The following is a 72089-nucleotide window of genomic DNA, read 5'->3' on the forward strand; positions in this document are numbered from 1 at the left end:
ATTAAAGGTTAGTTGTTAGTTGATTAGAAGTTAGTATTGCTTTTGCTTTTGTTTTGTTTAAGTCATTCTTTGGAGAATACTCAACCCACTTATCACAAGCATGGATCCTTGAACCAAGACATCTTCCAAAGGAAGGAAAAAAGGCCAAGTTTCCACAAAATACCATGAAAGAGGGGAGACTTACAATATCACTAACTAGAATGTTATGCCGCTTGTGTCAAAATTTAGTGCTATTTTAAGCAATCGTAATTGGACTTATGTAGAAGTCATAACTATTTGAGGTCGGGCAATAGAATTTTGGTGTTAATACATGTTAGATACATAGTATGATTAACTATGCTCATGAAACATACGACACATAAAAAGAATATGCAAAGAGGTGGACCTAATCTTATCCATACTTATGTTGATTTTTCAATTAACTAGCCTTAGGATATAGAGATATCATAGGTCCATGACATGAATGTATAAAAAAGGGAATGAGATGAAGAGGGAGGGGGAATGGGTTCAACACAAATTGGTCAAAGGAGGACTTTTACCAAGTTAAGATCATTCATTCATTTTGGGAGATGGAATGTACATTTCATCAATCCCCTAAATTCGATGATCTTAACCTAACAAAGTCAAATCAACCTTGACCAAGGCCCAACAACACAAGTCAAACTCACAAAGTCAATTAAAATGGATCTACACAATTAATTTGGCATTTAATCAATTAAAAATAACAAAAATAATGCATTAAATTAAATATGGTTGGTCAAATTCCTAAAACCTCATCAAAATACCAAAGAAATGGCCATGAGATTTATCATAGGTCAAACAAGGTCAAAGGACCTTGGAGAAAAATTTCTAGAATTTTTGTAAACTTCAAAGTAATTTAAAACAATTAACAATATTCACAAAGTCAATTAAATCGTGAAAAATATTACTAATGATCCAAAAAATAATTTTAATTTATAAAATGAAAGAGGATTTTATTTTAAAAAAATTGGTGAAACTCTCATATTTTTTGGATCAATATTAAATTTAATATGAATTAATGAAAATAAAAGAAATAAAATGAAAACTAAATAATCAGAAAAAATATGGACCACTTGATCTCCCTCATTAATTGAGGTGGCAGATCAAGTGGTGAAAAACATGCGTTCCATGGTACACTTGAGGTAGCGTGCCACACAGCTGGTAATCAAAAGGAACGCCCAAGATTAAAACAAATTGAACTGACCATGTCGCTCTGGACCACGCCACCCCATTATCAGAGCAAAGCGCCGGTCGTCTTCTAAGGCGACCTTGGCCGGACTGGTCCACTCATCACCATCACAAAAATTAAAAAGAAGGACATGATCTTAAAGAAAAAATAGCGTAGATCACGAATCTGACATCAATTTATCCTAACTCCAAGTATATTGAAAGATACATGGAGTTGAATTTTGAGGTACATGAACTGAGTTGCTTCGATTTGACCTCAAAGCAACTCAATCTTCTTGCCTACATTGGTAGGAGTTCAAACAACCAAGGATCCAAGAGAGTTGATTAGAATTGAGAGAGAATCGAAGAGAAGAAAAATTTGTAAAAATACCTTCAATGTTGTGCAGAACTTGATCTCTCTTGCTTCAATCCGTGCTTGATCTTTCTTATGAAGCTTGCATAAGTATATTAGAAATGGTACAAGGCTTTGGATCCTGGAGTTTTTGAATCTCCAAACAGTGATATTCAAACTCAAATTTCAAGTGAAATTTATCAGGTTTTCCTTTCAATGGTGAGGGTTTCAAAGGTTGGAGGCAAAGCTGGCGCGCAAGGTCCCTTAAAACTGATGCAATGGACCTTTATTTATAGAAAATGCAAGTTATATTTGCACACTTGAAAATGCTTCCAAATTTGGCAATGTGAAGTGCGCGCTTGCATGGGCATGCACAGGCCCATGAAGCAACTCAATTAGGTCCAAATGCAAGTGAGATCAAGTCTGAATGAGAATTGGATTGCAAGGCAAGAGTGTATTGATGTTTAAAGAATGATTCTCGCCAACTGATATAGCCATGTTCAAGTCATGCGCAGACCCCTCAAACCTTGTCCAAAATGAATGAATTTGGACTCTTTGGAAAGGTTAGATCAAGAGGAACAACTCTTATGTTAAACACTTTTCCATTTGAAACTTATATCATGCTGAATTTTGAGGTGGAAGTTTGGAAATTTTAACATATCAAAACAATTTCTAAGTGTCAAGCCATATGTTCACTTATTCCACCTTGGCTAACTTTTTATGTGAGCTCCAAATGAGAAACGTGTATTCATCAAAGTTATAGACCTTTAAAACACCTTCAAAATGGTTACCAATTTGATATAATTTGGATTTGGGACGAATGAGTTATGCATTTTTGAAAGTTGGGGAAAATCACTTGTTCAATGGTAGTGGTCCAAAATGACCTATAATGTATCCTCATATCATATGCTAATAAAAGTTGAATTAGCTCTTCCTACAAACATAAATGTTGAAGTAGACGCCTTGAATTTGATTGTCAAACTTGTAAATCTTTCATCTCATAAAAATTGAGCAAGTTATGGCCTTGGGAAGTTGACTTTCAAATTAGGGTTTAGACAAAATGACCTATAATCTTTCAACATAAAAAATGACTTTACAAGCAAAACTATCTCTAGACCTCAACATGAAATTTGTTTGGAATGTCATTTAGAGTAACTTTGCTCTTGTAATAATTTTCATATGATGAAAATTGTAGGAGATAGGGTCTAGGGGAACCCAGTTTTGATTAGATGAATTCTTCTGGTCAACCACCATCAACCACCTTGTTAACTTGCAATTCTCTTGACTTTTTGGAGTCATGGGAGATCATATATGCATAAGATGATGAATTTTAAAGTTTCCCTTGAAATAGTTGATCAATTGGTGAAGAAGCTTGTTGAAGAAGTTACTCAAGATACCCAGATGAACTAAGCTTGTTGAAGAAGTTACTAAAGATCATGGGGACTCATATATGATGCTTAGAGCCATTATGGATCATTACTTGGTTGAGCTCTAAGCAATGAGGGTCTCAAACCCTATATGTGAACTTGATAGATCAAAGGTGATCATGTGTCCTACCTACAAAAGAGTTAGGTGAATGCAAAGACATGTTTTTGGTGTTTTAGTTAGTAAAGATGATAAAATACAAAGTATGATACAATCACATGGTGCTTGGTGATCTCTCCCAAAACAAACCCAATGAAAGAGGGGTAAGGAGGATGCCAAGGTATGATCCCAATGCTAATGCGTATGATGAGATAGCATGAGGGATCTTAGGGTCAAAATTGGGGTCTTACACCTGCCCCTATTTAAGGACATTCTAACTGAGGAGGTGAAGGTTAAAATCTTCGTATTAACTCACTAGAATGGGCTTAAATAACAACATATAGAAACAAATTTTTGTCCCTAAGAGACCTCATGATGCATATGATGTGAATGCTAAAATAAACTCTTCGTGGGGAAATATTGCCACAAAGGAAAAGAAATCAGAGAGACCGAAAGTCCACAAGAGTGTATTGCATTCCATGAGGAAAACTCACTGGGGAGACAGAGACTCTGGGGGATAAAAGGGTTATGTGTAGGCCAGGCTACGACTTAAAAACTGCTGGGGAACTAGAGGAATTCCATGAAAATGGAAAGACTCAGTCGGGGAAACAAAGGGAACGCCTGCAGAGGAAACGGGTAGATCAGAATAAAACTGAAATACTCGAACCATGCAGGAAAAGCGATTTCACTAAGGAAATATGCACTCAACTCAACTGGGGAAGAAACAATCTTCAACACAATAGGAGTAGAAATATATTATCCATTACCAATTACTGGGTAAGGAGATAATAAAATCTGACAGGGAGGACACCCGTTACCGGTTAGGGTAAACATATCAAGGATGACTCACTAAGGGTCGTCAGGAGGTGAATTCATTACCGGTTACTGGGTAAGAATAGACTTGTCGGGGAAAATTGAAAATAGGATTTATAACTACCAGTTACTGGGCAGAAGACCACAAAGGAGAGAATATCTGTCATCGGTTAAAGTGAACATATCAAGGATAGACTCAAAGGAAAGAAAATCCATTGTCGGTTAGGATGAACATATCAAGGATAGACTTGCCTGCGGATGTTAAGGAGGATATCCGTCATTGGTTAAGATGAACATATCAAGGATAAACCACCTGAACAAAAAATTAGGAATTACATCTATCGAATGTTGGACAGAATACCATCAAAGAGAATATTCGTCACCGGTTAGGATGAACATATCAAGGATAGACTCCGAGGGGGAGAATAGAAATTACATCTATCAGTTACTGGATAGAATACCATCAAAGAGAATATTTGTCACCGGTTAAAGTGAACATATCAAGGATAAACTCTGCAAAGGGAGAAAAAACAGGATTTACAACTACCGGCTACTGGGCAGAAGACCGTAAAAAGAAGGAAACATGTCATCGGTTAGGATGAACATATCAAGGATTAACTCTCTGGGAAACAAAATAGGGATTACAACTACCTTTTTACTGGGTAGAATACTACAAAGATGAGAATATCCATCACCGGTTAGGATGAACATATCAAGGATAGACTCAAAGCATGGGAAGAAAATATCAGTCACCGGTTAGGATAAACATATCAAGGATATACTTCCTGGGGAAACGTGAAAAACGAATCCGCTGGGGAGAAAAGGGTTACTTTTGTCGGGTATTAGGCAAGAAGTAAATAACTGCCAACTAAGAAGAATATTACCAGTTACTGGGTAATAAACTCTCAGGGGACCAGAAGCATCTATCTAGGTAAGAACTAGAAAGAAACAGTCAATCAAGACTTAACCCAATGAGGACATAACTCAAGGGGGGTGGTTCCATCAAGATAATCAACTGGGGAGGAAGCTGAAGCAATTATTATCCACGAGGAAATAACTCAGTTGGGGAAGGAGAAAGGTTAAAGTCTTTCTGCTTAAGGGGCTGACACTCTACAATTGAAGGAGGATAGACACCAAACTTCTATGGGGATAAAGTACCACCATAACAGAGAATAAGAATCGCAAGAATGAGTCAATGGGTGCAATGATGCAATAATGAAATTATATGAGTGTATATGTATATGTATATGTATATATGTATACGATGATTATGCTAACAAGACGATCTCAAAGGATACAAAGATGTCGCAGATTTGAATCATCGATACAATTCTCGGCCAATCCACAAAAGAGGGAAACAACTGCTGGAGAAAAGAGATCAACATCCCAAAGGCTCAACCCTAGCTGGGGAAGAAAAGAGGAGATCTGCTGAGGAAAATGCTACCAACTCTGCGGGGAATTTTAGGTCAACACCATATCAAATGGGGGGCAACCCTACATGGGAACAAACGCCAATAGCTGCTCAGAAACCAGGAGGAAACTCTGACTGGGAGCGAATTTGATGATGACTTGCGACGAAACCAAAGTTCTGCCGGAATCATGTAAATTGCTGCAACAAAATGTCTGCAGCCTGCTGGAGAACAAATATAAACCTGGCTGGGGAGTAAACACCATCTCAGCTGGGGACAACAGATAATTAACTGCTTAGAGAAACCAACAAACACCGGGTGCTGAACAATGATGTCGAGGATGAAAGAGAAATTACATCTACTGCATGCTCCACACTTAGGGCTTACTGCTTTCGAACCATTGTTGATATTCCTTTTAAATGAAATTGATTGCTTAAAATTAATGCTTTTATATGTTTAAGAAAATATGATTTTGATTAAAACTTTAATTTTCAAAATGATCATAATAAAATTTAAAACGATTTGGCTGAATTAAATAAGAGTAGAAATAATTGGATAAAAGCTCAACTTTATTTAATAGAATGGTAGTCTGTAAATGACAAGACTCCATAGATCTTTATAAAGTTAAAAATGGTAATTTACAGTGAAAAGGGTTACATTGAATACAATGATCATTAATCCTTCTATTGTCTCATGATATCCAATGTGCTCTTGGCCGCTCTACCAGGGACGATGAATCAACCGTTGTGCTCATGAACGTCTACGAATCTGAAGATCAGTAGGATGCAGTTACTTGCCACAATCCCTAATTTTTGCATAAATTTCCCCAATGTGGGGTACTTAATTTATCGGGATAATTCTTTCTGTTTGGTGTCTCTAACTTTTTCCTGGATCGCCCTTTCGGGTTTTCAATCCACCGAGACGCTCATTTTTGCCTAAGCCGACCTTTAGGGTTTTCAACTTAGCGAGTTGTTCTTTTCTTTTCTTAGGTGAAGTATTTTTTGACTGCATCTGCGTTCACAGGACGAGTGAACTCTTTATTATCCATAGTTATAAGAATCAAAGCACCGCCTGAAAAGGCTCTCTTAACAACATATGGGCCTTCATAGTTAGGAGTCCATTTCCCCCTAGAATCTAGTTTGAAAGATAGGATTTTCTTGAGCATAAGGTCACCTTCTCTGAACACACGAGGTCTGACCTTCTTATCAAAAGCTTTCTTCATTCTCTGCTGGTATAACTTACCATGACACATGGCAGTCAACCTCTTCTCCTCAATTAAATTCAGTTGGTCATACCTGGTCTGACACCATTCAGCCTCAGTCAACTTGGCTTCCATCAGGACATGCAGTGATGGGATCTCGACCTCTACTGGGAGCACAACTTCCATACCATATACAAGAGAGAAAAGGGTCGCCCCTGTTGAAGTGCGGATGGATGTACGATATCCGTGTAAAGCAAATAGGAGCATCTCATGCCAATCCTTATATGTTACAACCATCTTCTGAATAATCTTCTTGATGTTCTTGTTGCCGCTTCAACAACCCCATTCATCTTAGGTCTGTAGGGAGAAGAATTATGATGTGCAATATTGAAGTCTTTGCAAAGAGCTTCCACCATATTATTATTCAAGTTCGACCTGTTATTAATAATGATCTTACTCGGTATACCATAACGGTATATGATCTGATTCTTGATAAACCTAAAAACAACTTGCTTGGTTACATTCACATACGATGCCGCTTCAACCCACTTTGTGAAGTAGTCAATAGCCACTAAAATGAAACGATGTCTGTTCGAAGCTTTTGGCTCAATCATGCTAATCATATCGATTCCCCACATGGAGAAGGGCCATGGGGAGGAAATGAAATCCAACAGTGTCGGAGGAACATGAATCTTATCTGCATAAATTTGACACTTGTGTCATTTCTTCACAAACTTGTAACAGTCAGATTCCATTGTCAGCCAATAGTAACCTGCTCACAACATCTTCTTCGCCATAGCATGTCCATTGGAATGAGTACCAAAGGAATCTGCATGGACTTCAGTCATCAACAGGTCTGCTTCGTGTCTATCCATGCATCTGAACAAAACCATATCAAAGTTTCTCTTATATAGCACATCACCATTTAGGTAGAAATTGCCGACTAATCTTCTCAAAGTTTTCTTATCTTTCAAAGATTCCCCAAACGGGTAAATCTGACTTTGGAGGAAACATTTGATATCATAATACCACGGTTTCTCATCTTTGATCTCTTCAACAGCAAACACATGAGCTAGCCTGTCAAGACGCATCACAATCAAATTGGGAACCTCGTTCCAATATTTCACTACAATCATTGAAGCCAATGTTGCAAGAGCATCTGCCATCCAATTTTCATCTCGAGGGATGTGATGAAACACAACCTTTATAAAGAAAGTTGAAATCCTCCTCACATAATCTCTATATGGTATCAAACCGGGTTGATTCATCTTCCATTCACCTTTGATTTGATTAACAACCAAAGTAGAATCTCCATAGACGTCTAAATACTTGATTCTGAGATCAATGGCCTCTTCAAGCCCCATAATGCAAGCTTCGTACTCAGCCATATTATTTGTAGACTTGAAAGTCAATCTAGCTGTAAACGGAAAATGTGTGCCTTGAGGAGTGATAGTCACTGCCCCAATTCCATTTCCATACTGATTAACAGCTCCATCAAATACCATGCCCCGATGGGAACCAGGTTCTGGCCCTTCTTCAAGCAATGGTTCATCACAATCTTTCATTTTCAAGTACAAGATCTCTTCATCAGGAAATTCATACTGCACTGACTAGTAATCTTCAATTGGTTGGTGAGCCAAATGGTCAGCCAAGATACTACCTTTAATTGCCTTCTGAGATCGGTATTCAATATCATACTCTGATAACAACATCAGCCAACGAGAAATCCTCCCAGTTAAAGCAGGCTTCTCAAATATATACTTGATTGGATCCATTTTGGATATCAACCAAGTGGTATGATTCAACATATACTGACGCAGACGCTTAGCAGCCCAGGCCAATGTGCAACAAGTCTTCTCAAGCATGGAATATCGAGTCTTACAATCGATAAATTTCTTACTGAGGTAGTAAATTGCAAATTATTTCTTTCCAGACTCATCTTGCTGACCTAGAACACAACCCATACTCTCTTCAAGAACAGTTAAATACATGTTCAATGGTCTCCCTTCAACAGGCAAAAACAGAATCGGAGGCTCAAGCAGATACTCTTTGATACTATCAAAAGCTTTCTGGAAATCTTCGGTCCAATCACAAGACAGATCTTTCCGAAGAAGCTTGAATATATGCACACATCTGGCAGTCATGTGTGAAATGAATCTTGAGAAATAATTCAAGCGGCCGAGAAAACCTCTGACTTGCTTCTCAGTTTTGGGCACAGGAATCTCTTGTATTGCTTTAACCTTGGTAGGATCAACCTCAATACCTCTCTCGCTGACATTAAAGCCCAACAACTTACCAGAACGAACACCAAAAGTAAACTTATTGGGATTCAAGTGGAGTTTATACTTCCTCAAACGTTGGAATAACTTCAACAAATGCTTAACATGTTCCTCTTCATTAATTGATTTAGCAATCATGTCATCGACGTAAACTTCAATCTCTTTATGCATCATATCATGAAAAAGAGTAGTCATTGCTCTCTGGTAAGTTGCACAAGCATTCTTCAAACCGAAAGGCATCACTCTATAACAGAATGTTCCCCAAGGTGTAATGAATGTAGTCTTCTCCATATCTTCGGGTGCCATCTTGATCTGATTATATCTGGAAAATCCGTTCATAAATTAAAAAGACTTTGAATTTAGATGTATTGTCTACCAACATGTTAATGTGTGGCAGAAGGAAATCATCTTTCGGACTGACTTTATTCAAATCTCTATAATCAATGCACATATGGACTTTTCCATCTTTCTTCGGCACAAGCATAATATTGGCCACCCATTGCGGATACTCAGCAATTACTAGGAAACCAGCATTAATCTGCTTTTGCACTTCTTCTTTAACCTTCACTGCCATATCAGGATGAGTTCTTCTCAACTTCTGCTTGACTAGCGGGCATTCTGGCTTCAACGGCAATCTATGCTCCACTATCTCAAAATCCAACCCAGGCATGTCTTGATAGGACCAAGCAAACACATCTGAATATTCTCGGAGAAGATCAATCAACCCCTTCTTAACATCTGGACACAGTCGAGACCCAATCTTGACCTCCTTCAAATCATCTTCGGAACCCAAGTTGACTAACTAGATCTTCTCTTCGAATGGTTGAATAGATTTTCCTTCATGCTCAAGAAGGCGAGACAATTCATCACTCACTTCTTCATCACTTTCCTCCTCAGCCTCAAACACAGGGAATTCAAAATTTGGAGAAGGAGAAGGATCATTGTATTCAATGGGGTTAGAAACTAACCTGCATAATGATTTGATATTTTGATTTTAGAGAAGTCAATTGTGACCAAATATTATGCAGATGGACAATTATTATTATTTATTTATGTTTCTTGTGATTACCTTTTTCAGAATAAAGCAAAAAGTAAAAACAAAACATCATAAATGTGGATGAATAGAATTACATTTTATTGATGATCAAATTGAAATGCCCAAACAATGTTCACTTCTCCCTTAGGCATGGGAGAAGGATTTTCAAAATCAAATAAAAGCAATTACTTAGATCGATGAATAATAATAGGAATATCAATATTTGTCCAATTGTTGCAAGCTTTTCCATGCGTCACAAAATTGGTGCAGTCTTCCTCTTCATCATCCTCTAGCACAACAACTAAGTGTTGTTCATTACCATGAATGAACCCTCCGCTATGGAAACTGAGTTGTACATCTTCAGATCTGACTGCTGACAAACCTTGTCGGAACCCCAAACAGGCTCTACTCTTATTGTTGGAGACCTCTACCATCTGTCCCCACTGATCAAACTAACCATCTTCAACAATCTTCCTTGCATCTTTAAATGAGGACATGGGTGCCCCGACTCTCTTTTCAACAGCAATAGATAAGACTTGGAACGGAATTCCAACCTCATCCTCAGCTTCAACATAAGAGAAAGATGACAGGTGGCTGACCATCAACGCCTTCTCCCCGCCAACAATAACTAGCTTCCCATTTTTGACAAACTTCAATTTCTAATGCAACGTGGATGTAACAGCTCTCGCCTCGTGAATCCATGGCCTTCCCAATAAACAACTGTAGGCCGGGTGGATATCCATTACTTGAAAATTAATTTGAAAGTCACTCGGACCTATCTTCACTGGAAGGTCCACTTCTCCAATCACAGTTTTGCACGAACCATCAAAAGCCTTGACGATCACGCCACTATATCTCATAGGCGCTCCATGGTATGACAGCTTGGAAAGAGTCGACTTCGGCAATACATTCAAAGAAGATCCGGTGTCTACCAACACATTTGACAGAGCGTCATCTTTGCAGTTCATGGAGATATGCAAAGCCAAGTTATGATTTCTACCCTCTTCAGGGAGTTCTTCATCACAGAAACTGAGATTGTTGCAGGAAGTGATGTTAGCCACAATATAATCGAACTGATCTACCGTAACATCATGTTCCACATAAGCTTGCTTTAGAACTTTCTGCAGTGCTTCTCTATGCGCTTCTGAGTTCATTAGCAGAGATAACACCTAAATCTTGGAGGGAGTTTGGAGAAACTGCTCCACCACATTGAACTCGCTCTTCTTTATCAATCTGAGCACCTCATCATCGTCATTAGACTTCAAACCACTGGATTCACCAGACTGACACTTTGGAGTACTAACATAATCTACTACAGGTACATCAACTTTCTTGTTAACAGATATATCTTCCATATTCTTTGGGAACACTAGTCCAAAGACACGACCACTACGGGTCACTTTAGTAACATCAGTTATGCTCACAACAGAACTGGTCGTAGGCAAAGGAACCTCTTGACCATTCTCTAGCATAATAGCATTGTACTGATACGGGATAACCCTATCGGATGCATACGGGATGGGGTCGGCTAACTGTATAACTAATGGCGATACCGATCTATTGCTGACACTATTACTAGTGTTGCTATCATATTGGATCACTACTCTCTCAGGAGTCTTGAATACTGGCACTATAACATTCACATCATCATTTACATGACGGAACTGGACAATCTGAATCAAACCTTCATCCATCCACCTCTGGATGTCTCTCTCCACAACCATACAACCTCTGGGATTGACACTGCAGATAGCACAACCGTCATAGTCATGCTCATAATCGCTTACCAAACAGATATCCTTGTGCATCATCACCAATGACCTTCTAATAAAGCGTACATCAAATACCTTGAACTCCCTAGGACAACCGTCCACCATATTAACAGATGAATTCCCATGGGAAGGTAGTGGGTTAGCTTTGACGTTCGATGCACGGTCCTCAAAGGACACCATTCCACTTTTAACCAGCTTCTGGACTTCATACTTTATAGGGTAGCAATTCTCGATATCATGACCGGGAGCTCCTTGGTGAAAGGCACAATGGAGTTCCGATTTGTACCACCATGGAAGTGGTTCAGGGATTTGCGGAGGATTCCTTGGTTGCAACAGGTTCTTGAGAACCAACGATGGGTACAATTCTGCGTATGTCATAGAAATAGGGTCGAAAGAAACCTTCTTCCTCTCAAAGTTTTGTTGTTGATGATGATTGTTGGTATTGTTGTTGTTGTAGGTGTTTGTTTGTTGATGTGGTTGTTGTTGTTGACGTTGTTGTTGTTGAATTGGTACTGACTGATTGGTTAAAAATACTGGAATGACCGATGATACTTGATGATGATGTTGACGGGGTGGTTGACTTCTTCTTACCTGAGGCCTCCTTTGCCTCCCAACTGAAACTGCATTAGCTTCACTCTCCTTCTTCTTGCTGAAATTATTGCCATATCTCTTGATGGATGACACCTCCTCTTTAGATGATCGTCCCTCTCGGACACCTTCTTCGAGCCTCATCCCCATGTTTACCATCTCGGTAAAGTCACTGGGGGCACTGGAAATCATCCACTCATAGTAAAATGAGCTCAGGTTCTTGAGGAAAATCTTAGTCATCTCCTTTTCTTCCAAAGGAGGGGTAATCTGAGCGGCAAGCTCTCTCCATCGCTGAGCATAATCTTTGAATGTCTCTTTATCCTTCTGAGACAATGACCTCAACTGGTCTCTATCTGGAGCCATATCAACATTGTACTTGTACTTCTTCACAAATGCTTCGCCCAAATCATTGAATGTGCGGATGCTCGCACTATCCAATCCCATGTACCACCTCAGAGCGGCACCGGTCAAACTATCTTGAAAATAATGGATCAACAGCTGATCATTATCTGCTTGAGTAGACATCTTTCTGGCGTACATCACCAAATGACTGAGGGGACAGGTATTCCCTTTGTATTTTTCAAAGTCAGGCACTTTGAATTTCACCGAGATTTTGATATTCGGAACCAAACAAAGTTCCTCAACACTCTTTCCAAACAAGTCGTTACCCCTCAAAGTTTTCAATTCCTTGCGCAGCTTAAGAAATTGGTCCTTCATCTCATCCATCTTCTCATACACATCAGGTCCCTTAGGCGGCTCAGAATGATAGATGGTGTCTTCTACACGGGGTTAAGCATACACAACAGGTGGTGGCACAGACATGACCAAGCTAGATGCCGGCATGGAAGCCAAAGTAGGCGTAAAGCCTTCAGGCACAAAGTTCGGCGGCATTCCCCACGGGAATCCGGCAAGCATGTTGGGTGTAAAGTGAGCAGCAGTTGCAGGAATGGTAGAGGTAGCCACCTCTGAAATGACAGTCCTCTGAGGAGGAGGAGTTGCAGGCGTTGGAGAAGATTGGCTCTGAGTAGATAACACTGACTCCATCATGGCAATCAGACAGGCGATCTCGTCCTTCAAATCTCTGTTTTCTTGCTCTAGATGCTCCATAATCTTCAGATGATTGACGCAGGTATTGTATCGATGAGTCAGCTTGGCGGAAGCATATAAGAAACACCAATGAGACATCTGGCGAAAGAGAAACCTGCTTATGCAAATGATGCATGAAATGCAATGCTTGATTATTTTTATTTTCAAGGAACTTACTATATTATTTGCAAATATATACAATTTTAACAACAATTGCAACAATTTGATATGACCATATAAATCTCTTTTATTTATATAATTGGAAGGGTTACACTGAATATAATTTCAGAAATCAAATGAAAAATACAAGAGAAAAGGAGACTAGTCATCCTAATGATCCCCAATAACAACGTCAGAAGATCTGGTTATAGGTGCGTACTTCCTTCGAATGTGTCGGATCTCGGTCTCAAAAGAAGCCTTCATCTGAGTCTTCTCGAGGACAAGCTAATCAACAATCTTCTTCCAAGCAATAGAAGGCTGAGGCATACTAGAGGAAGATGAAACCTCTAGCTCTCTCTGTCTCTTCGTCACTCGGTCTTCAAGAAGCTCAATAAATGCATCTTTGTCCTTAGACTCAAATGTAACTCCTCATGCTTTATGCTCAAAGCACGGAAATGCTCTTTCCATATATCCTTTTCTTGCTTCATCTTGGCGAGTGCATCTTACAACTCTTCTACATCTTGGTTAGGGAGAGTTAATGGCTCAACCACAACCATAGACATAGGTCTTTCACATTCATATGGTATCTAAAACTCCAAAGCTCTCTTCTTCACCCAAAGAGTGTAAGCTTCCAAATCTACACAATTGCATGGACCAAGCTCAGATCTTCCTTTCTTATGCACATTATGCCAAGCATGCACAATCTTCTGCTTCAAATGTTGGGGATATTTACCCTCTTGATAGAAAAGACCTTCTAACAAAGTGTTATTAGGTCTATCTCTCAAGGGGAATCCAAGTTAACGACGAGCCAAAACAGGGTTGTAGTTAATTCCTCCTTGTGTACCAATAAGAGGTACATTAGAGAATTCACCACAACAATCAATAATATCTAAACCGCTCAATGAAGGATCATACCATGTGAGAGGCATAAGTCTCTGAGACCACCGTAGACATTATTTGTTCTCTACAAAAGCAGGCATCTAAGGCAAGTGCGAAATAAACCACTTGTACAGAAGAGGAACACAACAGACGATAGTTCCACCACCCTTAGAATTCCTTAGATGCAAAGAGAATTACATATCTCCTAACAAAGTAGGCACGGGATTCCCAATCAAGAAAATTCTAATGGCGTTAACATCAACAAAATTGTCAATGTTAGGGAACAAGGCTAATCCATAGATGAGTAACACAAAGATAGCTTCGAAAGCGTCCATACTACCGGCTTGAGCAAAGGCAGTAGCTTCTTTAATGAGGAATTCAGAAGTCAACCCAAATAATCCTCCTTTCTTCACCCAATGAGCCTCTATCTCAGACTTCTTCAAGTGAAGAGCTTCAACAATAAGATGAGATCTGGGAATCTCTTCCAATCCACTAAAAGGCACTTTGTTAGAAACAGGTATTCCCAAGAGATGGGCATACTCCTCCAATGTAGGCACAAGCTGATAATCAGGAAAGGTGAAGCAACGGTAGAGAGGATCATAAAACTGAACCAACACACTCAGGAATCCTTCAACCACATCAGCAGATAAGACAGACAGAAGCTTCCCATGACGTTGCTTGAATTCCAAGGGATCTAATACAAAAGGTGATAGCTTCCTTAACTCTTTCAAATCTGGACATCTGAAACTGTACTTCTTAATGTTCCTTCGTCCATAATCCATGGTCTGAAAATATTTGCAAATGAGACCTCGGTTCCTTGAAATTTTTGTGTGATGAATGTTATGATGCGCATGAATGCATGAGTGCAACAATCAGAAAGAAGGGATCACACACAAGGCAAACAAACAAAGGTCAAGGGATGAATCAAGTCATTGTCAAGATCAATCATCCATTTTGGTGGATTATGGTTTTCACCTTATCAACATCCAAGTTCCATTGATATTGACAAGACTTGATTGGATCAACCAAGAATTAAGGGTTTGTTGCAAGTCACAAGCATAGAGTCTGGGTAAGAACCATCCCAAAGGAGTGAACTAAGGATAAACCTATAGATCATGTTCTAAAAAAGTTCCCAGAGTCTTAATTCCATCTATCGGATATTACAGGTTAGGATGACTGACTCATCAACCCATAATATTCTCAAGAGAAACTCGCTTGAGTGTAGTATCGCGTAACAACTGTTATCAAGTCTACACTTGAACAGTCTCCACACTACGTCCTAAATAGGCAAAGAGGGGTTAAATGTTCTACGGTCCTCAGCTTCTCGGACCCCAAATCAGAGATAATAATGCCTAACCACAAATACTTGTGTGACATTCCTAACTCCAAAAGGGTCTCCACTTAGTAGATGGGTCTCAAGCCAACTTGTTAAGGACTACTCCACACAATTCGAACATGACTATATCATCTTCCTATCTTAATTGCACTCAAGTTCGGGTTAGAACTTATCTCACCACTTAGAGATTACCAAGCACAGGAAGCAAATTATATCATACAAACAAATATACATACATCAAATATACAATTATATACACACAAAAAAGTAGGCTAAACCCACTGGAGACTACTCCCCAACAGAGTCGCCACTTAATTTCTGTAGCGGTAAATTCATGACCATCAAGATATGGATAAGCTAGACGTTAATAAAACCAGAGTAGTCACCGCGCTTTTATTGTTTCCAAGAGAAAAGGGAAAAGTACGACCAAACCCAAAAGATGAGAAGTTTTCAAATCAAAACTAATAAAATGCCAGAGATTACAGGTAAGGGGGTTGGTTACACAGAGGGAAGGTGTTAGCACCCAAAGTGTCATATGTACTCCTAGGGAGCCCTTTCTTGTGTGCATATGTGTTTTTATACAAATGATGTTTGCAAACAAATAGAATGGAGGGATGAGAAAAGAATTCATTAATTATATTTTTGTGTTTGACAAGACCTTAGGACTTGTGCCTACGTACCAACATAAAATGAGGGATCAAAACCTCGTAGTTCGTGGTATCAATTTCAAAGTGAGTGCATTACTTTTAATAAAAATTTAAGTTTAACAAAGGCACAAAAGGCCTAAAAAGGTTTGAATGAGTGTTAGTTCTTTTTATCTTTTGAAAATTTTAAGTCAAATATAGTTAAATTTATTTACAAATTTGTTTAAGAAAATGAGTTTGAAAATGCAATGGCATAAGGCCAAAGTTTCTAGTTTGCAATATGGTCTATGTTTTGAAAACACAAACACAAGCAAAGAAGATTTTAAAAAGAGGGAGAGATTTTGAAATTAAAGAGGTGGGTAAGAGATGAAGAGACTAATCCTAAGAAAAATTTAAAAGTTAAGAGTTGAACAGATCTGACCAATGGGCTGCAATCCAATAGACAAGAATGTCATATAGAAACCCAAATTTCCCTTGGACTTTAGAATCAAGCAATGTCAATACACAAATAGAAAGATGACGAGCAAGGCATCAAATAAAGATAGCCACATCCAAGCTTAGCAACTCCATGATCTTCTTCAAAATTTCCCATGTATCAGATGACTTCAAAGATATCATTAGGCACAGGTTCAAAATAACAGCTTCAATATGATCATGTAGAAGATGAACTAAAATGGATCTTCATTATTGTATCATATGAATGTTCAATTCACAAGCACTTGGTTTCGTGAAAGTTGGCATTGGCCAAGTCCTTTACATGGGGAGTGTTGCCTAAATTCTAAGTCCAATAGTCTCAGATCAAACCAACAGTCCACACAAGATGTTTTTTAGGGGTTTTGTTCTTATTATGTACATTAAGGTCAAAAGACCACACAAATAAACAAGTATATACAAACACAATAAATCACAAGATATGGCCCAAAGGGGCAAAGTGAAAATGACATTAACATAAACAACTTGAAATGGTATGAATAATGGCAAATGAATAGAAGCTTAAAAAATTAAAGTGCATTAAAATTAAATGACTTGAAATTAAAGGTTAGTTGTTAGTTGATTAGAAGTTAGTATTGCTTTTGCTTTTGTTTTGTTTAAGTCATTCTTTGGAGAACACTCAACCCACTTATCACAAGCATGGATCCTTGAACCAAGACATCTTCCAAAGGAAGGAAAAAAGGCCAAGTTTCCACAAAATACCATGAAAGAGGGAAGACTTACAATCTCACTAACTAGAATGCTATGCCTTTTATGTCAAAATTTAGCGCTATGTTAAGCAATCGTAATTGGACTTATGTAGAAGTCACAATTATTTGAGGTCGGGCAATAGAATTTTGGTGTTAATGCAAGTTAGAGACATAGTATGATTAACTATGCTCATGAAACATACCACACACAAAAAGAATATGCAAAGAGGTGGACCTAATCTCATCCATATTTATGTTGATTTTGCAATCAACTAGCCTTAGGATATAAAGATATCATAGGTCCGTGACATGAATGTATAAAGAAGGGAAATGAGATGAAAAGGGAGGGGGAATGAATTCAACACAAATTGGTCAAAGGAGGACTTTTACCAAGTTAAGATCATTCATTCATTTTGGAAGATGGAATGTGTATTCCATCAATCCCCTAAATTCAATGATCTTAACCTAACAAAGTCAAATCAACCTTGACCAAGGCCCAACAACACAATTCAAACTCACAAAGTCAATTAAAATGGCTCTACACAATTAATTTGGCATTTAATCAATTAAAAATAACAAAAATAATTCAGTAAATTAAATATGGTTGGTCAGACTCCTAAAACCTCATCAAAACACCAAATAAATGGCCATTAGATTTATCATAGGTCAAACAAGGTCAAAGGACCTTGGAGAAAAATTTCTAGAATTTTTGGAAACTTAAAAGTATTTTAAAACAATTAAAAATATTCACAAAGTCAATTAAATCATGAAAAATATTAATAATGATCCAAAAAATAATTTTAATTTAGAAAATGAAAGAGGGTTTTATTTTTAAAAAGTTGGTGAAACTCTCATATTGTTTGGATCAATATTAAATTTAATATGAATTAATGAAAATAAAAGAAATAAAATGAAAATCAAATAATCAAAAAAATGTGGACCACTTGATCTCCCACAATAATTTAGGTGGCAGATTAAGTGGTGGAAAACACGCGTAACATGGTACACTTGAGTCAGCGCGCCACATAGCTGGTAATCAAAAGGAACGCCCAAGATTAAAACAAATTGAACTGATCATGTGGCTCTGGACCACGCCACCTCATTTCCGGAGCAAAGTGTCGGTCGTCTTCTCAGGTGACCTTGGTCGGACTGGTCCACTCATCACCATCACAAAAATGAAAAAGAAGAACATGATCTTAAAGAAAAAATGGCGTAGATCACGAATCTGGCCTCAATTCAACCTAACTCCAAGTATATTGAAAGATACATGGAGTTGAATTTTGAGGTACATGAACTGAGTTTCTTCGATTTGACCTCAAAGCAACTCAATCTTCTTGCCTACATTGGTAGGACTTCAGACAACCAAGGATCCAAGAGAATTGATGAGAATTGAGAGAGAATCGAGGAGAAGAAAAATCTGGAAAACTATCTTCAATGTTGTGCAGAACTTGATCTCTCTTGCTTCAATTTGTGCTTGATCTTGCTTATGGAGCTTACAAAAGTAGATTAGGAATGGTACAAGGCTTTGGATCCTGGAGTTTTTTAATCTCCAAACAGTGATATTCAAACTCAAATTTCAAGTGAAATTTATCAGGTTTTCCTTTCAATGGTGAGGGTTTCAAAGGTTGGAGGCAAAGCTGGCAAGCAAGGTCCCTTAAAACTGATGTAATGGACCTCTATTTATAGCAAATGCAAGTAATATTTTCACACTTGAAAATGCTTCCAAATTTGGCAATGTGAAGTAGACGCTTGCATGGGCATGCACAGGCCCGTGAAGCAACTCAATTAGGTTCAAATACAAGTGAGATCAAGTCTGAATGAGAATTGGATTGCAAGGCAAGAGTGTATTGATGTTTGAAGAATGATTCTTGCCAACTGATACAACCATGTTCGAGCCATGCGCAGACCCCTCAAACCTTATCCAAAATGAATGAATTTGGACTCTTTGGAAAGGTTAGATCAAGAGGAACAACTCTTATGTTAAACATTTTTCCATTTGGAACTTGTATCATGCTGAATTTTGAGGTGGAAGTTTGGAAATTTTAACATATCAAAAAAAATTCTAAGTGTCAAGCCATATGTTCACTCATTCCACCTTGGCTAACTTTTTATGTGAGCTCCAAATGAGAAACGTGTCTTCATCAAAGTTGTAACCCTTTCATAAAACTTCAAAATGGTTACCAATTTGACATTCTTTGGATTTGGGATGAATGAGTTATGCATTTTTGGAGTTGAGGAAAATCACTTGTTCAATGGTATTGGTCCAAAATGACCTATAATGTATCCTCATATCACATGCTCATAAAAGTTGGATTAGATATTCCTCCAAACATCAAAGTTGAATTAGACACCTTGAATTTGATTATGCAACTTGTAAATCTTTCATATCATAAAAATTGAGCAAGTTATGTCCTTGGGAAGTTGATTTTCAAATTAGGGTTTAGACAAAATGACATATAATCTTTCAACATAAAAAATGACTTTCCGAGAAAAAATAGCTCTAGACCTCAACATGAAAGTTGTTTGTAATATCATTTAGAGTAACTTTTCTCTTGGAATAATTTTCATATGATGAAAATTGTAGGAGATAGGGTCTAGGGTTACCCAGTTTTGATCAGATGAATTCTTCTGATCAATCACCATCAACCACCTTGCTAACTTGCAATTCTCTTGACTTTTTGGACTCATGGGAGATAATATATGCATAAGATGATGAATTTTAAAGTGTCCCTTGAAATATTTGATCAATTGGTGAAGAAGCTTATTGAAGAAGTTACTCAAGATACCCAGATGAACTAGGGTTTCCAAGGCAAACCAATTCCAAACTCTTGAAGAATGCTTGATCAAAATAACATGTAAAGATCATGGGGACTCATATATGATGCTTAGAGCCATTGTGGATCAATCCTTGGTTGAGATCTTAGTAATGAGGGTCTCAAACCCTTGATGTGAACTTGATAGATCAAAGGTGATCATGTGTCCTACCTACAAAAGAGTTAAGCAAATGCAAAGACATGCTTTTAGTGTCTTAGTTAGTAAAGATGATAAAATACAAAGTATGATACAATCACATGGTGCTTGGTGATCTCTCCCAAAACAAACCCAATGAAAGAGGGGTAAGGAGGATGCCAAGGTATAATCCCAATGCTAATGCATATGATGAGATAGCATGAGGGATCTTAGGGTCAAAATTGGGGTCTTACAATAAGCACTTCCAATGAAACATGATCTTCATCTTTGTTTTGTAATCAAAGTTTTTCACCTTTGCAGTTGTAAGAATATATATATATATATATATATATATATATATATATATATATATATATATATATATATATATATATATATATATATATATATATATATATATATATATATAGAGAGAGAGAGAGAGAGAGAGAGAGAGAGAGAGAGAGAGAGAATTCCAATGAAACACTTCCTAGTAATCATTTTTTTCTTCTCTTATTGTTATCACTATTCAAAGTAACTTCATTAGTTGCAGAGTAAGCCTCTAAAAGTAGATGTTGATTACTTTTCTCTTATTTGTTTCATCAATTAACTAGTGTATGCATGTTATAATCTACACCAACATGAAGAAGCTTTACAATCTCATCATTATCATGGTGTGAATGTGAATGTGAATCTCAACCTTAAAATAAAACAAACAGGAGCTTTACATATTCACAAGTTAATGATATCTGGAAGATCATATCCTTATAAACTATTGATATTTGCATGAAGAGAATACACCATGCAATAACTATAGTTAATCATTTATATTCACAAGTACAATAACTCCAGTATTTTTACTTGACATGTTGGTAGCATAATCACCAATGAAACTAGCAAAGTAATAAATAAAACTCCAAAAGTGACATTTGAAGCAAGGAAAGTCGATATATATATGTTTGCAGCATAATCACCAAAGAAACCAGCAAAGTAAGAAATAAAACTTCCACATTGATTTTTGATAAAATCATGATGATAGATTCTTCTTGTCCAATGACATTACTGATAATAATATGGGTTAAATATACAACACCCTCTGCAATGTAAGCGAGATTCTCCCCCCCCCCCCCTTAAATTTTTTTTATCCCCCTTGCAATACCAAGATTCCCTCTGTAAGGCCCCCGTTCCCACTATTTCAGCCCAAATTCCCTTATTTTTCCGACGTGGCATTTATTTTAACGCCAGATGGATTAAATTGGAAAGCATGGCATATGTGTTGGATTTCGCTTCAGATAGGGTTTCCATGCAATCAAATTTTTCCTATTTCTTCATCCCCACTATTTGCAGATTTCCATTTTTCCTCTTTCTTCATCCTTTTCCTTTCCTCGTCTTTGACTTTCTTCATTGTGCACATAAGTTTCCATTTTAAGTTAATCATCCTCCACAGATTTGAAAACACGGCTAGAAGAAAAACCTATATTTTGGTAACTCAAGTGGAACTTAATTGCCCAGATGGATTAAATTGGACAACATGGCATATATGTTAGATTTCGCTTCAGCTAGGGTTTCCATGCAGTCAAAATTTTCCTATTTCTTCATCCCCACTGTTTGCAGATTTCCATTTTTCCTCTTTCTTCATCCTTTTCCTTTCCTCGTCTTTGACTTTCTTCATTGTGCACATAAATTTCCATTTTAAGTTAATCATCCTCCACAGATTTGAAAACACGGCTAGAAGAAAAACCTCATATTTTGGTAACTCAAGTGGAACTTAATTGCCCAGATGTGGATGCAATGAACCAATGAAGATGTGGGTATCAAACACCAATGAAAACCCTAATTGAAAATTTTGAAAACGTCAAAATTCAGGGGTAAGTCTTTGTTCATGTTTCTCTTTGTTTTTGTGTTCATGTTTCTCTTTATTTTTCTATTTTTCATATGGGTAAATAAGTTTCCAGTCTCTTACATTTGTTATGAATCTATTTGCAGAGTGGAGTAAGCTATGATTTTTTTATGTGGGACAATGAGGTTGGTCTGGTTCAAAGGACTTAAATGAATCCCATAAAATATTGTGAATGTGAAATGACAATGGTGTATTTAAGGGAATATGCGAACGACAATGGCAAGGATTTTGGTGTAGAATCCAGTTCAAAGAAGCTAGAAAAGATGAAGAAATTTTTTGTAATGGAGAAAAACAAAAAAAACATTGGTTGATGATTGCCCTGATTATGTCATGGATTTTCTTCTCAATCTTTGTTGAGTTAATGTAATCTTGTGTACCTGATGTTGTATCAATTAATGTAATCTTGTTATGTATGAGTGTACTCAATCTTTATATAATGAAAAAGTTAGTATTGGTTAAAATTGTTGTTTGATATTGTAGTTTGTTTAAAATTCTGGTTTGATATCGTAGTTTGCTAAAGTCAAAAATTATGGAACATCAGTACAAGCATAACATAATGGCACATAATGTGCATCAATACAAGCATAACTTAATGGCACATAATGTGCATCAATACGATCATAACAAAGAATATAATTCATAAATAAAATGGCACATAAAGTGCATCACTACAGAGATAACAAAATGTCATAACCTAAACATGACTTAAACATACTAAGCTATTAATTTTTTTTCTAAGACTTCAACGATCCGGTTAACACCTCAAGCTTTGAGTCATGTCCACGAGCTCTTTTTCCTGTGAAATTCTTCCTTTATCATATTTTGTTACTGTGATTGGTTGGTCACTAGATGAACTCATACCTATGACTGCTTTTTGAAAGTATCTCAACTTAATTCTTTCACTCTGACTTTTTCTCATCTTCATTACAGGTTTTGCTCACTACAAAGATAACAAAATGTCATAACCTAAACATGACTTAAACATACTAAGCTATTAATTTTTTTTCTTCTAAGACTTCAATGATCCGGTTAACACCTCAAGCTTTGAGTCATGTCAACGAGCTCTTTTTCCTGTGAAATTGTTCCTTTATCATATTTTGTTACTGTGATTGGTTGGTCACTAGATGAACTCATACCTATGACTGATTTTTGAAAGCATCTCAACTTAATTCTTTCACTCTGACTTTTTCTCATCTTCATTACAGGATTTGCTCTCTTCTTTTGTTTTAATTGTACTTGGCTTAAACCAATCTGACTTGTGTCAACCATACATGAGCTTGCTTGACTTGCATCAACCTATTTATCAGGATGCACATCATCATTAACTTGACTTGCACCAGGCTACACATCGTCATTAACTTGACTTGCATTAGGCTGCACATCATCATTAACTTGACTTGTATCAGGTTTCACATCATCATTTCTTATTGGGCCTACCTATTAATCCTACAACTACCTCCTCTTGATTTATAGGTACAGTTACATCAAATCCATCTACAAGAGGAGTAGCTCTATCATCCTCATTATCATCTAACCCTTCAACCATTTCATCATTTATTCCTTCCAAATCCGTAACCCCATTAACACACTTAGAAACCCTTACTCTCACTTCTATGTCACCATCATGTCCCACAAATATAAGCTAATCTTGACATTAATAAAACATATCTACAAATTTTTTCTTTTTCATCTCTAACACAATTATTTGAAAAAATTGATAAAATATTTTAATTTTTATTTAAAACAGTTTTTCAAAATAAATTTATAAAATACTAAAAATTAAAACTTATTAGATGACACCCTTAATAATATATTGTGCCCTAAACGCAGCAAAAATAATATATTGTGCCCTAAACGCAGCAAAAGCCTTGTAAACAAAACTCAATTTTGAACCTGACGTGAATTGAACACACAACCTTTTGATCTGGAGTCAGACATGCTACCATTGCGCCACAGATCCTTGATGTTAAGCCATTTCATCATAACTTTAATATACTCTATACTTAGAGTTGGTTTTAATGTTTACAAAATCAAAAACCTAAAGTTATAACCAAACTAATCCAATAAATTAGTAAAATTTATCACCGGGATATTTCTGCAAAAATTAAATAAAATAATAGTTACACATTGCACCATGAAAAAAATATTAGATTTGGTATACTTTAAGAACTTGATGTTCTTATAATAAAATAAGTTTTGGTTGTGCAAGATAATTCTTATTAGTTGCCTAATCTATTCAGAACTTGATACATAAATGTAACCTTGGATGGAAGGCTGCTCAACTTTTCTTTACATAGTATGCAATTGATCAAAACTTTCAACAGATAACAAATTGTACTAATTAATATGAACATTTGAGTTATGCAAATCTAAAACATTCACAATCAATTCAAGTTTACCTTGGAGTTATGCTAGGTAAAATGCAAATCTAAAACATACACAAGTCAATTCAAATTTACATGAACTGTGTCTGGAATAAGTTCGTATAAATTTGGCCAGATCCATCAGAGCTGAGATTAACAAATGTCATCAGCCTCATTTTTGCAATGCATTCTTCATGCACAAGGCCTAAGCAAATTATTTTATCAAATATAACTAATTATTATCATTTCTGCATGAACAATATTCACCAGTTTTTCTTTCAATAAGGTGGAGTTTGCAGTGGGATAGTCTAAGTATGTATCAAGCTTCTGAGTAAAAAAAATATTAAGAAGCTGATATAACAAACCATATTTGGGATCATTCTCGCAGTTGCTCAACAACGGGCATGTCCAGCAAATCACACTACAACATGAAAATCAAAATCCAGCTTTATGAATGCTCTACCAGAAATTTTCCAAAAACATCCTACCTACTAGGTTCAATCTAGGAAGAAAGAAATATTCACCTATTTATGCAGTGCCACATAGCATAATTGACCCGCTTCTCTTCAAAATTGGGAATTCATGTCCCAAAGGCCAAAAGTACTGATCTGAACACTTGGCAGCTAGAGTGGCTAACATCTGATGTGATAGGAACATCTCAATAAAGTCAATCAGACCACTTAACCGCCTCTCTCTTGTAGCAAGTTGGTTAAAAACATATGTTGATGTGGGTTGTATTATCAAAGGAAATGAGCTTTCGCAAGATAATCATTGAGTCTGATGTTGAGATTGTGAAGAAACTAAAAAAAATCACCGTGGCTGAAATCTATCAACTTCAGCCAAATATGGAAAACAATTGTTGCCAATACAAAAGTTTGCAGGCACCATAAGAATTGATTTTCACTCAATCATTGTTTTACCATCTTTCATTGACTCATTCCACTCGACTTTTCTTCTTTCTGTTCTGATTGATGTCATCCGTGGGCTCATCTTGAGTAAGAAATCTCTTGATAGAGCATTCACTTCCATCATCACTACAAGCAATGTCATTCAAATCTGGTAAATAGTATAGATCCCTCGTTTTACCAATTGGTTTATCGAATACAAGATAAACCGCTATCTTCTTCACAAAGAAATTGTTCTCAAAAACAGCAACGACCTCCACTTTGTTACCAGGTTCCAAACTTGATACTATTCTCTTCTTCTCTTCATCTTTAAAGGAGATTAATGCCTCTTTCTTATATAGCTGAATGTTGGCCTTTGTGTAATTGTTCACTAACATATTTTTAAGGCCATCTTTTGTTGTGATATCTAGAGTTGAAGTATAGACAATACACATCATTGTCTTCAAGTTACACCCTTCCACTTGAGGGACTTTAAAAGTTACCGAAGAACCTTCAGAATTAAAGGTTAACCAATCTGGATAACTATCACCAGGGAACAAACAACCACCGCTCCCATTGATATCCATATTCTGTAAGACAAAATATATGCTCAAAACTTAATTGACAAGTATATTAATATCACCTTAAGTATTATACAAGCATTACTACTATGAGACTAGTATCAAAGATAAGATCGTGACCGGTTAGTGCCTATGATGTCATTTCAATAAATGTCTTTTCTCTAATGTGCATCTTGAGGTTTAATAGAAAAGTTTGATTATAAATACAAGAATTTCAATTATAGATTAGTCATTTAGTATAACTTATGTCAAAGTATGCAAAATAAGAGAGAATATCTTGAAAAGGGTATAATAAAGACTATAATTCTTCCACGTATGTCATGTAAATTGTCAATAGCTGATGGCCACATTTGGGAAAATATGGAAGCAGCAACACCAACAACAACCAAGTCTTATCCCACTAAGTAGGGTCAGCTACATGGATCAACTTTCACCCAGAATGTTCTATCCTGGCCAACTAAGTGTGGGTTGGCTACCAGACAATTTAACAATAATTATGTAAGGATTTCAATTTTCATGTGTGTTAAGGATTTCAATTTGTCCCCCTTACATGTATTTTACTAGACTTACACTAACAAAATTCAAATAAATGAGGTGATACACATACAAAAACACAAACATAAAAGGCGGACAAAGAGAGTATGTCAAACCTGTAAAATTTTCTCTTTGAGAATATTGGTGACTTGGCAATCCATTCCCATTTGAATTAAAAGAGATTTCAAGAAATGTTTAGATCCCAAAACCTGAACTTGAGTGCAGTGTTGAATTAATGTAGTAGTCATATCTGATACTTGTGATGTAGTAGCAGTTGATTCCAATTCCTTAGAAACTGTGGCATATAAAGTATCCACAATTATTTTTGAATCTAGAGAAAGTTGATCTTCAGATTTGCAATCCACCCAAAGACTTCGAAGCCTTGGAAGGTGGTTAGAAAAAGCTGATAGTTCATCGGAACTACTACTTGGTACATCTAAAGCAGCAAAAGATGACATGAGAGAAGATGTTTGAAATTGGGATGAGAGATTATTTGATGGTGACATCCAAGACCAAATTATAGATGGAAATACATCACGTGAAAATCCTTGATAGCCACATAGAGAAATATATCCAATGCTTTGGGACCTTACCACTGAAAAGGGCACTCTTGTTATTGCAGTGTTATTTGCTAGCAAGGTGGTTAAAGATTCCATTTGTTCCAAATCCTCTTCCAACTTGTCAATCTTTATACAACCAGAAAGAATAAGAGTTTTCAAAGATTTCAACTTATAGATGCTTCTTGGGAGGTTACAAAGGCTAATGCAGTTTTCCAAATTAATCAGAAGAATCTTATTGAGATGTCCAATGCTAGGAGAAACCTTAGACAATGTTGGGCAATCTTTGAGTACTAGCTTTTCAAGATTAGGCATGTATGAAAAGTCAGGAGTGTGTGTCAGATAATGTGAATGACTAAGATTGAGAATTTTAAGATTTCCCATCATCTGCAAGAACATAAATATGTAAGAAGCTTAAAAAAATAAACAAAAGCAGATACAATATCTCACTAACCTTGAGAGTGGAAAGTAAATTATTTACGATAGTGTAACTTCAATTTTTCCAATACCAATACTAGTGCAAAATTTTGAAACAATGCTAAATTTCTGTACATAATGTTGCATAAATTATTAAAAACCTTGTCGAATGCTAACTTCGATTCATGATTAGTATAAAATTTCTTTAAACTATCTTCCAATTCTCTAATGCTAAATGCTTGAAAAACTTCCATTATGACAACCACTTTATTTAAAATATGAGGTTTTGATTAATGTGTAAAAACATGATTGGATAACAGTGTAAAATCAGTTTTAAAGTTTATAATTTTAAAATTTATCTGAACTATTGCTTCATGGCAAAAATAATATGCCTCCCAACTTGAATATTTGGAAAACATTGAGTACTTGCAAAATTAGAAAGACTGACAGACACAAAGACGAAAACAATGCCTATGCCTAAAAGTGTCATATAATAAAATAGTATTTCATTATGAGATGCATACGTAAAAAAACTCATGAAATGCAAAAACAACAACAACAAAAAAAAATACCTGTGCTTCTTTCCACAGAATTTTGACATTGCTGCTCTCTAACTCGATTGAAACTAAATTTCTTCGACAAAGGTTTGTAGGTATATGTGTTAAAGGAAATTTGTTCCAAGATAGCCACCTCAGTTTTGTTGAAAGATATTCAAAATCTCCATCAAGTTTCACTCCAGCAAATTGAAGCAATCTGAGTTGCGTCATCTTCTTAAATGCATTAGTACTAAAACATTTTGGATCAGCTCCTGGTAACTTCAAAGCCAGCCCCTTTATAGCTTTTGTTCCCTATTAATTAAAAACAATCACAGCTTAATATAATAGACACAAGGCACATTTACTAGTATTTAAACCAATCATTTATTACTAGCTTGAAGCACCAAACGGATTCAAGCAAAACTAGTATTCAAATCACAACTAAACTAATGAGTGTTAACAAATGGCTCGAATTTTTTTGCTTTCCTTTTTCAAGCTTTAGATATTTTAAATCAATAATTAAAAAATAAGTATATGAAGTTCTTACAGATTGATCTGATAATACATCATGCACGTCATCATGAAACCAAAGCCTACAACGCATCTCAGGCTCCTCTGGTGATTTCTCACGAATGATTTCTCTTCCCATATCTCGCAGCAAATCATGCATTCCAAGCTTGTTCTTATCATCAACAGTTACAAGGCTTCGCTCAATAAGAATACTTATTCCAATTTCTGCAAAAAGTCCACAGCCATTTAGTATAAGCATGACATCATTTCGGTCCATCCCAATAAAGAAACAAGCTATGTCAAGGAATATTTCTTTCTCGGTGTCATCACTTAAACCATCATAGCTGATTTTTAACTTTTTTTGTACTTGGTCATTAGGAATTCTTTTGAGTTTCTCCAATACACAATGCCACTCCGCAACCGCCCTATCAAACAAATACAACCCAAGGACTTCCAGAGCCAATGGCAATCCCCCAGAATACTCAACTACATTTTTGGAAATTCCAACAAAATCTTCTGTAGGACTTGCTTGCTTGAATGCATGCCAACTAAATAGCTCAATTGATTCCTTTTCATCCATATTCCTCATTTCATATACTTGGTCAACCCTATTCCCACGAAGTATATGTCTATCTCTTGTTGTGATAATTACTCTACTCCCCGAACCAAACCATTTATGACTTCCACACAGAGCATTGAGTTGGTCCAATGTATTAACATCATCAAGTACAATTAGTATTCTTTTATGGCAGAGTCTTTCCTTTAATATGATTTTTCCATTGTCAATGCTTTGTATTTTGGTTGTCATTTCTTTGCAGATATCAAAGAGAAGTTGTTCTTGTAAATTCACTTGACCAACATTTTGCTCCCAAACTTCCCTAATATTTGCTAGGAAACTTCTACCTTCAAAATTGCGGCCAATTTCATTGTAGATGGCTTTCGCAATGGTTGTTTTGCCAACACCTCCCATACCCCACATTCCTAGTAGGAGAACGTTATTTGATTGATCTTGTTCCAGCAGTTGAATCATATCTTGCACTCGAGATTCAACTCCCACCGGATTATTAGCAATAAATAGGTCTGTCTTGTCAAGCAACCGTGTAACATTTTCAACAATATCCTTGATAACCTTGCTTTCATTTCTACTTTCATCAAAAGTTTGAATAAACTTGGTAAGTATTAGTTAAAATTATTATTTTAAAAAACAATAATAATTATGAGAAAAAGTTATGGAAATGGGTGGTATAACTTTGAAATTACCTGGAATTTAGGACTACGAAGCCAGAAAGGCTAGCGGCCTCACGAAGCTCTGGATATTGACGTTGCGAGTTCACACAACCTATCCCTAATTTCCATTCTAGCAACTCATCCTTTTCCTTATCCAAAAGATTACGAAACGCTTTTCCAAATTCACCAGTTTGACGACGTACTTCAGACGGATCTACACCGTAGAACACAGGCAGAACAATTTGACCCATGGTTCTGCGACACTCCATTATTTTCACCAACTCTTTCAAACACCATCGCGAACCGGCGTAATTGATTGAAAAAACGATAACAGAGATCAGAGAGCCTTCAATTGCTCGAAGTAGGGAAGTTGAAATGTCTTCTCCTCTTTGAAGAGAATGATCGTCCTTAAATACATTAATTCTGGCATTTTGAAGAGAAGCGTGGAGGTGTGAAGTGAAGGAAGCACGCGTATCTTCGCCTCTGAAGCTTAGAAACACTTCATGGAAGCGTCTTGCATAGAGTTTTTCAGTATCCAAAACCTCATCGCCCAAAATTTCCGCGTGTTGAGGAATGGCGCGGGAGGAATACATGGAATTCAACAAATTGGTGAATCGGAAAATTATTAGGAACACTGTGAAGTGAAGTGGAGTGAAATGAGCGGATTCAACCAAGAAATAAATCAAAAGAAGCAGGAGATGAAGTCAACTTAACGTCCTTGTCCTATGTCGTTTACTTGTTTATTCAGTCAAAATCGGCGCTCCACTGGTTGAATAAGGCGTCTGTCTGACAGAGTATGGACACATGGTGCATTCAGTAATTTAGTGGATATGGATCTAAAAGTTAAAAAATTTATTTAAAAAATCGGATTTCAATAAAAGTCAAACTCAAACATCTTGAACTCACCCAACTTCTTCTTCTTTAACAATTCTTCTAATTGTTTCTTGAGCTCACCCAACTCTGACGCTAACATTTTGTATGGTGTCATCGACACAAGTCTAGTACAAAGTACTAAATATATGGTGAACTTAACTTCTCGTTCTGATGGTAAGTCATAAATATATTCAGGAAAAACTTTAAGAAACTCACACACCTCAGGCAAATCGCTCGCCCAACATCGCTCTCCACTCTCAAGAAGCGAACATCATGGGCACCTGATCATTCTCCCTCAAAGACATCCCAACCTGGCCGCCGGACATGAATCTCGAATACATGCTCTTCTTGGGTTCAAGAAACAACACAGTCTCGTAAATACGTGCACCCTTGCAAACAGTGGCACGATGACCTACCTCCACACTTGAAACGTCTTAAGGAAGCAAACACGCCTCCCCCGCTTGTTTCAATCTTGATCATGCTGGGAAGCGGTTAGGAAACAAAAAGAAATGAGCAGCGACAGTGTTTCACACACATGTCGCATACCAAGGTATAAAAAATTCATAAACCTAGGGAGAATTGACCAATCAGACTCTGATACCAACTATGTAACTTCCTAAAAATTTAAGAATTTTAATTTAAAAAGATAACTAATATTATTGTAAAAAAGGTGCTACACGTTTACAACATGCATACTCTTTCAAGTTAATCAAAAACTTGCAGCGGAACTCAATATAAACATATACTTTAACTTATCTCTTCAAAATAAAGTACTTAATTGAATTCAAACAAATCCAAAACAATCAACTCAAACAACGATAACGACATGTTCCTAGTGTTACAAATCAGAGCAACCGAAAACTAAATAATGGAAAATGATAAATAAACGAAGAAAAGCTTCAATGTCATCTTCCAACTCACAGTAGTTATTGTTCATCCTGAGTATTTGTACAACAGCGTACTAAACACCACAAACAAAATAAAAGAGGGGTGAGAATACGCTCAATATATTAGTGGTGCAAAACATAGCAAGGGTAGCATATTCATACAATCATCAAATACATAGAACATTCTCAACAACAAAAGAATTTACAAGGCTTTCATGTATGCAATGTGACCAACTATCTCGACGCAATGCATGTGGTACCATTTTGTGGACATCAGAGTTATATTACTGATATTCATCAACTAACTGTAGTTCTAATTTGAACATGGTTCCTCTTCAAACCCAAACTGATCACGGATCCTCTCTTCTAAATCAGCGACTCATCACTTCTCAACACTGACACACATGATGCATGATTTATGCAACAACAACATACATGTGTAACAACACCACTAGTTCCACCTCAAACTATATAAAATACCAATTAAGGTAATCATAGTAGTTCTTACTCTGAACTACACGTCTAAACATCAATGACATATAATTATATTCATTAGCACATAATTACCAATAGTCCACAACTCATACACATAATTATAATTCACAACATATAATTATGTAAAATATCTCAAATATATTAAACTCATCATAGTATTTTATCTCAACATAAAAATCAAGGTCATATAATTTCTCATAAATAATTATCTTAACATCAACATTAACATCTCTTCTCACGAGTTAATCATTAATTGAATCAATCACAACAATCAAAACAAAATATTTTCATTGTCATTAACCATTAATTAGCGTTACACAACAAGTAACACTCTCTAATCACGTCATCAATTACACTATTAACCTCTTAGGACCTTACCATGAGGTAGTACTATGTGTTAACTTTCAAACACTTCAAATTGCGCCTCAATTGGAGTCATAAAACTCAAGTTATGATGAAAACGATATATATTTGAACAAAATCGGTCTGGTCGTAACGGGTGGACCGTCAACTTGTTTGACGCAATGACAGGTGGTCGGTCACAAAGGCGACACTTGTCACCGATGTAGAATGCAAAATTCTGCGCTTTTCACCAAAGGAGGACTTTCAGGCTTTCGATTTTGACTCTGTAAAAACTAGAACGCTCAAAATCCGTCATACAGTAATTATATAATAATTATAACAGTATACAACACATATATTACAGATCCTAACATCATTTAATCATCAATATATTGCAAATCTAAGAACATGTTTATCAACCCAAAAACCCATGGGCATAAACATTCAAACTCATATTTGAAAATACACATCATACACAAAATTCATCAATAAAACAAGGCACAAATTTCATATGAATTACAACAGACATGGTAAGTTTCACAAAATCTCATTCGAAACTCATAAAACATCAACAATGGAGAAATAGATAAGAAAAATCTAGAGGAGAGTGAGGATCTCTTTCTATCCTTCATGCATTTGACACTCATATAAGAGTAATTATCCCCCTTACCTTAATTTCCAACAACAAATCCAAGGTCTTGGCTATGGTTTCTGAGACAGCCTATGTCTCATTAGTGAAATTCTAATTAAAATTTAGAAATCTTTATAAAAAAATACGAAAATTTTGAAACTTTTTAATAACAAGACTGAATTGTTAAAACGTGTTACTTCACATATATATGCTCCAATATATTTTACATAGACCTTGACACCGTTAATACAAGTGGCCTTGTCACATAGATAAAACTTAAAAGAAAAGTACATGAAGAAAACCAAAAGAAAGCATAACAAAAAGAACCTCCTAAGTCCAACGGGACTGACACTTATACTGACTGTACATAATATTACATAGCAGTAACGATGTGGTCAGCTTGACAAAATACTAGTTTCCTTAAGTCTTGACGTTATCGTAACCCGTCACTACATAGTCTTCCCTCCTGAACGGGCCAGCTCTTTGCTTGATCGTCATAGATAAAAAATGCAAGACAAAAAGAATACAGGGCTAAGATTTACGTACAAGTTTAAAAGTGAGAATAGTGTATAAAATAGTAATATATATGACAACCACAATTATTCAAACAAACGTATCTTTATCTCATATTTCCCTCTACTCTATATATGTTTATTTTAATGTATCCCTTAACTATATGATGACTCAGGACACTAAACAATGTCAAGGATATTTATCCCATTTACCAAAATCATATATCACAAGATCACATGCCACCAACATACTCCCAATTACTAAGAGATACGCCACCTAAATTCACTTAGAGTCCAGGTGTTATAAGTCGATCGTCCCTGAGAATTCAGGCCAAAAACCTCATCTTGCCTAGCATGCATAAATAATAATCTCTGACGGGATTGTAGGCGACTGATCAACTTCGTACATCCCATACTGCATGACACTGGACTTACACATTCCTCAATGCAAGTCTATATGATCACTGAATCATCTTGTGGCAACTCTCAACCATAAGTATTAAGTTAATACTTGGGAAATATCATATCAAGCTTTCAGGTTATACTTATTATCTAGATACTTAAGTTGAGTGTCAAATCCATCAAATGCCTTGTTGTATTTCTTCTTGGCATGATCCTTATCTCTATATAATCAATTCAGTTTATACAATGAATAATGTATGGTTGACTTCACAGGTAAGAGAGGTAGACCGTAAAAGACATAGTCGACCAAGTCTTTCCTTAGCCAGAACCCAGCCGAATACACATACTCAATTTATCCAACTTCCCTTCTTTTATTGGGGATCTAACACTTAATATCTAACAATGTTGTTGTTTCTCTCCTTAATAGATCATTTTCTTAGTCTAACAATCACAATCATTCAAGTATAAATAAAATAAACAAATAGACAATTAATCAAACAATGTAAGCACAAATCATTTTAAGTCAAAGTTCGCAGCTTTTAGAGTTATTCTGTGGTCAAAGTTCTTCTAAAGTTTCAAAGGAGTTTTATAAGTCAAAGTTCTGCCCAAATCATTTTCATAAGTAACCGGTAAAATATATGAAGAAACTAGAGAAGGAAAAAAAATATAGAGGTAAGAAAGATGATTTGTGAATGAATGAATGAAAATGAGGTGGAAAAGGCCCCTATTTATACTAGTTGTAAGATATTAAAATAATATAAGTGTATCTCATTTTGTCCACACCTTCTAACTTTTCAAGGGAGCTTGATTTCCTAATGTTTAATGACATAAGAGCATGTAGGATATTAATAGAAAAATAAAATAAAATATATATTTCTTTTATAAAATAAAATTATAATAATAATAAAAATAATAATCACAAGGATAATTATTTGATATATTTATTAACCTAAGATTATTTTATTTACTATTTTTTTAATTAGTTTGTAGAGTAAAATGGTGATATTCAAATAAAATAAAATAAAATAATAATAATAACTATAACAACAAAAGTAATAATAAGAATAAAAATAATATGGATATTTAATTAACTTAAAATTATGTATTTTAAGTACTAATTTCAAAGTTTAGTTTGTAAAATAAAATGATGATATTCAAATTGAATAATAATATTAATAATAATAATAAAAAAGGGTAATTAATTGATAAATTAATTATTATAGGTGTTAGTTGCAATGTTTAGTTTGTAATAGTTAGTGAAGTTAAAATCTCAAATATAATCGGATATATTATTTAAGATATGGAAAATTAGGATGTTAAATTACCCCCCCCCCCCCCCCCCTAAAGAAATTACGTCCTTGAAATTTAGCGTACATAAAACATATGTGGATACTTCTGACAAATGTCTTCTTCTCTTTCCCAGGTAGAATCACCAGTTACATCATTCCATACAACTCTAACCAATGGTATCTGCTTTCCACGAAGTTCTTTAATTCGATGATCTAAAATCTTGAAAGGTAAAGCCTCGTATTCCAAGTTATCTCTAAGTTCCACAATTTCAGGCTCAATGACATGTGAAGGGTCAGGATAATACTTCCTCGGTTGTGATACATGGAATATGTCATGAAGATTAGGCAAGTTTGGCAGTAAAGTGATATGATATGTTATAGGTCCAATCTGCCGTAGAATTTGAAAAGGCCCGATAAACCTTGGTGTTAACTTCCTAGTTTTGATTACTCGTGCAAATCCCGCTCTAGGAGTTACCCTAATGAAAACATGATTTCCTGCCTCAAATTCCAAAGGTATTATCCTCTTATCACTATAACTCTTTTGTCGATCATGTGCAGCTTTCATCTTTTCTCTAATAAGCTTAACCTGATCTGTCGTTTGTGGCACAAATTTTGAACCCAATATTTTGTTTTCTCTAACTTCATACCAACATAAAGGTGTACGATACTTTCTTCCATACAATGCTTCATATGAAGCCATGTCAATACTTGAGTGAAAGCTATTATTGTAAGTAAACTTAATCAATGGTAAGAAATCATCCCAACTTTCTTTATGTTCAAGAGCACAAGCTCTCAGCAGATCTTCTAACAATTGAATTATCCTTTCCGACTAACCATCTATTTAGGAATGATAAGCTGAACTTAACCTTAGTTTGGTTCCTAAATCTAAGTGCAACTAACGCAAAAACTTTGATGTGAGTCTGGGATCTCTATCACTGATTATACTTGTAGGTATTCCATGTGATATAACAATTTCCTTAACATATACCTTAGTTATTCTCTCTAAGCTAAAAGTATTATTGATGGAAATGAAATATGCACTCTTTGTCAACCTATCAATGACTACCCAAATTGCATCATGCTTCTTCTGAGTTTGGGGTAAATCAGTTGCAAAATCCATAGTTATTTCGTCTCACTTCCACTCTGGAATGTCTAAAGGTTGTAGCAATCTGGCTGGCCTCTGATGATCAATTTTTTCCTTCTAACATATCAAATAACTTTGAACATACTCTGCTATATCCTTCTTCATTACAAACCACCAAAACATTTTCTTCAAGTCTTGATACATCTTTGTGGCTCCTAGATGAAAACTCATCTTACTTTTGTGGCCTTCTTCCAAAATCAACTTTCGAATATCCTGGTTTTAAGGTATACACAACCTTTCTCTAAACCTTAGGATTCCATCACTCCCCGTGTTAAAAATCCATTTTGACCATCTTTGATAGTTCCCTTTATGTTCATTAGATGGTCATCAAGTTGTTGTTCATCTTTGATCCATTTTATAAATTCATTAGACACGACAACGGTGCCTATGAATATACTTCTTTCATTGTAGGGTATTCCTAAGTTTAAATCCACGAATTGGTTAATCAACTCTTCTTCCTTCAACATCATTGCAGATACATGAAGTGTCTTTCGACTCAAAGCGTCTGCTACAACATTGACCTTTCCTCGATGACACCGCAACTCAAAATCATAGTCCTTCAAAAATTCCATTCAGTTCCTTTGTCTCATGTTTAGATCTTTCTGATCAAATAAATACTTCATGATTTTATGATCACTTAACATGGTGAACTTTGATCCATAAAGATAATGCCTCCAAAATTTTAAGGCGAACATAATTGATGTTATCTCTAAATCATGAGTCGGGTAGTTTCTCTCATGCACCTTCAACTGTCTTGATACATAAGCTATCACTTTCCTTACTTGTATTAACACACAACCAAGACCTTGATATGACACATCACAATACACATCAAATTGTCCTGATGGGTCTGGTAAGATGAGTATTGGTGATGAAGTCAATCTTTCCTTCAACTTCTGGAAACTTTTTTCAAACTCTTTTGTCCATTCAAAGTTTTTACCTTTCCTCGTTAACTGAGTCATAGGCAAAGTGATCTTTGAAAATCCTTCGATGAACCTCCAATAATATCCAGCTAGTCCAAGAAAACTTTGAATCTCACCAACATTCTTTGGACTTTCCCACTTTATTACTACTTCGACTTTACTCGGGTCTACTGCAATACCTTCTTTACTGATTACATGACCAATAAATTGTACCTCCTTCAACCAAAATTCACATTTCATGAATTTCACGTACAATTGACGGCCCTTTAATATATGCAGCATAATTCTCAAATGTTCTTCATGCTCTAGCTCATTCTTGGAATAAATCAAAATGTCATCGATGAAAAATACAAAAAATTAATATAAGTACGATATAAAGACCCTATTCATGTAATCCATGAATAGTATTGGAGAATTAGTCAAACCAAATGGCATAACTAAGTACTCATAATGTCCATAACAAGATCTAAAAGTTGTTTTTGGAATATCATCCTCCTTCACCCTGATCTGATGATATTCAGACTTCAAATCAATCTTCGAGAATACTGATGTTCCCTTTAACTGATCCATCAAGTCATCGATTCTAGGAAAAGGATACTTGTTTTTTACAGTAGCTTTATTAAGTTGTCTGTAATCTACATAAAGTCTAGAAGAACCATCTTTCTTCTTGATAAACAAGATTGGAGCTCCCCTTGGCGATACACTTGATTAAATAAATTCCGTCTCTAACATCTCGTCTAACTGTTTCTTTAACTAAGCCAGCTCTGAGGGTGACATTCGATAATGAGATATAGAAATCAGTCTAGTTCCAGGAACAAAGTCTATAGAAAACTCCACTTCCCTAACCGGTTGTAAACCTGGAACATCTTCTAGAAAAAGTTCCTGGAATTCACAAACCAATGGAAAATTTTCAATACTAGGGGTTTCTCCTACTAACATGGAGAATAACATCATAAATTTTTGAGTGAGAGTTTCAACCTTTATAACTTCTCCGCTATATTCTCCAAACGTTAAAATTTTCTTTTTGCACTCCGAGCTTACATCGTTGGTTGATAACCAATCCATTCCTAAGATGACATATAGGTCTTGTAGCAAGAGTACCATAAGATCTACTAAGAATCTTTTATTTTCTAAAATTACTGGGCAATCTGCACAGACTGAATAAGTTACCATTCTTTCTCCTGAGGGAGTTGTAATGATCAACTTATAGTTGAGATCAACAATTTCAAATCCCAAAATTTCCGCATAAGATTTAGATATAAATGAATGTGTAGTTCCTGAATCGAAAAATACTGATACCAACTTATCTCCAATTAAACACATACCTTGGATTAACCTAGCTGACTTTGAGATCTCAGATCCTCTTACTACAAATACTCTTCTTGTGGTTTGCTTATTCTGATTATGAGATCTTTGACCAATATTTGGTCATCAGTTCCTTTCTCTCCCTACATTATTATTGTTTATTAGACCACTCTTCTGGCTTGTTGGTTGATTTTGTCCTTGGGGACAATCTTTGAGAAAATGGCCCTTCTGACCACAATGAAAACAAGCTCCAATATTTCCATTTGGACAATCTTTGTTAAGATGTGCCCCTCCAAAACTTTAACACTCGAACATTAATCTCCTAGAATCCTGGTTATGATATAGTGTAGGCCTTTGATATGGACTACCCCCTTGTTGGGTCCTTCCTCCATGGCCTCGGTTAAAATTGCCTTTGTGATTGTTGTTTCGGGTTGGTCCTCCTGATCCATATTGATTCTTCCTATTATCAATTCCTTCCAACTCCAGACACATTTCTGCCAGCTCACCAAAGTGCACAATATGCATAGGTAGAATTTCCCTATTGATATCATATTTCAATCCATCTTGATACTTCTCACACATCCATTCTTCCCTTGGGTGCAAGCGGTAAAACTCATAATACTTTAGCAAGGATTCAAACTTCCTAGTATACTCTCGCAATGTCATCGTACCTTGGCACAGGTTCTAAAATTCTTTCTCCTTCTCTTTCCTGCATAAATTTGGAAAATACTTCCCCAAAAATTCTTCTTTGAACAAGATCTTATTGATCCCTCTTCCTTCCTCTTCCAACAATCTATGTTTTGATCTCACTCAAAATGCTTGCAGAAGTAGAATGAAATTCACAAAAGGTCTTGGATCCCTGGAGTTTTGAATCTCAAACCAATGAGATTCAAACTCAATTTCAAGATGAAATTCTCAAGATTATCCTCTCAAATGGAAGGGTTAGGGGTCTAGGATCAAAGCTGGCACAAATGTTTGTTGAATTATGAGCATATGGAGCTCTATTTATAGTTGGATCATGTGATATTTGCACCTTTCAAAATGACTTTCCAAAATTGGCAATGGATGATGCATGGGTGCATGGGCATGTACAGGCCCATGAGATCATTGCTTTAGGTCCACAATTGAGTGTGAGAGAGTCTGAAATCAACTTGGATTGCAAGGCAAGTGTACATGGAAACTTGAAGTTTGATCTTTGCGAAATGATGGTGCAATGTTCAAGCCATGTGCAACCTATTCAATTCTTATCCAAAATGGATGAACTTGGACTTTTTGGAAAGGTTAGATCAATAGGAACAACTTTCATGTTCAACACTTTTCTATTTTAAGCTTGTATAATGATGAATTTTGAGGTGGAAGTTTGGAAATTTCAACATGTTGAAATTTTTTCCAAGTGTCAAGCCATATATCTCAATATTCCACCTTGCTTAACTTTTTATGTGAGCTTCAAATGAGAAACGTGTCTTCATCATAGTTGTATATATTTCAAATGCCTTAAAATGGTCACAAATTTCATGTCATTTGGATTTTAAATGATAGAGTTATGCATTTTTGAAGTTTGGAAAAATCATTTGTTCAATGGTATAGGTCAAAAGTGACCTATAATGTAGCCTCATATCACATGCTCATAAAAGTTGAATTAGCTCTCACTCCAAACATAAAAGTTTAAGTAGACATATTTAATTTGATTGTGAAACTTGGAAATATTTAATCTCATAAAAATTGAGAAAGTTATGGCCTTGTGAAGTTGACTTTCAAATTAGGGTTTAGACAAAATGACCTATAATGTTTCAACATAGAAAATGATTTTCCAAGCAAAACTAGCTCTATGTCTCAACATGAAAGTTGTTTGGAATGTAATTTAGAGTAATTTTTCTCTTGGAATAATTTTCATATGGTGAAAATTGTAGGAGATAGGATCTAGGGAGACCCAGTTTTGATCAGATGAATTCATCTGGCCAACCACCATCAACCAACTTGCTAATCTTCAATTTTTTTGAATTTCTAGGCTCATTGTAGATAATATATTCATAAGATGATGAATTTTGAAGTGTCTCTTAAGAAATTTGATCAAATGGTGAGATAGCTTGTTGGAGAAGTTACTCAAGATACCCAGTCAAACTAGGGTTTCCAAGGCTAATCACCCTCAAACTCTTGAAGAAAACTTGATCAAAATAACATGTAGAGATTAATGGAACTCATATATGATGCTCATAACCATTCTTGAATCAATTCATGATTGTGCTCTTTGTCATGAGGGTATCAAACCCTAGATGTGAACTTGATAGATCAATGGGATCATGCCCTACCTACAAAAGAGTTAGGCAAATACAAAGACATATTTTTGGTATTTTGGTTAGTGAAAATGATAAAATACAAGTATGATACAATCATATAGTGCTTGGTGATCTCTCCCAAAACAAACCCAATGAAAAGGGGTAAGGAGGATGCCAAGGTATGATCCCAATGTTAATGCTTATGATGGAATTGCATGAGGGATCTTAGGGTCAAAATTGGGGTCTTATAGGGAGGACTTTTATCAAATCAAAATCATTCATTCATTTTGGGAGATGAAATATACATTTCATTAATCCCCTAAATACAATGGTTTTGATTCAACAAAAGTCAAATCAACCTTGACCAAGGCCCAAACAGAGAGTCAAACATGACAAGACCACAAAAATGGTTCAACAATATTTTTAAACACATAATCAAGTAAAATTCAATTTAAAAATGAATTAAAATGCATTTTTATTTGATCAAAACCTAAAATCGCTTCAAAACACCAAATAAATGGCCAAGGGATTTATCCTAGGTCAAAAAAATTCACTATTTTTGAAAAGTCAGAAGTATTTTTAAACAATTAAAAATATGCACAAAAACATTTAATTCATGAAAAATATCAAAATGAATCCAAAAAATAATTTTAATTCAGAATATGGAAGAGAAAAATATTTAAAGATTTTTGGTGAAAGTCCCATATGTTTTGGATAAAAAATGAAATTTAGATGAATTAAACAAAATAATAGGATTAAATGAAAATTCAGAAAAGAAAAAAAAAAATAGAAAAAACAAAGGGTCGTCAGATCTCCCTCATTAGTTGAGGTGGCAGATCTAATGGCCTAGCGCGCGCTCCATGGTGCATTGTAGTCAACACGTGGCACAAGTGGTATTCAAAGGAAATGACTCAGATTAAAACATTCAAACATGATCAGATGGGCAGGAGGTGTGCCAACACACCACTAGAGCCAGGGCTCCGGTCATCTTCTCTGGTGACCTCCACCGGACTGGTCCAACTTCATCTAAATAAAAAATGAAAAACAAGGACAATATTTCAAGGAGAAAATGCTCAGGATCTCGAATATGGCCTCAATTTTCTCCAATTCCAAGTATATAAAAAGATCCAGGGATTTGAATTTTGAGGATTATGAAGTGAGTTGCTTCAATTTGACCTCAAAGCAACTCAATCTTGTTGCCTACATTGGTAGGACTTTAGCCAACCAAAAATCAAAGAGAATAGTGAAGAATTGAGAGAGAATCAAAGAGATGAAGTTTCTGAAAATTCACCTTCGAGAGATCTTGAATCTTGCTTGATCTTTCTTCCAATTGGCCTTGGCTTGACTTCAGAAGCTTGCAGAAGTTGAATTGGATCAAGGAAAGGTTTGGATTCTTGGAGTTTCAACTTCCAAACTGAAGTGAAATTGAAACTCGATTTTCAATTGAAAATCTTAAATTTTGTTCTCTAATGGTGAGGGTTAGGATTGCACGTTCAAAGCTTGGGCAAGGTGTCCCCAAATTCTGAGCATGAGGGGTCTTATTTATAGGCTATGCATTTGCTTTTCACACACTTCATTCAAAATGCCAAAAATAGAAATCTCCCTTGCAGGGATGTATGGGCGTGTGGTAGGCCCTTCCAATGATGCCAAATGATCCATAATTCTGTGTTATTCAACCTGAAATGATGTCACATTACCATGCATAAAGGAAATGAATGTTAACCATAAATCTTACCAAATGGAACCTTGTGAAGAACACATACGTAAGTCCCTCAATTCTTGGCCAAATGAGATGATCTTGGACTTTTTCAGAAAGTTGAGATCAAGGGGAATAACTTTCATGTTAAACACTTTTCCATTTTAAACTTGTATCATGATTAATTTTGCGGTGGAAGTTTGGAAAATCAAACATAAATGAAATTTTTTTAAGTACCAAGCCAAATATTCACTTCTTCCACCTTGAATAACTTTTGTTGTGGGCTTCAAATAGAAAAAGTTCTTTCACCAAAGTTGTAGATATTTCAAACCTATTAAATTTGGTCACAAAGTTCACCTTATTTCTATTTGTCATGAAGGAGTTATGCATTTTAGAAGTTGAGGAAAATCTCTTGTTCAATGGTAATTGCCCAAAGTGACCTATAATGTTTCCTCTTGGAAAATGCATTTGCAAGTATAATTTGAATTTCTTAAAATAATACAAGTTGGAGAGGACATCTTGAATTTGATCATGCAACTTGAATGGATTTCATATCATAAAAATTGAGCAGGTTATGGTCCTTGTAAGTTGACCTCCTAACTAGGATTCAGACAAAATAACCTATAATCTTTCACCATAAAAAATAACTTTCCAAGCAAAAATAGATCTTAACATAAACATTAAAGTTTTTTTAATTCCATAAGGAGTAACTTTACTCTTGGAATCATTTTCATATGAAAAAAATTGTAGGAGATAAGGTCTAGGGAACCCCAGTTTTGACTAGTTGACTTTCTCTAGTCAACAACCATGAACCAACTTGCAAACTTGAAGTTCTCTTGATCTTTTGGACTCATGGAGGATCATATATGCATAAGATAATGTAATATGAAGTATCCCTTGAAATATTTTGTCAAATGATAAAGAAACTTGCTGAGGAAGTCACACAAGATGCCAAGATGAATTAGGGCTTCCAAGGCAAACAAGCTTTAAATTCTTGATGAGTTCTTGATCAAAATGATAAATAGAGATAATGGGGATCCATATATGATGTCTAAAGTAAATTTTAACCAACTCTTGATTAGTCTCCTTGCATTTAGGGTCTCAAACCCTATATATGAGCTTGATGAGGCATTGGTGGATGCACACACTACCCACAAAAGAAGTAAAGTTATACATAGACATATTTTTGGAATTTTGGTTAATAAACAAAAAGAAATAAAGTATGATACAATCAAAAATGTTTGGTGATATCTCCCAATGCAAACCCAATGAATGAGGGATAAGGAGGATGTCAAGGTGTGATCCCAAAGTCAATGCATATAATGAGATAACATGAGGGATCTTAGGGTCAAAATTGGGGTCTTATGTAACACCCCGATAAAAATAAGATAATTATTTAATTTAAGTTAATATTATATTTATTAATTTAATTAAATAATTGGAATTATTGGATTATTATTATTATTATTATTGGAATAATAATTATTGGAAAATATATATAAGTTGGAAATAAGAAAAAGAGTCCCATTTGGTAAAGAAAGGGTTTCACGTGAAAAGCAGAGAAGCGGCTGAAAAGAGGAAAAGGGCAAAGAGACAGAGCAAGAGGAAGAAGGTTGGAGAAGAGAAAAGCTTGAAGCTTAAAGATTCGCCGGATTAACTCAGGTAAGGGGGGTTTATCGTCGTTTAATGGGTATTATGGGTTAACATGTAATGGGTAGTGATAAACCGTTGAATTGACCCTAATTGGGATGTTGAATGCTGAAAAATTGTGTTGGATAAGTTGTGTTAAAGCTGTAATTGAATCTGTATTTGTGTGAGTTGCGATTTCCCGAACGTATAGCTTTTTACGGAATCGGAATCGGAGGTCCGGAAGTCCTCCAACGGCGGAAAATACGGAGAATTCTGCATTCTGCTTCGTGTTAGCGCAGGAACAGCTTTCTGTCTTGCGTCAACCGGTTAACCCAGGGTGTTAACCGGTTAACACTGTTAGGAATTGTGAAGTATTGCTGTTTTGCTTGCGTTAACCGGTTAACCCAGGGCGTTAACCGGTTAACACTGTTGTGATATCTGAGAAATTGCTGTTCTGTCTGCGTTAACCGGTTAACCCAGGGCGTTAACCGGTTAACACTGTTGAGTTTTGCCAGAAAGCGTGTTCTGTGTTGCGTTAACCGGTTAACCCAGAGCGTTAACCGGTTAACACTGTTGGAAATTGGAAAAATTGATATTTTAATGTTGTGGACATAATTGGTGATTGGCCTATATCGGTGTGTGATATAGTAGGGATTATTTCCTGTTGTTTTGAGTAGGATAGGTATTAGTAGAGTGTGCTAATACTGTGACTGAATTATTTGGCATGACATAATATGATTATGTGATAAATATGCTGATGATGTGTGGAAATATGCATAATGTTGTGAATGTATATATTATGTATGTAATTATGGATGGACTGTTTTATGGCTTAGAGTGTGAGCATATGTCCATTGTGGATTGTTATTGATGTTGCATGCTAGGTGATTTGGCATAGCATAATGTGGCCTTTAGGGTGGTAGCTAATTCCCATGGTGAGGAATTAGTGATGTTAGTCATTTTGGACTGTTGTTGATGTTTGCATGCTAGGTGATTAGCGTGCATAGCATGGCCCTTGGGGTGGTAGCTAATTCCCATGGTGAGGAATTAGTGATGTGAGTCACTAGGTCTCAAATGAGTGGGACTAGTGAGCTTGGTAGCCGTACCTGGATTTGGTCGGTGAAGTTGAACTATATGTTCACGAATAGTCGGTACCGCATGCATGGAGTCTCATTGCATAATGTATGTATGGCGTATAATATGAATGGATGTATTCCAATATTATACGTGTGTTTTGTGCTGGTGTTGAGTATGAATTGAGATTATACGTGTGTTTTATGTTGGTGTTGAGTATGATGTTTGAGTTGATGTGCCGTTACTGAATGTGTGTTATGATTAGGGTGATGAAATGTGTTAAATTACTTAACATTGCATGATATTTTATAATGCTTATTATATCGATTGAGGAACTCACCCTTACAACTATTTTTTAGGTAACGAGCAGTGATTGAGTAGGAGCTAGTGCTTGGAGTCTAGTGTAGTTCCTTAGTGGGTCATGCTCTGGTAGATGTAACATCGGGATGGGATGTTTTAAATGTTTTATTGTTGGTTGTGAACCAGTTTACATGTAATATGCTACATGTTTTGCATGATTGATTTAATCTCTACCCGCTGCGTATTGTGCAAATGCTTTATGTTTTGAATTAATAAAAGAGCATGACAGTTATCATGGTGAATGGTGTGAAGTAATTGTGTGACACCCTTAATTGCATATTTACTCTGATTGATATATGTTGTTATTTTAATTAAACTTTTGGGGTATTTTAGAAGGGTGTTACATTAGTGGTATCAGAGCATAGTCGGTCGAGTCGAGTCATAATTATTCTGTTTCCCTGTACGTGATAGGTGTTGTGTAACCCTATCAGTACTTATTGTTTTAGCTTGTTGGGTTTTCAGAATAGAGATGGCTGGAAGAGGTAGAGATGATGCTGCGATTGCTGAGGCTCTGGGTATGCTAGCTGGAGTACTTGGAGGGAATCCGAATGTTGTGGGAATGGGAGCTGCTCGTCAACTGAGTGAGTTCCAGAAGAACAATCCTCCAATGTTCAAGGGAGCATACGATCCAGATGGTGCTCAGAAGTGGTTGAAGGAGATCGAGAGGATCTTCCGAGTGACTGAGTGTGCCGATAACCAGAAGGTCAGGTTCGGTATGCATATGCTGTCAGAGGAAGCAGATGATTGGTGGGTTGCTACCCGCACTGAGTTGGAAGCTGCTGGGAGTGCTGAGATCACTTGGGCGGTGTTCAGAGAGAGATTCCTGAGGAAGTACTTTCCGGAGGATGTCAGAGGAAAGAAAGAGATAGAGTTCTTAGAATTGAAGCAGGGCAATCGGTCTGTTACTGAGTATGCTGCTAAGTTCACAGAGCTGTCGAAGTACTACACTCCCTATGATGAGGCTACTGGAGAATTTTCAAAGTGTGTGAAGTTTGAGAACGGGTTACGTCCCGAGATCAAGCAGGCTATTGGGTATCAGCGGATTAGAGTGTTTTCCGACTTGGTTGACTGTTGCAGGATTTTTGAACAGGATACCAAGGCCAGAGCGGAGAGCTATCAACAAAGGGTTGATAGGAAAGGCAAGAATCAGAATGATCGTGGGAAGCCGTATGCAGTTGGCAAAGGTTTTCAGAGACAGAGTGGGATGAAGAGGCCTAGTGGGGGAGACTTCAGTGCCCCTGCTAAGTGTTACAGATGTGGTCAGGCTGAACATCGTTTCCATGAGTGTACCAGTGCTGAGAAGAAGTGTTTCAAGTGTGGAAAAGGTGGTCACTTGGCTGCAGAGTGCCGGTTGAAGACTATGACTTGTTTCAACTGTGGGGAGGTGGGTCATATCAGTCCACAGTGTCCTAAGCCGAAGAAAGAGAACCAGTCGGGAGGCAAGGTCTTTGCTTTATCGGGTTCTGAGACTTCTGCAGATGATCGTTTGATCCGAGGTACGTGTTATATTAATGGCTTTCCTCTTGTAGCTATTATTGACACCGGTGCGACTCATTCCTTTATATCTTTGGATTGTGTTGTGAAACTTAAATTAGAGATATCTGAGATGCATGGTAGTATGGTGATTGATACTCCTGCGAAGGGTTCAGTGACTACTACTTCAGTTTGTTTAGATTGTCCTTTGAGTATTTTTGATAGAGACTTTGGGATAGACCTTGTGTGTCTTCCACTAGTGCAGATTGATGTTATCTTGGGTATGAACTGGTTGGTGTTTAACCGAGTTTATATCAACTGTTTTGATAAGACTGTGATCTTTCCTGAGATTGAGGAAGGAAAGAGTTTGTTTCTATCAGCGAGGCAGGTGAATGAGGCAGTAGCAGATGGGGCAGAGTTGTTTATGCTGTTAGCGACTGTGGAGGCTAAAGATAAACTGGTGATTTGCGATCTAGCTGTGGTGTGTGATTTTCCTGATGTGTTTCCGGAAGAAATGAATGAATTACCGCCAGAGCGTGAAGTTGAGTTCTCGATTGATTTGGTACCTGGTACTAGGCCGATGTCGATGGCTCCGTACTGTATGTCTGCTGTTGAGTTAACTGAATTGAAGAGTCAGTTGGAAGATCTGTTGGATAAGAAATTTATTCGTCCGAGTGTGTCACCGTGGGGTGCACCAGTGTTATTGGTTAAGAAGAAAGAAGGTACTATGAGGTTGTGTATGGACTACAGGCAACTGAATAAAGTGACGATCAAGAATCGGTATCCTTGCCGAGGATTGATGATTTGATGGATCAGTTGGTTGGTGCGAGTGTGTTCAGCAAAATAGATTTGAGATCTGGGTATCATCAGATACGTGTGAAAACTGAGGATATTTAGAAGACTGCTTTCAGAACAAGGTATGGACATTATGAGTATTCTGTAATGCCTTTTGGTGTGACTAATGCGCCTGGGGTATTTATGGAGTATATGAATAGGATTTTCCATCCGTACCTAGACAAGTTTGTTGTGGTGTTTATTGACGATATTTTGGTGTATTCGAAATCTGAAGAAGAGCATGCTGAGCATTTGAGAGTGGTTTTAGGATTTCTACGAGAAAAGAAGTTATTTGCTAAACTGTCCAAGTGTGAATTTTGGTTAGAAGAGGTTAGTTTTCTTGGTCATGTGATTTCAAGAGGTGGTGTTGCTGTTGATCCTTCTAAGATAGAAGCGGTATCTAAGTGGGAAGCTCCGAAGTCTGTTGCTGAGATTCGAAGTTTCCTTGGTTTGGCTGGTTATTATAGGAAGTTCATTGAGGGATTTTCTAAGTTGGCGTTACCGTTGACGATGTTGACTAGAAAGGGGCAAGCGTTTGTTTGGGACTCAAAGTGTGAAGAAGGTTTCCAAGAGTTAAAGAGAAGGTTAACTACTGCTCCTATTCTGATATTACCGAGTCCGTCAGAACCATTTGAGGTTTACTGTGATGCTTCACTGTTGGGTTTGGGTGGTGTGTTGATGCAGAATAAGCAGGTTATAGCTTATGCTTCGAGACAACTGAGGGTTCATGAGAGGAACTATCCGACGCATGATTTAGAGTTGGCAGCTGTGGTATTTGTTCTGAAGTTATGGAGGCATTACTTGTATGGGTCAAGATTTGAGGTTTTCAGTGACCATAAAAGTTTAAGGTATTTGTTTGATCAGAAAGAGCTGAATATGAGACAGAGGAGATGGTTAGAATTTCTGAAGGATTATGACTTTGGTTTGAATTACCATCCGGGTAAAGCAAACGTAGTGGCTGATGCATTGAGTCGGAAATCATTGCATATGTCTATGTTAATGGTTAAGGAATTGGATTTAATTGAGCAGTTTAGAGACTTGGGTTTGGTGTGTGAGAGTACTCACAATAGTGTTAAATTGGGAATGTTGAAGTTAACGAGTGGTATTCTGGATGATATTAGAGAGGGTCAGAAATCCGATGTGCTTTTGGTTGATAAGTTGACTCTAGTGAATCAAGGTCAAGTTGGTGAATTCAGAGTTGATGAGAATGGTGTTTTGAAATTTGGTAATCGGGTGTGTATTCCGGATGTTACCGAACTTAAGAAGAGTATTCTTGAGGAAGGACATCGTAGTGGCCTGAGTATTCATCCTGGGGCTACGAAGATGTATCATGATTTGAAAAAGTTATTTTGGTGGCCGGGAATGAAAAGAGAAATTGTGAGTTTTGTTTATTCCTACTTGACTTGTCAGAAGTCAAAGATTGAGCATCAGAAGCCGTCTGGGCTAATGCAACCGTTGGCTATTCCAGAGTGGAAGTGGGATAATATCAGTATGGATTTTGTTTCTGGTTTACCGAGGACAATTAAGAATTTTGAAGCTATTTGGGTGATTGTCGACAGATTGACAAAATCGGCTCATTTCATTCCGATCAGAATGGATTATCCGTTAGAGAGATTAGCTGAGCTGTATATTGAGAAGATTGTAAGTTTGCATGGTATTCCGTCGAGTATTGTTTCGGACAGAGATCCTAGATTTACATCGAAGTTCTGGGAAGGTTTGCAGAGGGCTTTGGGAACTAAGCTGAGATTGAGTTCTGCATATCATCCGCAGACTGATGGTCAGACTGAGAGGACGATTCAGTCACTAGAGGATCTTTTGAGGGCTTGTGTTTTGGAAAAGGGAGGTGCTTGGGATTGTTATTTACCTTTGATTGAGTTTACCTACAACAATAGTTTTCATTCGAGCATTGGTATGGCACCGTTTGAAGCTTTGTACGGTAGGAGATGTCGGACGCCTTTATGTTGGTATGAGTCCGGTGAGAGTGCTGTGGTTGGACCGGAGATTGTTCAACAGACTACGGAAAAGATTAAGATGATTCAGGAGAAGATGAGGATTGCTCAGAGTCGTCAGAAGAGTTATCACGACAAGAGGAGGAAGTCACTTGAGTTTCAAGAGGGAGATCATGTATTTCTTCGTGTTACTCCGATAACTGGAGTTGGTCGAGCTTTGAAGTCGAAGAAGTTGACACCTCGATTTATTGGTCCTTATCAGATTTTGGAGAGGATAAGGGAGGTAGCCTATCGTATCGCTTTACCGCCGTCACTTCCGAATTTGCATGAGGTTTTTCATGTGTCTCAGTTGAGGAGGTACATTCCTGATCCGTCGCATGTAGTCCAAATAGATGATGTACAGGTGAGAGATAACCTGACTGTTGAAACATCACCTATGAGGATCGAGGATCGAGAGTTGAAGCAGTTGCGGGGTAAAGAGGTTGCCTTGGTAAAGGTAGCTTGGGGAGGACCAGCAGGTGGCAATGTGACTTGGGAACTCGAGAGTCAGATGAAGGAGTCTTATCCTGAGTTATTCGCTTGAGGTATGTTTTCGAGGACGAAAACTCTTTTAGTGGGGGAGAGTTGTAACACCCCGATAAAAATAAGATAATTATTTAATTTAAGTTAATATTATATTTATTAATTTAATTAAATAATTGGAATTATTGGATTATTATTATTATTATTATTGGAATAATAATTATTGGAAAATATATATAAGTTGGAAATAAGAAAAAGAGTCCCATTTGGTAAAGAAAGGGTTTCACGTGAAAAGCAGAGAAGCGGCTGAAAAGAGGAAAAGGGCAAAGAGACAGAGCAAGAGGAAGAAGGTTGGAGAAGAGAAAAGCTTGAAGCTTAAAGATTCGCCGGATTAACTCAGGTAAGGGGGGTTTATCGTCGTTTAATGGGTATTATGGGTTAACATGTAATGGGTAGTGATAAACCGTTGAATTAACCCTAATTGGGATGTTGAATGCTGAAAAATTGTGTTGGATAAGTTGTGTTAAAGCTGTAATTGAATCTGTATTTGTGTGAGTTGCGATTTCCCGAACGTATAGCTTTTTACGGAATCGGAATCGGAGGTCCGGAAGTCCTCCAACGGCGGAAAATGCGGAGAATTCTGCATTCTGCTTCGTGTTAGCGCAGGAACAGCTTTCTGTCTTGCGTCAACCGGTTAACCCAGGGTGTTAACCAGTTAACACTGTTAGGAATTGTGAAGTATTGCTGTTTTGCTTGCGTTAACCGGTTAACCCAGGGCGTTAACCGGTTAACACTGTTGTGATTTCTGAGAAATTGCTGTTCTGTCTGCGTTAACCGGTTAACCCAGGGCGTTAACCGGTTAACACTGTTGAGTTTTGCCAGAAAGCGTGTTCTGTGTTGCGTTAACCGGTTAACCCAGAGCGTTAACCGGTTAACACTGTTGGAAATTGGAAAAATTGATATTTTAATGTTGTGGACATAATTGGTGATTGGCCTATATCGGTGTGTGATATAGTAGGGATTATTTCCCGTTGTTTTGAGTAGGATAGGTATTAGTAGAGTGTGCTAATACTGTGACTGAATTATTTGGCATGACATAATATGATTATGTGATAAATATGCTGATGATGTGTGGAAATATGCATAATGTTGTGAATGTATATATTATGTATGTAATTGTGGATGGACTGTTTTATGGCTTAGAGTGTGAGCATATGTCCATTGTGGATTGTTATTGATGTTGCATGCTAGGTGATTTGGCATAGCATAATGTGGCCTTTAGGGTGGTAGCTAATTCCCATGGTGAGGAATTAGTGATGTTAGTCATTTTGGACTGTTGTTGATGTTTGCATGCTAGGTGATTAGCGTGCATAGCATGGCCCTTGGGGTGGTAGCTAATTCCCATGGTGAGGAATTAGTGATGTGAGTCACTAGGTCTCAAATGAGTGGGACTAGTGAGCTTGGTAGCCGTACCTGGATTTGGTCGGTGAAGTTGAACTATATGTTCATGAATAGTCGGTACCGCATGCATGGAGTCTCATTGCATAATGTATGTATGGCGTATAATATGAATGGATGTATTCCAATATTATACGTGTGTTTTGTGTTGGTGTTGAGTATGAATTGAGATTATACGTGTGTTTTATGTTGGTGTTGAGTATGATGTTTGAGTTGATGTGCCGTTACTGAATGTGTGTTATGATTAGGGTGATGAAATGTGTTAAATTACTTAACATTGCATGATATTTTATAATGCTTATTATATCGATTGAGGAACTCACCCTTACAACTATTTTTCAGGTAACGAGCAGTGATTGAGTAGGAGCTAGTGCTTGGAGTCTAGTGTAGTTCCTTAGTGGGTCATGCTCTGGTAGATGTAACATCGGGATGGGATGTTTTAAATGTTTTATTGTTGGTTGTGAACCAGTTTACATGTAATATGCTACATGTTTTGCATGATTGATTTAATCTCTACCCGCTGCGTATTGTGCAAATGCTTTATGTTTTGAATTAATAAAAGAGCATGACAGTTATCATGGTGAATGATGTGAAGTAATTGTGTGACACCCTTAATTGCATATTTACTCTGATTGATATATGTTGTTATTTTAATTAAACTTTTGGGGTATTTTAGAAGGGTGTTACATCTTACACCTGCTCTAATACCACTATGTAACACCCTACTTACCGACTCGACAATTAAATAATAAAACATGTATAAGACATAAATATTCACCACACAGGATGCTACTTACAACCAGTAAAATTCTTTGAACCACATAATAAAGAAACAACTCATTTGATAAACATCAGAATTACAAAAACACTTGGCACACAAGCCTCAACAATATTATTAGTTTGAAAAGGTGGTTCTTCAAAAATAAAATCAAATAGAAAGATACGCAACATAAATAAATATAGGACAATCGGATCCCCTTGTGTTACGTATCAGAACGACTCTAACTATAAACCCGAATGACAAGCAACTAAAGAGGCATAATACTGACCTCAACCTCAAGCTCCTACTCAAGTACCTGATTATATATACTTCATAGGAGCACAGACGCAACAATACAAAAGAGGGTGAGAATACATTCAAATAATTAAGGACGCATAAAAATTCAACATAAATACACATATCTACAAAATTATCGACATAACAAATTTCACTTCATTGTTCATGATCTTCAATCTATAATGATGTCAAACAAATTTCATTCCATTGTTAATTATAAAACTTGCAGAAAATAATTGATTAAGTGTTTGAGAAACAAAGAGAAAATGGTGGAAAAATGGGTGACAGGGTGGGAGAAAAAAAAGAATAAGATAAAATAAAATTATAACATAGCAATTGGTGTATATATATATATATATATATATATATATATATATATATATATATATATATATATATATATATATATATATATATATATATATATATATATATATATATATATATATATATATATATATATATATATATATATATATATATATATATATATATATATATATATATATGAACACTACATGGTGTAATGTAACTATAAGTGTCAAAATAACAAATTTGTTTATTTATTTACCCGTGTTATTCAATTTAATTATTATACAGTATCATCAACCGTTTGATGAGAGGAGTATTTAACTTGACACCCCCAATTAAATTTGGCACCTCCTCATACTTTCATATTGCCAAAATTGTCCCTGATTGTAAAATGTGACACCCCCAATTAGAACAAAATGAAATTTTTGGTACGAACAAAATTTCTGATAGTGTATTTTAAATTTCCGGTATGTTTCAAATAATTCCGGAAATTTGAAATTTACTGGTTAATACCAGAAATTTCAACCAAAACAAAATTCCTGGTAGGGTTATTTGTGTGAATTTTTAAACGCTTAGGATTTTGCCGACAATTTTGGATGGATGTGATTGCACCGATAATTTCGTGTCGTCCAGAGTAAGTGCAAAGTTGTATAAATAAGGGGTGACCTGTTGTTTGATAAAAACATCTCAAAAAATGTCTCTTCCTCAATTTTTGATTAAGGAAGAAGTGTACTTCAATGAAGCTTCACCTCCCGTAGAGTTTCGGCTTCTGGATGAAACCACATGTCTCGCCGACCTGACGTCCAAGTTCAATGAATTGTTGTGCGATACCGAAAACAGAAAGATGAGAGAGACCGAGTTTCATGGAGATAGGATTGGTATTGATGGGAGGTTGAAATACAATCTTATTGAGTTGAAGACGAATGAAGATGTGAAGGATGTGTGGAGATCATTTCGTCGTAGGATAACAAAGGTGCCGATTGAGTTAGATGATAAGATTTCAAGGTCTAACGATGACATAATGAAGATGATGAAACATCCAGAATCATCTGGTAGTGTCTAGGTTTTCTTATTTATCATCGTTTTTTGAAGTTATGTTTAAGTTATGTAATCGTTTATCAAATATTAGTTTATGTTGATGTAACATGAATGGAAGATAAAAAATATTATGTAATAAAAAAGTTTCTGATGAAGATGTCTGAGTAATATACGAATAATACAAATAATACATAATATATAAAAGATGTATAAATAGGCCCCTCACAGGCTATATGTGCAGCTCGAGCTAATCCATAATAAACCTCGTCATATGGGTTCATCAAACCCACGAGGTTATCCATAATAACTGCAATCATCTGAAGACGCTGGTGGTCATCAACATCAGTTGTAGAAGGCGGCGGCGGCGCATCATCAACATGTACCTCAACATCAGAAGGCTCGATATCACATGTATCCTCAATATATGGAATGACGTGAGGGTGTGATACAATGATGTACCACTCTAAGTAATCATCCTCACAGTACGATAGGTGTTGAACCCTAACTGCTCGATCTCTAATGGCACGACCAGAGTTGATGAAGCTACTCTGAAACCACCAATCAATGCCTGTAGATGGTATATCTGGAACTGATCGTGGGATAATATGAACATAACCATACTGTCGTAGACACCTCTCAGACAAGTGTCTGGAAACCATGATCTCCCACTGCATATAACTTGAATATAATGAAGACTCCTCGAACTCACGGTGGACTCTATGATCATTGTATGGTGTCTAGATGACATCATCTACAATCAGCGCATTGATCCTCCTTCAGTACTCGACAACACCCCCGGATATGATTGTCTCTCCTTCCGTCTCCTCTCCTGTAGGTCCCCCCACTGGGAAATGTTTCACCCTCATGTCACAGATGGTGGGGAAATGCTCGTATATCCAGCACTGATATCAAAACACATACATGACAAATAATAAATAAGAATTTTTATTTGTAACAATTAAATAAGAAATCAACAACAAATAATAATTTCAAGCTTACCTGTAACATACTCAAGTAACCAGCAAGATGTCTGGTCTCAAATACTGTCGCCACTCCAAGTACTGTGTACAAGTGGTCAATGTTGCGCAACCCCAAACCCAACTAGTAACTTTGAGGCTACTGAACAGGAAGATGTATCGGGCATCGATATAAACACCTGACTTATCCGTAAAGAGAGTGCATGTTACTAGATGTAGCATGTATACCCTAGCGACAACCTCAAAACTCACAGCCACTACAAGCTCGCCGTACGTCTGCCAAAGCCAATACATACGAAGGTGAGCGCCCATGTTGAAGGCAAACTCCTTTTGCACGTCCTCCTCAAAAACTCACAAATCTTGTGCAGCAGTCATACATGCAAGCGACATGCTAAGAACATGAGTCGTCTAGAATCTATCTCTGATGGGGAGATGCAACAGAGAGGAAATATCATCCAGAGTGATAGTCATCTCCCTAAACGGAAGATTAAATGAAGATGTCTCCTTATGTCATCTCTCAACAAACGCAGTAAGTAACGACACATCAAGCATGGTGAGGGAGCAGTGGAAAAAATCTAGTAGCTCAAAATCCCGTACAATCCGATTGACCTGCTCAGGCATCAGAATCTTCGGAAAGTCCTTCAATTTCGAACCATGCGAAGTCACCTTCAGTGTGGGACGGTCCTCTGACAAACAAATATAAAAAACATTTCTAGTTAGCTTTCATGGCATAATAATAAACAAATTAAAGTTAAACATAAAAGATGTATACCTCTCCCTACCATAATCGTAACGTCACATGGTCTGCATACTCACTAAGCACCGACCGGTCAACGGGTCCTCCAGGGAATCCTCCGTCAGTGTGCACAGAGGGCTCAGTCGAAGGAGTTGTAACCTCTGTGTCAACAATAACAGATGGGACTGGATCAATAATAACAACATATGACTGGACCACCTCAGCATCCACCTTATCAACAACCACACCAGCAACCTCTCTAGCTCCAACAACCTCCCCACCAACATCTCCAGCAATCTTCTCAGCAACCTCTCTAACAACATCTCCAACAACAACCTTATCTCCCACCTCATCCACCCCTCCATCTTTGGGCTACTTAACCAATCGTACCTGTCGGCATCGAGTGCTACGAGGTGCGCCGAACCCACCCTGCTCAACCAACCGTTTCCAGTGTGAACCAGTTGGAACCACTCATCCAGCCCGTCTCCGAGAAGACTCAACCTCAGCAGCTCTAGCTTGCTCTTCCGCTCTATCGGTAGCTTTGTCTGCAATAATGTCGTTCCTGCCTCTATATTTCAATGCAAAAGAAGGATTTTTTTTTTAAATTGCAACTATTGGAAATTTCAAAATTTCTGATATAAAACAAATTTTGTATCCATATCGAAAAATTTAAAAGTTCCGATAAAAACCAAGTGTTTATAACTACCGAAAATTCTAAAATTTTCGAAAAACCAAATGGGATTTAGGATTAGAAATTTTGAAATTTTTGATAAGATTAAAAAAATTAATATCATAAATTCAAAATTTCATACAAAAACTCGATTTTTTTTTTTTTTTTACCGTGAAGAAAACATAATGTTTTTTGAAATTTCCGTTGTTTCAAAATTTCTGGTATAGCACCAAAATTTTTAAAAATCAACATGAATTTTATAAATTTAAGAAATGGGAAAAGTGATTTTGTAAAGGCAATATTTGTGATGCAAATTGTGGGGTTGCTAAGTTTAATTGAGAGTGGCAGGAAGAATTAACAGGTTGCCCCCTGATTCAATAAGTGGAGCGCCAATGATGACTGAATAAACAAGTAAACGCGATAGGATAAGGACATTATGTTGGCTGCATCTGCTCGTGCTCCCTTTCTTTAATTCTTTGTTGAATACGCACACTTCTCTACTCTTCACTTCACTTCACTGCTCTTCACAGTCTTCCTAATAATTTTCTGGTTCACCAATTAGCTAAATTCCATGTATTCCTCCCGTGACTTCCCCCAACACGCAGAGATAATTTTGGATGGTGAGGACGATACAGAAATAAAACAAACAAGCCTCCATGAAGTGTTTCTAAGCTTCAGAGGCGAAGATACGCGTGCTTCCTTCACTTCGCACCTCCACGCTTCTCTTCAAAACGCCGGAATTAATGTATTTAAGGACGATCATTCTCTTCAAAGAGGAGAAGACATTTCAACTTCCCTACTTCGAGCAATTGAAGGCTCTCAGATCTCTGTTATCGTTTTTTCAGTCAATTACGCAGGTTCGCGATGGTGTTTGAAAGAGTTGGTGAAAATAATGGAGTGTCGCAGAACCATGGGCCAAATTGTTCTGCCGGTGTTCTACGGTGTAGATCCATCTGAAGTACGTCGTCAAACTGGTGAATTTGGAATAGCGTTTCGTAATCTTTTGGATAAGGTTTCAATGGAGGAGGAATATATTGCAGGTTTGACATCGCTTCGTCAGGCTGCTAGCCTTGCTGGCTTCGTAGTCCTAAATTCCAGGTAATTTTAAAGTTAAACTATCCATTTCCATAACTTTTTATTAGTGTTTTCCTGTGAAGCAAAGATTCTGACAGTGTGATACCGCCACACGGATAATGAGTTTAATCCAACACATAATTATTTTGACTGGATTTTAACATGTTTGTTTTCTCAAAAGTAGAATTTATTTTGCTTACTAGAATTTGAAGCTTTTGAGTTTAAATTGATTTTTATAATCATGTTTAGATAATGAGTTTAAACTGATGGAGACAAATGAAATGAAATGGAATAATATTCAGTTGTTTGGATCATTTAAAGTTCGATGGAGCATAACGGAATGAAGTGGTATGGATTTCATTTCATTCCATCACTTACCACCATATTCTTTCCTCTCCAATTTGGGCGGAATGAACAACTTACTTGATTCCATCCTAAAATTTTCAAACAATAAAATAGTATCATTGTTCCACTCTGTTCATTTTATGATATCTAAAGATAATCTTAATCACAATCATTTCTCCAAAATAAATTCACTTAGAATCAATTTTTTTTTATTAGAGAGGGCCTACTAAACCCAAACAAAAAAAACTAGAAAGAAACAAGTCTCCTAACTGAATTTCCTCTCAAGTCCTCTAGATATGTATGATACATAAATTGAGGACATTCTTCATATAAAAGTAACCAAACAATTAACTTAGAATCAAGTTTGTAAGCAAAATAAATTCTACAAAATCAATTAACTTAAAATCAATTTTTGTCACTCAAGAACCAAACACACACAATGCACTAATCAAACACGGTTTTAAATTGATGTTGTTATTGTGTATGTTGTGATGCGAATTGCAGTTGTTGTAGTAGAAATTTATTGTTATCTTATGACGATAGATAATTTTGGGAGCAACTTGATATTTCTTAAATTTAAAATTCTAAATTACTATATTATAAATATTTTAAGCAATAATATAGTACAGAAATCAATTACTAAATTTTGGAGTCTTTTTTAAATAATATTTATTTTAAAATTATGGCAAATGCATTCAAACTTTTACTTATAACTAGACGGTATTTGGTTTGTTTTATGTAGGAATGAAAGTGAGGCTATCAAGGATATTGTTGAAAACGTTACACGATTGCTCGACAAGACAGCCTTATTTGTTGCTAATAATCCTGTGGGAGTTGAATCTCGAGTGCTAGATATGATTAAGCTGCTAGAACAAGATAGTACTATCCAAAAATCAAAGGATGTTCTCCTACTAGGGATGTGGGGTATGGGAGGAGTTGGTAAAACAACTATTGCAAAAGCCATTTACAATGAAATTGGCCGCAAATTTGAAGGTAGAAGCTTCCTAGCAAACATTAGGGAAGTTTGGGAGCAAAGTGTTGGACAAGTTGGTTTACAAGAACAACTTATTTTTGATATCTGCAAGAATATGACTTCCAAAATACAAAGCACTGAATATGGAAAAATCATTTTAAAGGAAAGACTCTGCCATAAAAGAGTATTGATTATCCCTAATGATGTGAATGCATTAGATCAACTGAATGTTTTGTGTGGAAGTCGTAATTGGTTTGGCTCAGGTAGTAGAATAATCATCACAACAAGAGATAGACATATACTTCGTGGAAATAGGGTTAACCAAGTGTACGAAATGAAACATATGGATGAAAGTGAATCAATTGAGCTATTTAGTTGGCATGCATTCAAGCAAGCAAGTCCTACAGAAGGTTTTGTTGAAATTTCCAAAAATGTAGTTGAGTATTCTGGGGGATTGCCGCTGGCTCTGGAAGTCCTTGTTTCATATTTGTTTGATAGGAGGCTAACCGAGTGGCATTGTGTATTGGAGAAACTCAAAAGAATTCCTAACGACCAAGTACAAAAGAAGCTAAAAATAAGCTACGATGGTTTAAATGATGATACCGAGAAAGAAACATTCCTTGACATAGCTTGTTTCTTTATTGGGATGGACCGAAATGATGTTATGCTTGTATTAAATGGCTGTGGACTTTTTGCAGAAATTGGAATAAGTATTCTGATTGAGCGAAGCCTTGTAACTGTTGATGATAAGAACAAGCTTGGAATGCATGATTTGCTGCGAGATATGGGAAGAGAAATCATTCGTGAAAAATCCCCAGAGGAGCCTGAGGCACGTTGCAGGCTGTGGTTTCATGATGACGTGCATGATGTATTATCAGATCAATCTGTAAGAACTTCATATACTTATTTTTTAACCATTGGTTTAAAATATCTAAACCTTGAGAAAGGAAAGCAAAAAAATTTGAGCCATTTGTTAACATTCATTAGTTTAGTTGTGATTTAAATACTAGTTTGGCTTGAATCGTTTTGTCACTTTGTGCTTCTAGCTAGTAATAAATGATTGGTTTAAATGCTAATAAATGTGCCTTGTATCTATTATTTGAAGCTGTGATTGATTTTAATTAATAGGGAACAAAAGCTATAAAGGGACTGGCTTTGAAGTTACTAAGAGCTAATGCAAAATGTTTTAGTACTAATGCATTTAAGAAGATGACGCAACTAAGATTGCTTCAACTTGCTGGAGTGAAACTTGATGGAGATTTTGAATATCTTTCAACAAAACTGAGGTGGCTATCTTGGAATAAGTTTCCTTTAACAGATATACCTACCGGCCTTTGTCGAGGAAATTTAGTTTCCATCGAGTTAGAGAGTAGCAATGTCAAAATTCTTTGGAAAGAGGCCCAGGTATTTTTTCTTGTTGTTGTTGCATTTCATGAGTTTTTTTACGGTATGCATCTCAAAATGAAATACTATTTTATCATATGGCACTTTTAGGAATTGTTTTCGTCTTTGTTTCTGTCAGTCTTTCTAATTTTGCAAGTACCAAATATTTAAGTTGGGCAGCATATTAGTTTTTGCTGTAAAACAATAGTTCAGCTAGATTTTAAAATTATAAATTGCATATTGTTCTAAAACTTATTTTACAGTTATCCAATCATGTATTTACACATTAATAAAAATCTCATATTTCAAGTAAAGTGATTGTGATAATGAAAGTTTTTCAAGCTTTTAGCATTAGAGAAGTGGAAGATAGTTTAAAGAAGTTTTATACTAAGCATGAATTGAAATTAGCAATAGACAAGGCTCTTAATACTTTATGCAATATTATGTACAGAAATTTAGCCTTGTTTCAAAATTTTGCACTAGTATTGGTATTGGAAAAATTGAAGTTACACTATTGTAAATAATTTACTTTCCACTGTTAAGGTTAGTGATATATTGTAACCGCTTCTGTTTATTTTTTGAAGCTTCTTAAATAAGTTTCCCTTTAACATTTAACGTTATTGTTCTTGTAGATGATGGAAAATCTTAAAATTCTCAATCTTAGCCATTCACAATATCTGACAAACACTCCTGACTTTTCATACATGCCTAATCTTGAAAAGTTAGTACTCAAAGATTGCCCAATGTTGTCTGAGGTTTCTCCTAGCATTGGACATCTCAATAAAATTCTTCTGATAAATTTGGAAGACTGCATTAGCCTTTCTAGCCTCCCAAGAAGCATCTATAAGTTGAAATCTTTGAAAACTCTCGTTCTTTCTGGTTGTATAAAGATTGACAAGTTGGAAGAGGATTTGGAACAAATGGAATCTTTAACCACACTGCTTGCAAATAACACTGCAATAACAAGAGTGCCCTTTTCAGTGGTAAGGTCCAAAAGCATTGGATATATTTCTATGTGTGGCTATCAAGGATTTTCCCGTGATGTGTTTCCATCTATCATTTGGTCTTGGATGTCACCAACAAATAATGTCACATCTCTATTTCAAACACCTGCTGCCATGTCATCCATTGTTTCTTTTGATGTACCAAGTAGTAGTTCCGATGAACTATCGTCTTTTTCTAACCACCTTCCTAGGCTTCGAAGTCTTTGGGTGTATTGCAAATCTGAAGACCAACATTCTGTAGATGCTAAAATAATTTTGGATGCTTTATATGCCACAGTTTCAAAGGAATTTGAATCAACTGCAACTACATCACAGATATCAGACATGACTACTTCTACATTAATTCAACGCTGCAGTCAAGTGCAGGTTTTGGGATCAAAACATTCCTTGAAGTCTCTTTTAATTCAAATGGGAATGGATTGCCATGTCACCAATATTCTCAAAGAGAAAATTTTACAGGTTTGGCATACTATCTCTGTCCCCTTTTTATGTTTGGCTTTCTGTATGTGTATCACTTTATTCATTTGAATTCTTTTAGTGTGAGTCTAGTAAAATACATGCAAGTGTATACAGTTATTTTCTGTTGGTTTAACATACATGAAAATTCAATTCCTTGACATAATTATTTTTAAATTGTCTTCCATATTCTCCCAAATTTTGCTATCAGATATTGACAGTTTACAAGACACATGTGAAGAATTATAGTCTGTATTATAAGTTGAATTCAAGTGTAAGTAGTAAAGTCTCACATTGATTAGAAATGGAGGAAATGTTGGGTATATAAGAGAAATGACACATACTCCCATTGCCTAAAGTTTTGGGAAGATATGTGGGGTCAAAGTCTCTTGGATCTTGAACGTTTAGTCCATTGACACTCCCGACACTCCTCAGACTCCCTAACTTTATACCTTTTTCAGATATATTATCTTATTTTGCATACTTTGACATAAGTTATGCTAAATCACTAATCTATAATTGAAATGCTTGTATTTATAATCAATTTTTTCTGTTAAACCTCAAGATGCACAGTAAGTGTCATTGTTAAGAGCAGAAAGAATATTCATAACTGCAATACATGTTGGCATTAATTGGTCATCTTTGATACTAGTCTCATAGTAGTAATGCTTCTATGATACTTATGGTGATATTAATATACTTGTCAATTAAGTTTTGAGCCTATATTTTCTTTTACAGAATATAGATGTTAATGGGAGTGGTGGTTGTTTGCTCCCTGGTGATAGTTATCCAGATTGGTTAACCTTTAATTCTGAAGGTTCTTCGGTAACTTTTAAAGTCCCTCAAGTGGAAGGGCATAACTTGAAGACAATGATGTGTATTGTCTATACTTCCACCCCAGATAGCATAACAACAGATGGCCTTAAAAATGTGTTAGTGAACAATTACACAAAGGCCACCATTCAGCTCTACAAGAGAGAGGCATTAGTCTCCTTTGAAGATGAAGAGAGGCAGAGAGTAGTATCAAGTTTAGAACCCGGTAACAAAGTGGAGGTCATTGTTGTTTTTGAGAACAGTTTCACTGTGAAGAAGATAGCGGTTTATCTTGTATTCGATAAACCAATTGGTACAACTATGGATCTATATCATTTACCAGATTTGAATGTCATTGCTTGTAGTGATGATGAAAATGAATTTTCTATCAAGCGATTTCTTACTCAAGAAGAGCCCGTGGATGACTTAAATCAGAACAGAAAGAAGAAAAATCGAGTGGAATGAATCAACGAAAGACGGTGAAACAATGGTTGAGTAAAAAGCAATTCTTATGGTTCCTGCAAACCTTTGTATTGGAAACAACTGTTTTCCACATTTGGCTGAAGTTGATAGATTTTATCCTGATGATTATTTTTAGTTTCACCAAATCAATGGTTATCTTAATTTTGGGTTGGCCTGGTTGACTTTATTGAGATGTTCCTATCACATCATATGTTAGCCACTCCACCTGCCAAATATCCGGATCAGTACTTTTGCCCAAATTTTGAAGTGAAGCAGGTCAGTTATGTATGTGGCAGTGCATAAATAGGTGAACATTTCTTTCTTCCTAGATTGAACCTAGTAGGTAGGTAGGATGTTTTTGGAAAATTTCTAGTAGAGCATTCATAAAGTTCATAAAGTTGTATTTTGATTTTCATGTTGCAGTGTTATTTACTAGATGTTGATATTTGTAAATATATAGTGTTAAGAATATTTGTATATAAAATAGTCTCACATCGACTATATCATGAAATTAGTTATAATCTCTCTCTATATAATAAAGTCTCCGAAATGCTTTTCAAAACGCATGGTTTAACTTAAATGTCTTTTAGTCTCTCCTAATTCAATATGGTATCAGAGTCTTGTTTAAGATCCGGTGGACTACCTACTATGGTTTCCGCTATCAGACAATCCACCATTTATTTCCATGCTCTAGATGTCCAGTCTTGGGCGTAAGGGGGTGTGTTAAGAGTCTCACATCGAATAATATATGGCCTGAATATGACTTTATAAGTGGGCACAATCCTCACTCTACCAACCGGTTTTGTAGGGTTGAGTTAGGCCCAACCACATTTCTTAACATGGTATCTAAAGCCTACTAAGAGACAACTCTTCGCCGTACTTTACTCGGTTGACCTACTATCTTCCGGTGAGAATTTTTTTTTTGCAAACCGTGTTATCACTCCAGTTTGCCTCTCACTTCTCAAATTTCTCAGGCAAAACCACCTTACCGCCCGATCTGGGCGTTTTTCCCAACTGTCGTACTCAGCTCCCTCCATCGGTCACAGATCTGGTTTTTCGGTTCGACTCTCGAAAATTTGTGCTCCAGTTCAAACAACCCCGATTTTGTTTCTTTAAGCCATGGGAGATGTTGATTCCGTCTCGTTTACTAAAGTTCCGCTTATCCCATGTGAAAAACTAACCGGATCAGCCAACTACAACATATGGGTTTGTGCTGTCGATATGTGGTTTCATGGTCAGGGATATGAAGATCACCTAACCACAAAATTGGTTGATGTTACCTCCGCAAAACTCGCTAAATGGAAGAAAACTAATGCCTCTCTGTGTACTGTGTTATGGTTTTCCATCACACCTAACCTCCAAGCGCAGTATCAAGCCTTTTCCACTTGCAATGAGGTTTAGGAAAAGGTTAAGAAAGTCTTCTCCAACGATGTTCATTGTCTATACAGTGTCATCCTCAAACTCGACACACTGAAGTTGAAAAATATGGATATGCAAGCCTATCTGAGTTACGCAACCCTCATGCCTTATGCAAAAGATGCAACAACTCATTTTGAACAACAGAGTAAAATTTTCATGGTCATGGCACTTAAGGGACTACCACCAGAACTCGAGTTCGTTCGTAACCATATTTTATCAGGTACTATTGTTCCTAACTATGATGCAGTTAGTGAACAACTGTTGCGTTTGGCTACACCTCATGCATTTGGTCTGGTTTCCCCTCCATCTATTGTTGCCCCGACACCAGGTGACACTACTGCCCTTGCATCTCTTGGAAACAATCAGAATTGCCTTCGACGAGGGTCATCCAACTCCAAACCTCGTCCCAAGTGTGACCATTGTAACCGACTTGGACATACTATCGATCGTTACTGGAAGTTACATGGCAGACCTCCCCGTCAGGTAAATGCAACTCAAATTGATAACCCAGAAACTATGCAAACTTTACCTTCTCTTCAGAGCCCTATGCCAAGCTACAAGGATTTTCTCAAGTGGTGTCAGACTAATCAGACCTCTGGTTCCATGGTTTCGGTTGCACACACTGATAATTCATCTATTTACTTCTCTCAATCATCTCCTATTGGTCCTTGGGTCCTCGATTCCGGTGTGTCTGATCATGTTACCGGTAATAAAGGTCTTTTTTCTTCCCTCTCTACCTCTGGTTTCTTATCGAGTATAACTTCCGCAAATGATTCTCAAACCCGATCCCAAGGGATTGGTACTGTTTAAATTCTACCATCTCTCTCTGTGACTTTTGTCCTATATGTACCTAATTACCCATTTAATTTACTGTCAGTCAGTCGTTTAACTCGCTCCCTTAATTGTTTTATCACTTTTACTAAAAGTAATGTTACCCTGCAGGATCGGAGTTCGGGACAGACGATTGGCGTCTGATGTGAGTCTCAAGGCCTCTACTATTTCTTTATGTCACCTACCACATGCTCCACCACATATTCTCCACTCATTGTACATGCTCAGTTAGGTCATCCAGGTCTTCCCAAGCTACAAAAGTTGGTGCCTAGTCTATCTAAATTATCCACTTTACATTGTGAGTCTTTTCAATTAGGGAAACATACTCGTAGTCACTTTCCCGGTCGAGTTAATAAACGGGTTGCATCCTCTTTTGCTTTAGTTCACTCTGATGTTTGGGGTCCCTCGCGTACCGTGTCTACTCTTATTTCCAAACTCTCTTCTCCATACAATTCCTTCTCGAGTATTCGGGTCTACAAGTTTTGTACATAATCTCTCCCCTGGTCTTGATAAACTAGCAGCTCGATCACTAAAGTGTGTCTTTCTTGGTTATCATCGTTTCCAAAAGGGTTATCATTGTTATTCTCATACTCTACAACGATACCTCATATCGGCCGATGTTATCTTCTTCGAGTCTGTTCCATATTTCGGATCCATCCAAGTATCTCCGGAACCTCTTCAAGAAAATACTCTCACACCTTTTCCGGCAGTTATTAATGTCCCGCCTACCATTATCCCCCACCAGTCTATGGCTCCTGACCCCCTATTTCTCGACCACTTCAAACATATCAGCGTCGTCACCTAACGCCTGTCGTCCCTGTCCCTGAGGTCATACATGTCCCCGAGGTCATTGTAGACTCTCCTTCGACGCCTCTGCCATCACCGGATCCGATCATGCAACCTGAGTCCGATCTTCCGATTTCCCTTCGAAAAGATATACGTCAAACACGAAATCTTTCTCCATATTATATTGATTTATGTTATCATCGTCTTTCCCCTTTGCAGTATACTTGTTTGTCTTCTTTGGCTTCTGTTTCTATTCCTAAAACTCCAAGTGAAGTATTATCTTACCCTGAGTGGAGGCAAGCAATGATTGATGAAATGTGTGTTCTTCAAAGCAGTGGTACCTGGGAACTGGTTCCTCTACCCCCTGGGAAACCTTTAGTAGGTTGTCGTTGCCTTTATACAGTGAAGGTTGGTCCAGATGGTAAGATTGATCGATTTAAAGCTCGCTTGGTAGCCAAAGGATACACTCAGATTTTTGGATTGGATTATAGTGATACCTTCTCGCCTGTAGCCAAGATGGCATTTGTTAGACTTCTTCTAGCCATTGCAGCCATTCGACGTTGACCTCTTCATCAACTTGACATCAAAAATGCTTTTTTACATGGTGATCTTGAAGAGGAAGTATATATGGAGCAACCACCTGGATTTGTTGCTCAGGAGGGTCATTGAATATGGTGTGTAGGTTACACAAGTCTCTTTATGGTCTTAAGCAATTTCCAAGAGCTTGGTTCGGCATATTCAGCACTGTAGTACAACAGTTTGGTATGGTCCGTAGTGAAGCTGACCATTCTGTTTTTTATCGTCACTCAGCCCAAGGGCATATTTATCTTATTGTGTACGTAGATGATATTGTCATAATTGGTAGTGATCAGCAGGGTATACTCCAGTTAAAACAACATCTCTCGAATCAATTTCAGACAAAAGATCTTGGTAAACTCCGTTATTTCTTAGGTATTGAGGTAGCTCAATCTAAAGATGGTTTGGTGATTTCTCAACGGAGATATGCTATGGATATTTGGAAGAAGCAGGTTTGTTGAATGCTAAACCAGTTGATACTCCTATGGATCCAAGTGTAAAACTACTACACAATCAGGGGAAGCCTTTATCTGACTCAGGAAGGTATAGGAGATTGATTAGAAAGTTGAATTATCTCACAGTCACTCGTCTAGACATTTCTTTTGCGGTTAGTGTGGTAAGTAAATTCTTAAATTCCCTTTGTCAGGAACACATGGATGTTGTTATCCGGATTCTGAGATACATCAAATGTGCTCCAAAAAAGGTTTAGTCTATGAAGATAAAGGACATACTCAGATAATTGGATACTCTGATGCTGATTGGGCAGGGTAGCCATTGATAGACGATCCACCTCTGGGTATTGTGCACTTGTTGGAAGAAACCTTATATCTTGGAAAAGTAAGAAACATAATGTAGTTGCAAGATCAAGCACTGAGGTAGAGTATAGGGTCATGGCAATGACAACATGTGAACTTATTTGGTTAAAACAGTTGCTCAAGGAACTTCAAATTGAAGAAGCAAGACCAATGACACTTATTTGTGATAATCAAGTTGCATTGCACATTGCTTCAAAATCAGTCTTTCATGAAAGAACAAAACATATTGAGATAGACTGTCACTTTGTTAGAGAGAAGATCGAGTCAGGTGACATCGTCACAAGCTTTGTCAACTCTAATGATCAATTGACAGACGTGTTTACGAAATCTCTGTGAAGTCCCAGAACTAATTATATATGTAACAAGCTTGGTTCATTTGACTTATATGCTCAAGCTTGAGGGGGGGGGGGGGTGTTGATATTTGTAAATATATAGTGTTGAGAATATTTGTATATAGGATAGTCCCACATCGACTATATCATGTAATTAGTTATAATCTCTCTATATATAATAAAGTCTCCGTAGTGTTTTTCAAAATAGACGATTTAACTTAAATGTTGCTTAGTCTCTCCTAATTCAATACTAGACATGCATGTTGTTGGGCAAATGGAGAAGGGTTTAAATGCCTTGGAGTGATGAGAGGATTGTCGGGGGAATTTGTGAGACTTCTTCTTTTAGAAGAACACCTTTGTAAGAAACAAATCACATATTCACCAAAAACCTTAAGGTGATAGATGGGTGAGTTCTCTAACTTATAAATGCTCAAAGTCTTCATATTTTCAACCAATATGTGACTATTACCCACACTACCCACACTACCCACACTTGCTACATTCTCAACAAGGATGAGAGTGGTGTTGGCTGATTTTTAGTTTCACCACAATCTTAGCATCAGACCCAATGACTATCTTAATTTTGGGTTGGCCTGATTGACTTTATTGAGATGTTCCTATCACATCAGATGTTAGCCACTCCAGCTGCCAAGTATCCAGATCAGTACTTTTTTTGGCCCAGTTTTAAAGAGAAGCAGGTCAGTTATGTCATGTGGCAGTGCATAAATAGGTGAACATTTCTTTCTTCCTAGATTGAACCTAGTAGGTAGGTAGGATGTTTTGGAAAATTTCTAGTAGAGCATTTATAAAGTTGTATTTTGATTTTCATGTTGTAGTGTTATTTACTTAACATGAATGCTTTTGGGCAACTGGAGAAGGGTTTTAAATGCCTTGGAGTGATGAGAGGATTGTCACGGGAATTTGTGAAACTTCTTCTTTTAGAGCAACACCTTTGTGAGAAACACACCACGTATTCACTAAAAATCTTAAGGTGATCGATGGGTGGGTTCTCTAACTTATAAATGCTCAAAGTCTTCATATTTTCAATCAATGTGTGATTATTATCCACACTACTCACACTTGCTACATTCTCAACAAGGATGAGAGTGGTGTTGACTGATTTTGAGTTTTTTCAAATCGAGGAATCTTGGAATTATGGGGGAATTATGGTCGGCCCGTTATTTTGCTAGTGGCGTATGGTTTGGCCTACTGAAGGAATTATGGCCTTAAGACAAAACTACAGACCACCTGTAATTTCTTCTGGTGTGCCAAAAACCTCACATTTCCAAGCTTCAAAGTCTTGCCTAGGATAGAGGGGATGGAAACCCTAAGTCTTCTATTGGTGTTATATCCCAAGTAAGGAACGTTAAATTAGATTAATACCTTAGCCTTACACGTAAATAGTTGCTATACTGATAAAGCTATTGTCCAATAAAAGGAACATTTTGCTATACTTGAATACATATGTTAAAAGGAATATTTTTCTAGCTCAGACCTGATGCATACTTAGACTTTCACCCTGCAAATTCCACCTTATTGGAAAACTGGTAAATATTGTGCATGCACAAATGATGATAATTAGTTATATTTGCAAATGGATGTTCTAACAACAAGATGCCAATAGTCGATTTGTTAATTCCACTCAAGTCATGGAATTATCATCAAATTTTTAAATTTAATTTAAATATTTGTTTTCATGATAATATTATTCGGGCCACACATATTTAGCCAAAAGAACTCTATGAAATTCAATTTTATTTTATCAAAAAAATAAAGTAAATTTCAAACACATATAGAACCACGATACTGCTAATTAAGTGTCATAGTAAATAGAGGAATGAGTCAAAGTAATAATATCTAATCTTATTCCTTAATTACTAGTATAAGCTATTATTATATAATATAAATTATAAAAAAAACAGTATCTTTTGAAATTGTTGCCCCAAATGACATTAATTAAGGAACATAAAAATTATCTTAAAATATCAAACACACATTAATATTTGAAATTAAAAGTTTCTTAATTTATGAATTTAATGGCAGCAATAAAACCTATAAAATTGACTAATCCATACAAGTCATATATTATACCGTACATAATCATATATTATACATTACATAATAAGGAGATTTTTTTCTGGTAAAATATTTTAACATCGAACACATATTAAATTTAATTAAATCGAATATTCAATGCATAACCATTATAATTTAATATAACAATCATATCTAGTAAAAAAAATAGTAACCATGTCAAATTATAATAAGCAATTACAACACATTATTATCAATTTTATATTTTTAACAATTCTTAATGCGATTTTTCTCTTAAAAGAAATTATTAGAAGCGCGGGAATATCAAATAGAATATAAACATACATATTTACAAAGTTTCGGTTATTTGGTCACGGTGTGATATCTCTCTTATACGAAGTTTTCTCTAGATCCATTAACTCATCATAAAATAAAACACTTATATTGTTGATTTTTTTTTTTAAATAACCATTATTTTCAACAAAAAAAAAATCAAAATAATCAATATTTCAAATTCTTTTCCAAAATTACCATTTTTCAAAACAGACGCGTCAGATGAACTGGCGCATCCATTTTGAAACAAGAGAAGGCGCCAGCACCACTGGTGCATGCTTTAGAAGCATTGCATAGTGGCGTCAAGGGTGATGGTGCATGCATGTAGTTGCATGTGCTTGCGTTCATGCTTCTGACGCCTACAGGTGTTTACATGTGTGGCGCCCAACCCTTTAGAGCATGCATTTTCTCACTCATTTTATAAATACGTCGCCCTTCAACCATATTTTTCACACAACTTTTATCCTACAACCACATTTTCTTTCATTCAACTTCACTCTCCTTCAAGTTTTTGAGTTTTAACCATGTCTGAATACATTCATAAGCGAAATACCGATTTAATCTTTTTCGTTGTTGCGTCTCCGATAAAGATTCGACTTTGGAATATAGATTCGTTTGAACGTCTTAATCATACGTTGAACAATTGGTTAGATGGAGAAATTGGAGATGGTGAAAGGATTAGAAGAATCCAATGGCTTGTGTTCACGTTCAACCAAAATGGAGAAGTGCATGAATGGGTGAATATTAAGACTGACTGAGACGTTCATAGGATGATGCATTACATGTTCAAAATTGTTTTGATGGTTGTAATCGCTTAGTTATTGTAATGGTTGAGGTGCAACGTGCAATCATATATTTCTTCAGAAAAAACTTCATACCTCAGCAGTCTCCCCTTCAACAGGGGCAAAGGCGATTGAAAAAATGTTGTTGTTGCCATCTTGTGTCACTCCCATCAGTAACGTTCCTTTGTATTTCTTGTACAACCATGTGCCATCAATTTGTATAATAGGTTTACAGAAAGAAAAACCTATAATGCGTGGTTGGTACGTCCAGAAGAGACGATGGAATATTCCATTTCCAATAGCACACGTCTTGTCTGGTGTATACGTGGGCAACGTTTCCAACTTGACAATAGTCCCTGGAGCATATTGTTTTAGAGCCAACAAATATTTTGGAAGTTGTTTGTAAGACTCCTCCCAATTTCCATACAATTTTTCAACAGCCTTTGTCCTAGCTATCCAAGCCTTCCTATATGATGGAGTGTGGTGGTATTGTGCTACAATATGCGAGATTATTGTACTCACCTTTAACGACGGATTGTCATCAATGACAGCCAATATTTCATCGCATATTAGCTGAGAGCTAAGTTTCCAATGGTCTTGCACTGGGCTTGTGAGCATGCATGTGTGAACTAGACCCATAGATCCAATCTCCCAAGAATCATTCCTCTTTTGGTACGAAGCTGACAACCTGAAAAGGCAGTGCTCATTTGGACAATAAATTTTGTACCTCAATGTATTAGTTCTATCAACTCTAAAATCAGCTGATAGTTTCATGTGAAACTTTTTAATGGCTTTTACACAATCTTCTTTTGTGCGAAATGTGTCTCCTTGTTTCAAAGATCCTTGCATTTGCACATAAGGATTGTACCATATATCTGATGAAGGTTCATCGGAACCCAAAT

The 72089-nt window shown here is 36.4% G+C and overlaps 3 protein-coding genes across 5 annotated transcripts; 1 reads left to right on the forward strand and 2 right to left on the reverse strand.

The window, feature by feature from the left end:
• Nucleotides 1-24558: 24558 nt before the first annotated feature.
• On the reverse strand, nucleotides 24559-30708 carry LOC127121093 (disease resistance protein RPV1). Of its 2 annotated transcripts, XR_007803311.1 has the most exons (6): nucleotides 29939-30708; nucleotides 28716-29820; nucleotides 28205-28480; nucleotides 26775-27602; nucleotides 25184-26133; nucleotides 24559-25080 (listed from the first exon to the last, which is right to left on the reverse strand). XR_007803311.1 is itself a non-coding variant. In XM_051051700.1 (5 exons), exons 1-5 carry the CDS (start codon nucleotides 30496-30498, stop codon nucleotides 25594-25596), a joined length of 3309 nt encoding a protein of 1102 aa, XP_050907657.1. In that variant the 5' UTR covers nucleotides 30499-30708; the 3' UTR covers nucleotides 24559-25593. The 2 variants fall into 2 exon arrangements, 1 of the variants encoding a protein (XP_050907657.1); XM_051051700.1 differs by having other exon boundaries at nucleotides 24559-26133.
• A 4704-nt stretch (nucleotides 30709-35412) lies between these two features.
• LOC127094928 (uncharacterized) lies at nucleotides 35413-36036 on the reverse strand. The gene has a single exon (XM_051033687.1). It carries the CDS (start codon nucleotides 36034-36036, stop codon nucleotides 35413-35415), a length of 624 nt encoding a protein of 207 aa, XP_050889644.1.
• Nucleotides 36037-57089: 21053 nt separating this feature from the next.
• Nucleotides 57090-68876, forward strand: LOC127121108 (disease resistance protein RPV1). 2 transcript variants are annotated; one of them, XR_007803318.1, is made up of 6 exons: nucleotides 57090-57867; nucleotides 58931-60047; nucleotides 60290-60565; nucleotides 61177-62007; nucleotides 62743-63626; nucleotides 68791-68876. XR_007803318.1 is itself a non-coding variant. In XM_051051708.1 (5 exons), the coding sequence occupies exons 1-5, from the start codon at nucleotides 57341-57343 to the stop codon at nucleotides 63280-63282; spliced, it is 3291 nt and encodes a 1096-aa protein (XP_050907665.1). In that variant the 5' UTR covers nucleotides 57090-57340; the 3' UTR covers nucleotides 63283-63800. The 2 variants fall into 2 exon arrangements, 1 of the variants encoding a protein (XP_050907665.1); XM_051051708.1 differs by lacking the exon at nucleotides 68791-68876 and having other exon boundaries at nucleotides 62743-63800.
• The last annotated feature ends 3213 nt before the right edge of the window (nucleotides 68877-72089 follow it).

This window comes from Lathyrus oleraceus, chromosome 1, assembly GCF_024323335.1.
Source record: "Lathyrus oleraceus cultivar Zhongwan6 chromosome 1, CAAS_Psat_ZW6_1.0, whole genome shotgun sequence".
Lineage (NCBI taxonomy): Eukaryota > Viridiplantae > Streptophyta > Magnoliopsida > Fabales > Fabaceae > Lathyrus > Lathyrus oleraceus.

Coding starts and splice junctions, on each gene's coding strand:
- LOC127121093 (XM_051051700.1), bottom strand. CDS start 30,498: ATGTATTCCTCCCGCGCCATTCCTCAACACGCGGAAATTTTGGGCGAT. Junction 27,603..28,204: donor TTCTGTGGAAAGAAGCACAG/GTATTTTTTTTT, acceptor ATGTTCTTGCAG/ATGATGGGAAATCTTAAAAT. Junction 26,134..26,774: donor TCAAAGAGAAAATTTTACAG/GTTTGACATACT, acceptor TTTGTCTTACAG/AATATGGATATCAATGGGAG.
- LOC127094928 (XM_051033687.1), bottom strand. CDS start 36,036: ATGGCTTCATATGAAGCATTGTATGGAAGAAAGTATCGTACACCTTTA.
- LOC127121108 (XM_051051708.1), top strand. CDS start 57,341: ATGTATTCCTCCCGTGACTTCCCCCAACACGCAGAGATAATTTTGGAT. Junction 60,048..60,289: donor ATGTATTATCAGATCAATCT/GTAAGAACTTCA, acceptor TTTAATTAATAG/GGAACAAAAGCTATAAAGGG. Junction 62,008..62,742: donor TCAAAGAGAAAATTTTACAG/GTTTGGCATACT, acceptor TTTCTTTTACAG/AATATAGATGTTAATGGGAG.